The following is a 72089-nucleotide window of genomic DNA, read 5'->3' on the forward strand; positions in this document are numbered from 1 at the left end:
CTGGAGTGGCCTAGCCAGTCTCCAGACCTTAATCCCATAGAAAATCTGTGGAGGGAGCTGAAGGTTTGAGTTGCCAAACGTCAGCCTCGAAACCTTAATGACTTGGAGAAGATCTGCAAAGAGGAGTGGGACAAAATCCCTCCTGAGATGTGTGCAAACCTGGTGGCCAACTACAAGAAACTTCTGACCTCTGTGATTGCCAACAAGGGTTTTGCCACCAAGTACTAAATCATGTTTTGCAGAGGGGTCAAATACTTATTTCCCTCATTAAAATGCAAATCAATTTATAACATTTTTTACATGTGTTTTTCTGGATCTTTTTGTTGTTATTCTGTCTCTCACTGTTCAAATAAACTTACCATTACAATTATAGACTGATCATGTCTTTGTCAGTGGGCAATCGTTCAAAATCAGCAGGGGATCAAATACTTTTTTCCCTCACTGTATATCAACATACCCTCATTAAGGAACACTTTACCAGTGCATAGCAATAAACTGTCTCCCCCAAATGATCTAAAAACTCACCCACCATCAAAAAACAACATATCATCTGCAGATGATGATAACCAGAGAGGACTCACGTATGACACCTGAAAAGACTATAGGAAAGCATTGCATAACTAGAGAGACTATATAAAAAGGGAGACCAGACAGGTGTCTTCAGAGAGACAGAAACTGTGTGTAGTGAATCCACAATCTACAGCATCTTGATCCACTGATCCACCATGAAGTTCCAGTTGCTCTCTCTGCTGCTGCTGTGTGTGCTGTGTGTAGGGGAGGTTCAGATGGATGCAACTGTGCGGCTCTGTGGACGGGAATTCTGGGGGCCATGGTGTACACCAGTGGAGAGTCGAAGTGGAGAAGTCTTCCAGTTGAGGACATAAATGGTCAGTATCACAGAATTACATTGAACCCCATTATATTGTATGGCTATGGTCATACTTATTTAATAATTGTCTTCCATAGACATAGAACTCAACACTCAAATGAAGTATTTTGCTACTGTATATGTCATAATGTAAACTTGAATGATAAATCATCATACAACCTGCAGCTATGTGTATTAAATGTTTGTAAATGCTTGTGAAGTTTTATAACAGTTTGCCATAGAATGAAGCAAGAACAGACATTGGTTGCCCATTGCAGTACGTACATTAACAGTTTAGAAAATATTCTATAACATTGATAACAGTTGGTGTTCTGGTTGTCCAGGAAGGGTAGACCAGAATGTCGCTAATGTTTGCTGGAAAGTAGTCCTTTTCCAATATAGTTGGTTGGCTTAAAAAAAAAGTCAGCTAAAGGTATCATTACTTCCCATAATTTCTAATGATTTTCAATTACTTTTATCATGACTTTCAATGCAATTCATTGTTCTTATCAGCAATAAACACTGCACTTGTAACCACTGTGATATTTCTTCAGATTGCTTCATTATCATTGACCTGACAAGTAGACATTTGACTGGACTACTGTACAAGATCAATATAATATATTCAGCAAGTTATGACAAGATCAGCAAGTTATGATATAACTACTGAACAAACATATAATTCAACATATCAATATAATTTCCACTGAATGGAAATTGTATAGACCTTGCCTCTCAGAATGCAATTTAAGACTATTTATTTGAAATTATGTAGCACAGACACATCCAACATCCAAAATATACAATAAAAAACATGCCCTGCAAAATCTGAGCCCCACATGTTTAGCTAAATGTTTTTATAATAAATAATAAATATATATATATATATATAGATATATATATATATATATACAGTGGGGAAAAAAAGTATTTAGTCAGCCACCAATTGTGCAAGTTCTCCCACTTAAAAAGATGAGAGAGGCCTGTAATTTTCATCATCGGTACACGTCAACTATGACAGACAAATTGAGATTTTTTTTTCCAGAAAATCACATTGTAGGATTTTTTATGAATTTATTTGCAAATTATGGTGGAAAATAAGTATTTGGTCACCTACAAACAAGCAAGATTTCTGGCTCTCACAGACCTGTAACTTCTTCTTTAAGAGGCTCCTCTGTCCTCCACTCGTTACCTGTATTAATGGCACCTGTTTGAACTTGTTATCAGTATAAAAGACACCTGTCCACAACCTCAAACAGTCACACTCCAAACTCCACTATGGCCAAGACCAAAGAGCTGTCAAAGGACACCAGAAACAAAATTGTAGACCTGCACCAGGCTGGGAAGACTGAATCTGCAATAGGTAAGCAGCTTGGTTTGAAGAAATCAACTGTGGGAGCAATTATTAGGAAATGGAAGACATACAAGACCACTGATAATCTCCCTCGATCTGGGGCTCCATGCAAGATCTCACCCCGTGGGGTCAAAATGATCACAAGAACGGTGAGCAGAAACCCCAGAACCACACGGGGGGACCTAGTGAATGACCTGCAGAGAGCTGGGACCAAAGTAACAAAGCCTACCATCAGTAACACACTACGCCGCCAGGGACTCAAATCCTGCAGTGCTAGACGTGTCCCCCTGCTTAAGCCAGTACATGTCCAGGCCCGTCTGAAGTTTGCTAGAGTGCATCCAGAAGAGGATTGGGAAAATGTCATATGGTCAGATGAAACCAAAATAGAACTTTTTGGTAAAAACTCAACTCGTCGTGTTTGGAGGACAAAGAATGCTGAGTTGCATCCAAAGAACACCATACCTACTGTGAAGCATGGGGGTGAAAACATCATGCTTTGGGGCTGTTTTTCTGCAAAGGGACCAGGACGACTGATCCGTGTAAAGGAAAGAATGAATGGGGCCATGTAACGTGAGATTTTGAGTGAAAACCTCCTTCCATCAGCAAGGGCATTGAAGATGAAACGTGGCTGGGTCTTTCAGCATGACAATGATCCCAAACACACCGCCCGGGCAGCGAAGGAGTGGATTCGTAAGAAGCATTTCAAGGTGCTGGAGTGGCCTAGCCAGTCTCCAGATCTCAACCCCATAGAAAATCATTGGAGGGAGTTGAAAGTCTGTGTTGCCCAGCGACAGCCCCAAAACATCACTGCTCTAGAGGAGATCTGCATGGAGGAATGGGCCAAAATACCAGCAACAGTGTGTGAAAACCTTGTGAAGACTTACAGAAAACGTTTGACCTGTGTAATTGCCAACAAAGGGTATATAACAAAGTATTGAGAAACTTTTGTTATTGACCAAATACTTATTTTCCACCATAATTTGCAAATAAATTCATTAAAAATCCTACAATGTGATTTTCTGGAATATTTTTTCTCATTTTGTCTGTCATAGTTGACGTGTACCTATGATGAAAATTACAGGCCTCCATCATCTTTTTATGTGGGAGAACATGCACAATTGGTGGCTGACTAAATACTTTTTTCCCCCACTGTATATATATATATATATATACATATATATACTGCATTATTATAATAATATTTTGCCTGTTTTGCATGTTATTTTGGCATTAATACGTGTCACATATCAGTTTGCAAACAATGTAAAAACAAAATAATTGAGTTAATAAAGCCACATACAAACATGGTCTCTTTTTTGCTTTCTTGAGTAAGGCAGCTCCAAAATGCAGGTGTTTCAGCCTAGCTCAGTGCTTTCTGTGGTGGTGGGGCAGCCAGCAGAAAATACGGAGCGTAAGGGTTGGTAATGTTCTCTAGTTGCGCCGTGATTGGCTCAGTGTTCTGCCACTCATGTGGAAACTACGTCACCGCAAAATCTACGGGGAGAGCTAAAAAATTCAAGCCTCTTGGGTGTTTCCATAGATTTACATTAGAAATGCCCATCAAAGAAGGCTTAAGGTCATTGGCCACAGATAAAATTACGTCAAATCATGTTATATCTACCATAGCTTTGATTGGACTGATCATGTCAACATCATACTTTCAAAATCTTAGCTAGCAAGCTAGACAAGCAGTCATCATCATGAATCAAGTCGACAATCTACTGGAAAATCCTTTTCAATCCTTGTCATATGAAGAGAAATTATAGATAAAACGTATCGGTGCTCATCGGCCATTGGACATGAACATTACACAACATGTTGGAAATCGCAAATTCACCAATGAGTGGTTTGGAAGGAATCAGTGGCTAATTGCAAGCGTTGCAAAGCAATCACTAGCCTGCTATTCAGTGGAGTGGGTGTGTTGTCCAAGTCTGGGGTTAAGGGTCTCTTTTCCAAGCTTAAAAGGATAGACATTCACATACAACACCATGGGCCAGAAAAGGTTTAATACATTGGCCATGCTGTCAATCCAGCATGACTTTGCCGCGTTCAAACAACTGGCAAATCGGAACTGGGAAATCTCAGACTTCAGTGAGTTCAAGACAACTGGGAACTCTGAAAATATGAGCTCCGACTGGGAAAATATGTTTTGAACGATCATCCAACTCGGAATTCCAAGTCGGGAACTCTTTCTAGAGCTCCGACCTGAAGATCACTGATGTCATGATTCGCTCATGTTGATGGCGCCGGAGAAGATGGCTGCCGTTTTACTGCCTTCTAACTAATTGTACTATTATGTGTATTTATTCTGTACATCATGTTTCTGCCATCGTCTCTTATAACCAAAAAGAGCTTTTGGATATCAGGACAGCGATTACTCACCTCGTATTGGATGAAGATTTTTTTATTAAACGAGTCGGACGCTAAGGATATCCTACAGACACCCGACAAGGCCCAAATCCCTGTCATTCACAGGAGAAAGAGACAGAGATATCGTGGATGTAGGTCGGGGTGCCTTGTAAGGATCCGACGGCGAGCGAGTAGACTGCCTCTTCCATCAATCCTATTAGCCAATGTTCAATCATTTGAAAATAAATTAGATGACCTAATATTACGGTTATCCTACCAACAGGACATGAAAAACTGTAATATCTTATGTTTCACCGAGTCGTGGCTGAACGACGACATGGACAACATACAGCTAGCGGGCTATATACGCTACATCGGCAGGATAGAACGGCTGACTCCGGTAAGACAAGGGGTGGCGGTCTGTGTATATTTGTAAACAACAGCTGGTGCACAAAATCAAATACTAAGGAAGTCTCAAGGTTTTGCTCGCCTGAGGTAGAGTATCTTATGATAAGCTGTAGACCATACTATTTACCAAGAGAGTTTTCATCTATATTTTTCATAGCTGTCTATTTACCACCACAAACCAATGCTGGCATTAAGATTGCACTCAATGAGCTGTATAAGGCCATAACTAAACAGGAAAACGCTCATCCAGAGGCAGCGCTCCTAGTGGCCGGGGACTTTAATGCAGGGAAACTTAAATCCGTTCTACCTAATTTCTACCAGCATGTTAAATGTGCAACCAGAGGGGGAAAAAACTCTAGACCACCTTTACTCCACACACAGAGACGCATACAAAGCTCTCCCTCGCCCTCCATTTGGCAAATCTGACCATAACTCTATCCTCCTGATTCCTGCTTATAAGCAAAAACTAAAGCAGATCCTAAGCTACAGGACTGTTTTGCTAGCACAGACTGGAACATGTTCCGGGATTCTTCAGATAGCATTGAGGAATACACCACATCAGTCACTGGCTTCATCAATAAGTGCATCGATGACGTCATCCCCACAGTGACCGTACGTACATATCCCAACAAGCCCTCCTGTAGCTCAGTTGGTAGAGCATGGCGCTTGCAACGCAAGGATTGTGGGTTCGTTTCCCACGGGGGGCCATTATGAAAAATGTATGCACTCACTAACTGTAAGTCGCTCTTGATAAGAGCGTCTGCTAAATGACAAAAAAATTAAAAATGTAGAAACAAGAAGCCATGAATTACAGGAAACATCCGCACTGAGCTAAAAGGGTAGAGCTGCCGCTTTCAAGGAGCGGGACTCTAACCCGGACACTTATAAGAAATCCCGCTATGCCTTCCGACGAACCATCAAACAGGCAAAGAGTCAATACAGGACTAAGATTGAATCGTACTACACCGGCTCTGACGCTCGTCAGATGTGGCAGGGCTTGAAAACTATTACAGACTACAAAGGGAAGCACAGCCGCGAGCTGCCCAGTGACACAAGCCAACCAGATGAGCTAAACCACTTCTATGATCGCTTCGAGGCAAGCAACACTGAAGCATACATGAGAGCACCAGCTGTTCCGGATGACTATGTGATCACGCTCTCCGTAGCCGATGTGAGTAAGCAAGTCAACATTCACAAGGCCGCAGGGCCAGACGGATTACCAGGACGTGTACTCCGAGCATGTGCTGACCAACTGGCAAGTGTCTTCACTGACATTTTCAACATGTCCCTGACTGAGTCTGTAATACCCAACATGTTTCAAGCAGACCACCATAGTCCCCGTGCCCAAGGACACTAAGATAACCTGCCTAAATGACAACCGACCCGTAGCACTGACGTCTGTAGCCATGAAGTGCTTTGAAAGGTTGGTCATGGCTCACATCAACACCATTATCCCAGAAACCCTGGACCCACTCCAATTTGCATACCGCCTCAACAGATCCACAGATGATGCAATCTCTTTTGCACTCCACACTGCCCTTTCCCATCTGGACAAGAGGAACACCTACGTGAGAATGCTATTAATTGACTACAGCTCAGCGTTCAACACCATAGTGCCCTCAAAGCTCATCACTAAGCTATGGATCCTGGACTAAACACCTCCCTCTGCAACTGGATCCTGGACTTCCTGACGGGCCGCCCCCAGGTGGGAAGGGTAGGTAACAACACATCTGCCACGCTGATCCTCAACACGGGGGCCCCTCAGGGGTGCGTGCTCAGTCCCCTCATGTACTCCCTTTTCACCCATGAATGCATGGCCAGGCACGACTCCAACACCATCATTAAGTTTGCTGACAACACAACAGTGGTAGGCCTGATCACCGACAACGATGAGACAGCCTATAGGGAGGAGGTCAGAGACCTGGCCGTGTGGTGCCAGGATAACAACCTCTCCCTCAACGTGACCAAAACAAAGGAGATGATTGTGGACTACAGGAAAAAAAAGAGGACTGAGCACGCCCCCATTCTCATCGACGGGGCTGTAGTGGAACAGGTTGAGAGCTTCAAGTTCCTTGGTGTCCACATCACCAACAAACTATCATGGTCCAAACACACTAAGACAGTCGTGAAGAGGGCACGACAGAGCCTATTCCCCCGCAGGAGACTGAAAAGTTTTGGTATGGGTCCTCAGATCCTCAAAAAGTTATACAGCTGCACCATCGAGAGCATCCTGACTGGTTGCATCACCACCTGGTATGGCAACTGCTCGGCCTCTGACCGCAAGGCACTACAGAGGGTAGTGCGTACGGCCCAGTACATCACTGGGGCCAAGCTTTCTGCCAGCCAGGACCTCTGTACCAGGCGGTGTCAGAGGAAGGCCCTCAAAATTGTCAAAGACTCCAGCCACCCTAGTCATAGACTGTTCTCCCTGCTACCGCACAGCAAGCGGTACCAGAGCGCCAAAATGCTTCTCAACAGCTTCTACCCCAAGCCATAAGACTCCTGAACAGCTAATCATGGCTACCCGGACTACTTGCACTGCACCCCCACCCCATCTATTTACACTGCTGCTACTCTGTTAATTATTTATGCAAAGTCACTTTAACTCTACCCACATGTACATATTACCTCAACTACCTCAACTAACCGGTGCCCCCGCACATTGACTCTGCACCGGTACCCCCCTGTATATAGCCTTCCTACTGTTATTTTATTTTACTTCTGCTCTTTTTTTCTCAACACTTTTTTGTTGTTGTTGTTTTATTTTACTTTTTTTTATAAAAAAATTAATGCATCGTTGGTTAAGGGCTGTAAGTAAGCATTTCACAGTAATGTCTACACCTGTTGAATTCAGCGCATGTGGCAAATAAAAATTGATTTGATTTGATTTGAACCTTGTTTTTTTCAGAGTTCCCAGTTGTCTTGAAAGCACCATAAATCCAGAGAATGCCAGACTTTGATGACAAAGTTTGATGACAAAATTTGCCAACAAGAAGGACCGCCGCGCCACCTTCCTGTTCAAGTGAGTACAGAACAACAAGGTGAGTCCAAAAATGTATTGTATGCTGCTGCATAATGTTGTAGTATGCCAGCGAGATATGTATACTGTAGCTAAGATAGTAAAACTAAGTGTATGTTGTGTAGTAAGCTGTTAGTAGCCCATGTGCCTCACCCTAATCATTTGGTCCATTTCTTCCTCTTAACTTAGCCTACTGTTCTGATTTGGTGGTGCACATGTAGCCCATAGCCTGTTTTAGAGAAATGTAATCATCGAATATTGTACGAGTTTTCATTGTCTGCTTATATGTCCCCTTTATTAATCCTACCGTTCTGACTTGGTGTACAGGGAGAACACTGTAAGAACGGCCCATGTTCTGAATTCTGTTGCTGTACATTTCAAAAGTGCTGAACAAATAGTATATTGACTACGTCCGTCCTAGCTCGCTCCTTAATGTCTTAATCGAAATTACGGATTGCCTCTTATCCGCTCGTCGTTACCTTATGCCATAGTTTGTACATCTCAATTGTCAGTAGAAACCACATTTGCGTGAGGAAGTCAGCCATATCAGCTATGTTTTTAAAAAAGGCAATAAATGAGGCTGAATGAACTGTTTCGCTGCCAGACAAGACTCCGCTGATAGCCAGGTGTAGCGGTGGTAAGGATTCACTCCATGGTGCTGAAAAGAAAGCTCTGCTGTTGGGACAGCTTTATGTAGGCCCTAACAGTTTGTTGGCACCGTTTGTCACCGTTATAGTGCAATTAATGTATTGTTCAGTGTTGTGTTGTGTAGTGGCATTGCTGGCATGCCCCACCAAGATTTACATGCTAAAATCACCACTGGCTGTCATTAGGAGGGGGTAGGAAAGGGGGTAGATCAGCTTTAATACTGCAGATACAGTGGGGAGAACAAGTATTTGATACACTGCCGATTTTGCAGGTTTTCCTACTTACAAAGCATGTAGAGGTCTGTAATTTTTATCATAGGTACACTTCAACTGTGAGAGACGGAATCTAAAACAAAAATCCAGAAAATCACATTGTATGATTTTTAAGTAATTAATTTGCATTTTATTGCATGATATAAGTATTTGATCACCTACCAACCAGTAAGAATTCCGGTTCTCACAGACCTGTTAGTTTTTCTTTAAGAAGCCCTCCTGTTCTCCACTCATTACCTGTATTAACTGCACCTGTTTGAACTCGTTACCTGTATAAAAGACACCTGTCCACACACTCAATCAAACAGACTCCAACCTCTCCACAATGGCCAAGACCAGAGAGCTGTGTAAGGACATCAGGGATAAAATTGTAGACCTGCACAAGGCTGGGATGGGCTACAGGACAATAGGCAAGCAGCTTGGTGAGAAGGCAACAACTGTTGGCGCAATTATTAGAAAATGGAAGAAGTTCAAGATAACGGTCAATCACCCTCGGTCTGGGGCTCCATGCAAGATCTCACCTCGTGGGGCATCAATGATCATGAGGAAGGTGAGGGATCAGCCCAGAACTACACGGCAGGACCTGGTCAATGACCTGAAGAGAGCTGGGACCACAGTCTCAAAGAAAACCATTAGTAACACACCACGCTGTCATGGATTAAAATCCTGCAGCGCACGCAATGTCCGCCTGCTCAAGCCAGCGCATGTCCAGGCCTGTCTGAAGTTTGCCAATGACCATCTGGATGATCCAGAGGAGGAATGGGAGAAGGTCATGTGGTCTGATAAGACAAAAATAGAGCTTTTTGGTCTAAACTCCACTCGCCGTGTTTGGAGGAAGAAGAAGGATGAGTACAACCCCAAGAACACCATCCCAACCGTGAAGCATGGAGGTGGAAACATCATTCTTTGGGGATGCTTTTCTGCAAAGGGGACAGGATGACTTCACCGTATTGAAGGGAGGATGGATGGGGCCATGTATCGCGAGATCTTGGCCAACAACCTCCTTCCCTCAGTAAGAGCATTGAAGATGGGTCGTGGCTGGGTCTTCCAGCATGACAACGACCCGAAACACACAGCCAGGGCAACTAAGGAGTGGCTCCCTAAGAAGCATCTCAAGGTCCTGGAGTGGCCTAGAAAGTCTGTATTGCCCAGCGACAGGCCCGAAACCTGAAGGATCTGGAGAAGGTCTGTATGGAGGAGTGGGCAAAAATCCCTGATGCAGTGTGTGCAAACCTGGTCAAGACCTACAGGAAACGTATGATCTCTGTAATTGCAAACAAAGGTTTCTGTACCAAATATTAAGTTCTGCTTTTCTTACAGACCTCTAAAAGATTACAGACCTCTACATGCTTTGTAAGTAGGAAAACCTGCAAAATCGGCAGTGTATCAAATACTTGTTCTCCCCACTGTAGATTGTAACTTCCATCAATGTAATTGTCTGCATCACTTCCAACCCCCATATGTTTTTTTTGCAAATATATATACATACACATACATACATATACACATACATACAAATAAATACATATACATACAAATATATACATATCCTTTAAAAAAAAAAATATTTTCCTTTATTACTTTCCAACCCCACAGCCCCTCCCTTAATTGGAGTAAACTAGTGAACAACAACGCTTAGGCCTCTACTTCCAGTTTATACATACTATATACATTTTATGGACACAGTACATTTTACAATAATTCTATTTTGTTTGTTTTTACTCCTGAACTTCCTTTACCCTCAACCTCTCTGATCATTTTCATGATGTCCAGCCGGTTTGCCTCTACATGCCATATCCCCCAAACTGTGCTCTTTCACAAAGTTCTCAACCTATATACTTATTATGGACACAGTATGTTTTACATGAGTTCTTTTGTTGTTATTAGTTGTTAATAGTCCCATCCTTCAGCTCCATTCAACACCTATCTATCTCTTAACACCATCCATATTGGATTTCTACTTGCCATATATTTTTCTACTGTACTGTGATGTTTCACAAAAGTTCTGAACCCTTCTATTCTCATTGTTTCTACAGATTGTAAATTGAAAATAATTTTTTTTGCTAAAAGTATTATTACATTATTGATCGATTGACTATGACTTTTCAGATCACCCAGCAGTGCTATCTACAGGGTTAGCTCCAGGTAAATATTGCAATCCTTCAGCCATTCCTGGACCAGTGACCAAAAACAAGTTACAAATGGACAGTACCAAAACAAATGATCTAATGATTCTGTCACTTCGGAGCAAAATCTGCAGAGCTGGGAAGATTGTATCCCGCATATAAATAACATTCTATTGGTTGCAAGAATTTTGTATAATAATTTAAATTGAAAAATTATAAGTTTTGAATCAGGCCTTGTTTTGCGTATCAGTTCATAAACCATTTGCCATGGAATCGGTACATCAAAAATCTCTTCCCAACTATTTTGCAATCTATATGGGACGGCTGTCAGTCCTTTGGTCTTTAAATGAAACTGGTATACTTTTTTATTTATCACAATTTTCTTTGACCAATTATGGTCTTTAATGCAGGGCCGACAGACAAGTTCCTTACTTTTTCCCTCTTCCACTTTCCACTTCCATTTTTGCGGTAATGCTGCAATTATTTGGTTGTAATTTTTTTGTTAGTTCTATGATATCATTTACGAAGATTATACCTTTTTTAAACATTTTTTCAAAAAATAATGGTTTTTGATCAATTAGTATATTTGAGTTTAACCACAATATTTGTTGCATTATTTGTTCTGTCGTTTCTGGAGGATTAAATTGAAATAATAATAATAAATAATAATATAATAATAATAATAATAATAATAATAATAAATAAAATAATAATAATAATATGCCATTTAGCAGACGCTTTTATCCAAAGCGACTTACAGTCATGCGTGCATACATTTTTTTTTTGTGTATGGGTGGTCCCGGGGATCGAACCCACTACCTTGGCGTTATAAGCGCCGTGCTCTACCAGCTGAGCTACAGAGGACCACAACCATGGCTTGTTTTAGAAATTGCAACCATGGCTTGTTTTAGAAAAAGTGATATTTGGGAGATGATTTCCTTTTCAAATAACTGAAAGTGAGAGGTTTGTAATCTGAATAAAGGGAAATAGGCCATTCTTGAACATGGGGTGAGACAAGGTTTGGTATATCTCAACTGGTATGCCATCCAACCCTGGAGTTTTCCCGGACTTAAAGTCTTTAATTGCCTCCAGAAGTTCCTCTGTAATTTCACCTTCACATGAGTCTTTCTGTATGATTGTTAATTTTACATTAACAATAGAAAATAAATCCATACAATTAGCTTCAGTTAGAGGAGATTGAGGTGACTGAAACGAAAACATTGCTTAAAGTACTTTGCTTCCTCCTTCAAAATATAATTTGGTGAATCATGGGTGACGCCGTCATTTGTAACCAGTTTCAGTAAATTATTTTTGGTAGCATTTCTATGTTGAAGATAAAAAAATAATTTGGTGCATTTTTCCCCATATTCCATCCAGTTTGCTTCATTTTTATAATATATAACACTTGATCTTTCTTGAATAAGTTCCTCCATTTCTTTTAGTTTTTTCTCTAATTTATTCTTAGCCTCTATGTTACAGTTTTTATTGCTATCTATCTATTCTCTTAGACATTCTATTTCCTTTGTTAGTATGGACTCTTTTGACCTATATTACTTTTGTTTTCAAGATGAGTACTGAATTGCATGGCCTCTAAAGGCACATTTCAGTGTCCCATACAATAAGGGGATTTGCTGTACCTATGTTACGTTGGAAAAATTCAGTTATAAATTCCTCTGTCCTAGTTAAAAACAAGTTATCATCCAATAGGCTTTTATTACATTTCCAATATCCTCGCCCATGTGGAAATTCAGTAAGAGTAATGCATATGTCAATTATTTGATGGTTCGACTGCATTCTGTCCCCTATCAACACTTTTTAAACTTTTGGTGCCAACGAGAATTACATGAGAAAGAAGTCAAGAGGACTAGCTTGATTGAGTCTCCGCCATGTATCTCTCACTAGGTCAGGATATTTATGCCTCCATATATCCACTAGTTCTAATGTACAGTGGGGGAAAAAAGTATTTAGTCAGCCACCAATTGTGCAAGTTCTCCCACTTAAAAAGATGAGAGAGGCCTGTAATTTTCATCATAGGTACAAGTCAACTATGACAGACAAAATGAGAATTTTTTTCTCCAGAAAATCACATTGTAGGATTTTTTATGAATTTATTTGCAAATTATGGTGGAAAATAAGTATTTGGTCAATAACAAAAGTTTCTCAATACTTTGTTATATACCCTTTGTTGGCAATGACACAGGTCAAATGTTTTCTGTAAGTCTTCACAAGGTTTTCACACACTGTTGCTGGTATTTTGGCCCATTCCTCCATGCAGATCTCCTCTAGAGCAGTGATGTTTTGGGGCTGTCGCTGGGCAACACAGACTTTCAACTCCCTCCAAAGATTTTCTATGGGGTTGAGATCTGGAGACTGGCTAGGCCACTCCAGGACCTTGAAGTGCTTCTTACAAAGCCACTCCTTCGTTGCCCGGGCGGTGTGTTTGGGATCATTGTCATGCTGAAAGACCCAGCCACGTTTCATCTTCAATGCCCTTGCTGATGGAAGGAGGTTTTCACTCAAAATCTCACGATATATGGCCCCATTCATTCTTTCCTTTACATGGATCAGTCATCCTGGTCCCTTTGTAGAAAAACAGCCCCAAAGCATGATGTTTCCACCCCCATGCTTCACAGTAGGTATGGTGTTCTTTGGATGCAACTCAGCATTCTTTGTCCTCCAAACACGACAAGTTGAGTTTTTACCAAAAAGTTATATTTTGGTTTCATCTGACCATATGACATTCTCCCAATCCTCTTCTGGATCATCCAAATGCACTATAGCAAACTTCAGACGGGCCTGGACATGTACTGGCTTAAGCGGGGGGACACGTCTGGCACTGCAGGATTTGAGTCCCTGGCGGCGTAGTGTGTTACTGATGGTAGGCTTTGTTACTTTGGTCCCAGCTCTCTGCAGGTCATTCACTAGGTCCCCCCGTGTGGTTCTGGGATTTTTGCTCACCGTTCTTGTGATCATTTTGACCCCACGGGGTGAGATCTTGCGTGGAGCCCCACAGTTGATTTCTTCAAACCAAGCTGCTTACCTATTGCAGATTCAGTCTTCCCAGCCTGGTGGAGGTCTACAATTTTGTTTCTGGTGTCCTTTGACAGCTCTTTGGTCTTGGCCATAGTAGAGTTTGGAGTGTGACTGTTTGAGGTTGTGGACAGGTGTCTTTTATACTGATAACAAGTTCAAACAGGTGCCGTTAATACAGGTAACGAGTGGAGGACAGAGGAGCCTCTTAAAGGCTCTGTAGCTCAGCTGGTAGAGCACGGCGCTTGTAACGCCAAGGTAGTGGGTTCGATCCCCGGGACCACCCATACACAAAAATGTATGCACGCATGACTGTAAGTCGCTTTGGATAAAAGCGTCTGCTAAATGGCATATTATATTATTATTATAAAGAAGAAGTTACAGGTCTGTGAGAGCCAGAAATCTTGCTTGTTTGTAGGTGACCAAATACTTATTTTCCACCATAATTTGCAAATAAATTCATAAAAAATCCTACAATGTGATTTTCTGGGAAAAAAATTCTCAATTTGTCTGTCATAGTTGACGTGTACCTATGATGAAAATTACAGGCCTCTCTCATCTTTTTAAGTGGGAGAACTTGCACAATTGGTGGCTGACTAAATACTCCCCCCCCCCCCCACTGTATCCATGACATTGATGATTTCCTTAAGAGCATGAGGGGGATAGTTTGTAGTGTGATTTCCTTTACGGTTCCATTGAGCTATTTAAAACCTGTTGCACTTAATATATCTGAGTACAGTTACTTAGAGTGATTTTGTAGTCATTACTCAAACCGATAGTCACTGTGAGCATGTAGGGGGTCCAGATTTGAGTTGTTGAATGTTTTGAGTAACGCCCCCACTAAGCTATGCCTCCAATATAATTTCCTAGTGTGCCTTTTCGAGTGAATTGTAGAGCTACTCCCCATGACTTTATTTGTTAGTGACAAAAGACATGGTTGTTGAATTCATTCATTTTCAGTCCTGTAGCCTTCACCAAGTGAGTTCCTAAGTGAATGTTATCATTATAATTACACTTTTTATGGCAATGCATTACATATCTCATAAGTTCTTATTTTGAGGCCTAGGTTTACCCTAATACAGTTCCCTAAAATGTGGGTTTACAGACCACAGCAGGCCTGCAAGTAGGGTTACAAAATTCTGGTAACTTTCACAAAATTCCCAGATTTTTAACAAATCCTAGTTGAAGGATTTCCAGGAATCTTCCAACCGGGATTAATGGAAAACCTGGGAATTTTACCAGAATTTTGCAACCCTACCTGCAATTCACATTATCAATCAATCAATCAATCAAATGTATTTATGAAGCCCTTTTTACATCAGCAGATGTCACAAAGTGCTTATACAAAACCCAGCCTAAAACCCCAAAGATCAAGCAATGCAGATGTAGAAGCAGGGTGGCTAGGAAAACTCCCTTTCAAGGCAGGAACCTAGGAAGAAACCTAGAGAGAAACCAGGATATGAGGGGTGGTCAGTCCTTTTCAGTGGTTATAGAGGGTGCAACAGGTCAGCACCTCTAGAGTAAATTTCCGTTGGCTTTTCATAGCCGAGCATTCAGAGGGCAAAACAGCAGGTGCGGTAGAGAGAGCGAGAGAGAGAGAGAGCGAGAGAGAGCGAGAGAGAAAGAGAGAAAGAGAGAGTTTAAATGTTTATTCACCCGCAACCTGCATTCATAGTGACTGCGAGGGTTAGGAACAGCATGAGGAGACTACCTAAGCCATTTAAACTGGAACAACCATTTCAGTGAAGAGTGCAAAATATATACAGTTGAAGTCGGAAGTTTACATACACTTAGGTTGGGGTCATTAAAACTTGTTTTTCAACCACTCCACAAATTTCTTGGCAAGTCGGTTAGGACATCTACTTTGTGCATGACACAAGTAATCTTTCCAGCAATTGTTTACAGACAGATTATTTCACATATCATTCACTGTATCACAATTCCAATGTGTCAGAAGTTAACATACACTAAGTTGACTGTGCCTTTAATCAGCTTGGAAAATTCCAGAAAATGATGTCATGGCTTTAGAAGCTTCTGATAGGCTAATTGACATCATTTGAGTCAATTGGAGGTATACCTGTGGATGTATTTCAAGGCCTACCTTCAAAATCTGTGCTTCTTTGCTTGACATGTTGGGAAAATCAAAAGAAATTAGCTAAGACCTCAGAAAAAAATTGTAGACCTCCACAAGTCTGGTTCATCCTTGGGAGCAATTTCCAAATGCCTGAATGTACCACGTTCATCTGTACAAACAATAGTATGCAAGTATAAAATTATTCTCTCTACTATTATTCTGACATTTCACATTCTTAAAATAAAGTGGTGATCCTAACTGACCTAAGACAGGCAATTTTTACTAGGATTAAATGTCAGGAATTGTGAAAAACTGAGTTTAAATGTATTTGGCTAAGGTGTATGTAAACTTCAGAATTCAACTGTATTTTGCAATATGCAGAAATCACTCCACCATTTCCAGGTTACAAAAATGATGTACCTGCCGTAGAGCATGCTGGGACAAAAGTTAATTTGTTATCATAACTTCGAAAAATAGAGTTGATGTGACTTCTCATTTAGTTGTGAGTCAGTACCATATAAGCATTTTAAGTAATAATGACTTTTCATTGACTTTGAGTTGAACTTACTAGACGTATTTGAGTTAAAAATGCCTTGGGGCTTACAGGTAGAAGACAGTGATAAAGCATTCAAATTTCTATTCCAGAGGCTAGTTGAGATTTAAATGACAGGAAAATGCTTTAATTAGATACAATATTGGTACATTATTAGACACACAAGAAAATAGGTAACCAAAATTAATAATTTCCAGAAAGATATTCAGACTATGAATTTATTAACTAATTTCCTTTTACTAGAGACTATATTCTTATTGCTTCTGATACTTTATATGTTTGACAAAACGACAATGCTCTAGGCATGACCTTTATTTGGTTTCCCAGCACTTCCACACAACCATTCTCTATTATATGAAAATGAACAAAATACAAATGATAAACAATTTAGAATACCTACAGTCCATTGTATGAATACAGAAATAGAACATAGACAACTTGGTTACACTTTACTTGAACCCTCTGTCATAAGGGTTTCATAAGACTGTTATAACAATTAGACAACAGCTAGTGTCACTTTATGGCAATTGACAACACTGTCATGACACAAGCCCACTTAGCTTTAAGGCTGCCCACAGCTAGCTTCTGTCCTCCTCTGGGTACATTGACTTCAATACAAAAGGGAAAAGGTGAGAGGAGGAGATGCGAGAAGGAATTATACTGTACATACACAGAGTTTATGGGTGAGTTCGTAAATTCACTCTGACTATCTACTCCAGAGCACTCTAGTCTGAGTGTGCCAGAGCCCAGTGCGCAGAATAACTGATGCATTTACGAACCTGCAACACCCGTTGAATATGACAGGTGTCAGTAAACGTCGGCAAAAAAACTTTTTTAAATTGTTGCCAGCAGCACAGTTTCAGTCACCAGATAGATAACATGAAAATAGTCTAACCAGCTCTGCTAGGGTGAGTAAAATGTTCAGAGTGAGGTGTTCTCTCATTTGTGTCTGGAAGTAGCTAGCAAGCTAGCCAACTTTAGCCAGTTATGGTGCTTGGCTGCCGTCGTGACGTGGCGAAACTATCTGAAATTACGAACGCCCAGAGCGCACTCTGGCACTCCAGACTGAATTTTATGTTTGCGTGTGATCAGGGGTGTATTCATTCCGCCGATTCTGTTGAAAAACGTTTCTTAAACGGAAGCAAACGGAACGGAGATAAACATGCCTGAATTTGTCCAATATAAACTTTTGTTTGCAACTGACTAATGATTACAACCTAGATCAGCTAGATGCATGCAAGAGTGTGCAAGGTGGTATTGAATATGTCACTGTCTGTCACCTTGATTACTCACATTTCTCTCGACCTGTGCACCTACGTTGTAAACTTTAATTTGTAGTCTACGTTGTTGCAACCTCATGATGGGTATAGGGAAAATTAGTAGTAGCCTAAACCTATCGATGTTACATTGAGCTGGGTGAATGGAATATGAATGACAGTCATCCAAAATGCTGTAATAGAAATAAGGCCATGCTCATAAAAAAAAAACGACCTCCCCCATCTTAAACGACACCTAATGCCACTGCCCTACACCCCCTCAATGGCCATGCGGCTCCCCCTATTGACATTCCCCCAACCCCCTCAACAGTCTTTTACTCTGCCTCCACCCCAATGGACATTTATTTATTCATCACTGCTACAGTTGTTATGATGTATATAGTGCTATTTCTATTTCTATTGGGGTTTTTTTATGACCAGTTTCATTATTTTATTTAACTTGGTCCTGTATGTTGGAGCTTGGAGCATAAGATTTTCACTGTACCCTGCAATCACACCTGCAACCCTGTACATCTGACTGTTAAACACTCTGAATCTGAATCTCTGATTCAATTCTCAAGTCATTTTTATAAAATTTTACTTGAGAAAAACACAACTTATTTGAATAAAATATATTATATTTATTACGTAAAAACACTGTCCGTGGACATGTTTCTCATTACTGTAACGCTTTTTCAAGTTCCGGTAAAAACTTCAATTAGTTTTAAAATAAAGTTATATTCACCCATGATGCATCATCTAGAGGAGTAGTCCTTAGATAAGCGCAAGTTATTTGAATTCATTCGCTTATATACCTTCAGAATTGAGGTTCTTATTCTCAAACACCACACTTTACCTTCTCATGACCAAAATGGCTAAAAAGCTCAAATTGGGAAAAAGTCAGAGAACTATTATCTTACCAACATGGAGGCATGAATGGGCTTTAGTGATGTGGTCAATTGCTTGCTGACTAATAATGGCTGTCTCCTTTTATTTGCAGATTTAGCTACGGGCCTCTCCTTACCTAAACAGAAATCTCTCATTATCTCTCATTACCGCATTTTTAGGTCTGTTTCAGTAATGAAAACTTAATTTCGGTAATGCTAATAAACTATTCTAATGTATAGTCAATGAGTGTGCTGTGCTGGTAACTTTAATTATTTACTAGGACCACTCCTTACACCTACTGTACTGTATAAAACTTCAGTTATTTAATTAAGTATGGTTTGTCAAGAAATATGTGGTGTTATACCCCATTTAATTTATTTAAAGACATAATCTGGAGTTTGTGTTTCAGCAAAGAGCAACACCACCACTGAAATGAGGATATACCCCATTTAGACGTGTACCTGTGTTCACACTTACCTATAATGTTGTTTGATATCCCAAGACAGTTTTTGGTCCATATCTCACATATTTAGATACATTATAGGTGTATCGTATTATGCCATTTGCCCATAGGATGCCATTCAATCCAGAAACACTTCAAAAATATGTTACAACCACACATATCCATGTCATAATACACCAATATTATATGTAAAGACCACGTTTTTATGCCTAAATCCACTTTTGACTTCTGAACATACATGACGTAAGGGGTATTTTTGTCAATTACATTAAGATCAGTGATTTTAGTGTTATGCAAATCGTTTGGGATTTTTTATTTATTTATTTTATTTAACCTTTATTTAACCAGGTAAGCCAGTTGAGAACAAGTTCTCATTTACAACTGCGACCTGGCCAAGATAAAGCAAAGCAGTGTAATAAAAACAACAACGCAGAGTTACATATGGGGTAAATAAAACATAAAGTCAAAAATATAACAGAAAATATATATACAGTGTGTGCGAATGTAGTAAATTATGAAGGTAAGGCATTAAATAGGCCATAGTGCAGAATAGTTACAATTTCGTATTAACACTGGAATGATAGATGTGCAAAAGATGTGCAAATAGAGATACTGAGGTGCAAATTAGCAAAATAAATAACAATATTGGGATGAGGTAGTTGGATGGGCTAATTACATTTACATTTTAGCAGACACTCTTATCCAGAGCGACTTACATGAGCAACTAGGGTTAAGTGCCTTGCTTAAGTGCACATTGACAGATTTTTCACCTAGTCGGCTCGGGGATTAGAACCAGCGACCTTTCGGTTACTAGCACAACGCTCTTACCCACTAAGCTACCTGCCGCCCTAATTACAGATGGGCTGTGTACAGGTGAAGTGATTGGTAAACTGCTCTGACAACTGACGCCTAAAGTTAGTGAGGGAGATAAGAGTCTCCAGCTTCAGAGATTTTTGCAGTTCGTTCCAGTCATTGGCAGCAGAGAACTGGAAGGAATGGCGGTCAAAGGAGGTGTTGGTTTTGGGGATGACCAGTGAGATATACCTGCTGGAGCGCAGACTACGGGTGGGTGTTGCTATGGTGACCAGTGAGCTAAGATAAGACAGGGATTTGCCTAGCAGTGATTTATAGATGACCTGGAGCCAGTGGGTTTGGCGACGAATATGTAGTGAGGGCCAGCCAACAAGAGCGTACAGGTCACAATGGTGGGTAGTATATGGGGCTTTAGTGACAAAACGGATGGCACGGTGATAGACTACATCCAATTTGCTGAGTAGAGTGTTTTACGAGGGCATGTTTGGCAGCATGAGTGAAGGAGGCTTTGTTGCGAAGTAGGAAGCCGATTCTAGATCTAACTTTTGATTGGAGATGCTTAATGTGAGTCTGGAAAGAGGGTTTACAGTCTAACCAGACACCTAGGTATTTGTAGTTGTCCACATACTCTAGGTCAGACCTGCCGAGAGTAGTGATTCTAGTCGGGTGGGCGGGTGCAAGCAGCGTTCGGTTGAAGAGCATGCATTTAGTTTTACTAGTGTTTAAGAGCAGTTGGAGGCTATGGAAGGAGTGTTGTATGGCGTTGAAGCTCGTTTGGAGGTTTGTTAACACAGTGTCCAATGAAGGACCAGATGTATACAAAATGGTGTCATCCGCATAGAGGTGGATCCATCATTGATATACACAGAGAATAGTGTCGGCCCGAGAATTGAACCCTGTGGCACCCCAGAGGTCCAGACAACAGGCCCTCCGATTTGACACATTTAGCTCTATCTGAGAAGTAGTTGGTGAACCAGGCGAGGCAGTCATTTGAGAAACCAAGGCTATTTAGTCTGCCAATAAGAATGTGGTGGTTGACAGAGTCGAAAGCCTTGGCCAGGTGGATGAAGATGGCTACGCAGTACTGTCTTTTATCGATCGCGGTTATAATATCGTTTAACAATGACACAGTTTAATGTGTTGGGTTACTGAATCGCTGATTGCGCTCAGTACAGTTTTTCAATGGCAAACTATGCATCATTCATTACCGAAACATTCTCACCTCGAAACCTGCTCATTATTACCGTAATGCACCAGTATTTAGGAAATACTAGGAAAGATAAAACATATACTTTAGCAATTTTGGCTTAATCTGATACTGTGCCTTTTGTTCTTTGTATACATAAAAAATAACATATATACACAAGTAATTATGACAAAGAACAAGATTCAGAAAAGGTTATGTATTACGGTAATGAGATAAATTACTAAAGAAATGTTAATTACATTTTTAAAATATTTGTTTTCAGTGTTATGTTTAACTCAGGCCTTTTCACTAAGTAAGCAAGTAAAACTGTTGCAGTAATGCATTTCTGAGTTGATAGTTGTGGAAATTGACAGATACAATGATGCAATGCCTATTTAAGTCTATGGTTGCAACTTGTCAATTCCAAAGACCAACACACAGTGTAGTGCACACGACAGTCACCAAAGTGTTGCAAACACGTTGCAAATTGTGCCATTTTTGTTCAGCTCAAAATAACACTCTTACCTAAATCACAATTTCATTAGTCAAAGAGGAAACACTGTAGCCATCCAGAGTATTCTGTTGTCCTGACAACCGTCAGTTTTGGAGGAGGGGTTTCATATCCTGTGCCAACTGTCTGCATAGGTTTTTAAAGGGACCCTGTACAGTTTGGCGTGTGGGGAAAACTTTTTTCACTCCAATGCATCTGCCAACAACAACACAACAACAACATTGCAACAGCAATGCCCATTCAATAGCCTATCCAAAAGAGTAGTGCCGGGCTTGGCCGGTGTAGGCCGTCATTGTAAATAAGAATTTGTTCTTAACTGACTTGCCTAGTTAAATAAAAATTAATCTGCACCTGTAATAGTGGTAAATGTAAAAAATAAAGACATCCATTTTAATTTCCAATATTCTTCCATTCTTTATTACCAAGTAAACCAGGTAATGTTATCACATTATATTCACTTTTTATATTTTCACTCTTAAAATCTTTGGATGGGAAATTTACATGAAATGTGTCCTATGCAGTGAATAAAATACAGACAGAAAAAATCAATATTTCATAGAAGAAGAAAAAACATACAGAAAGTCTCTTACAGTATATGGCTGGAAATATGCTAATCCATAATAAGGCAAATAATAAAACATGTAAGCATTATTGAAACATTTATAAATTGCTGCTTCTACATATCTGGAGAGAAGTTTGGTATTTGTGCATTCTTTTTTAAGGACCAGTAAGGCTCAAAGAAATAAAAGATTGCAACCAGGACAAAAAAGTAATAGTACCATAATTAGTGATAATGTCAAGGATAAAAAGGGATGTTTGTCATTGGTTGTGACTCCTTTTGAATATATTGATTTGGAAATTAGTAAGAAAATATGAGGTAATGAGAAAATGCATTAAATAATACACTAAACATTTTATCCTTGAGATCGGCAGGAGCAAAACAATTATAGTTACGCAAAATAATTAGTTGTTGGTGTAATAAAGTTAATATTCAGTTAAGAGTAATTAACACAATGCTTAGCATATTGTGACGTCACGAGAGGCTACACAGCTTTCAGCGGGGTTGCTCAAGTAGTGCAAGGAGACAAGGTTCAAACAAAACAAGGATTTTATTATAGGTCTTGGGAAATTAACGAAAATATAACAAAATTCTGTTCTCTTGTGGCTCTTTAAGGGTTAACAGTTCAGGGATGTCTCTTCCACATCCAAAATCATAATTCTCACTCGCTCAGATAACTTTTCCCCAGCCTTACTGTAGTCCACGTTGCAGCTAGTGGCCAACCCAGCAAAAAGTCCTTCCAAATGTCTCTCACGTATTTCCACAGGTGCATATATCCAAAGGTGAGTATTTCCCAAAGGTAAGTATCTCCAAATCCTTATATTCCTCCTGGAAGTGGACGTGCAGCACTCTTGTCCTCCAGAGAGCCCAGGTTGGAGACTGTGTTTCTTCACCCCCCACACACCCCCTCAGTGTGTCTCTTCCCTTCCCAAAACCTTCAGCTCATCAGCTCCTGATTTGTTTCAGCTGCGTGGGAAGATTGGCCATAGAGGGGTGGAGTTCCCGACCATACCAGCAGATGGAGCCATAGCTGTCTGGGTTTGCAGCCACCTCAGGGGGATGTAACGTCCCTCCAGGACACAGCCTCTCGTGACATCACACATCCCCCTCCTCGGGACCGACGTCCTCGTCGGGGTAAAGGCAGCGAAGAAGGCATCCCGCCGGGAGAGGGCGTCCGCATTGCCGTGGTGCTTGCCAGCCCTGTGGCCAACAGAAAAGTTAAACGGTTGCACCGGAGCCTTCCCAGGATGAGTCTTGCCTCTCCGTTTCCGAGGTACTCGGGTTATCCTCTCCTGAGACTCTCTCCAGAGTGGGTAAAAGGCTGGGCAGTCTCGTCCAATTAGGACAGGGACGGGGAGGGAATCAACCACCCCCGCCGTCGTGTGTATGGTTCCCTGTGTGCTGGTCATTGTAAGTTCAGTAATGGGGTATTCTCTGGTGTCTCCATGGACACAGGAAACTGGGAGGACTTTCCCCGGGGTCAGACACGTTGGGCCCACCAAATCCTTACGCACCAGGGTGGCCCGGCTACCAGAATCCAGTAAGGCCTCCACATCATGGTGATTCACAGTTACCGGGCAGGTGGGGGGTCGATCTAGGCCGCCATCTACGACTCCCAAGAGTGAGGCAAAACGGTGTGTGGGTGCTGAGCTGGAGGACTCCGCAGTGGGCATAGGTTCATCGGCTGGTTTCCCACACTGCCAGGAGATATGTCCCATCTCCCCACACCGGTAACACTGTCGAGTTTCCCCCTCCTGGTGTACTCTTCTTGGACCCGCCTGGTTTCTGGCTCCCCCTGGAGCCGGGATAAGTCCTGACGTGGCTGGGTTCGAGACCTTGGGGTCCTTTGGACGGGTTCTTCCCATTTGTGGTGGGGCCGCACTCCTGGGGTCTTTTCGGGAAGCATTCAGCATCTCCGCTGTGGCCTGGTACTTTTCCACAGCTTCCACGGTCAGATCAGCCGTGGTCAAGGCCTGTTGACTGATGAACCGTTTTGCCTCATAAGGCAGGGCGCGTAGGTAACGATCCACCACAACGGCCTCCACCACCGCCGCTGCTGTATTCCTCTGCGGATCCAGCCATTTCCTTGCGATTCGGACAAGTTCATGCATCTGCGCCCGAGGAGGTTGGTCTGGTTGGAAGGTCCAGCTGTGAAAGCGCTGGGCCATACCAAACGTTGTGAGTCCATATCTGCTGAGGATCTCAGCCTTCAGGGCATCATAGTCAGTAACCTGGTCAGGGCCCAGGTCCCGGACAGCATTCAGCGATTCCCCGGTTAGAAAGGGGGCTAACAGACCAACCCACTGTTGCTTGGGCCAGGCTTCCCTAGTGGCCGTGGCCTCAAATGCATGCAGGTATGCCTCAATGTCATCGGTAGCTCCCATCTTAGATATAAAGTCACTTGCCTTTATTGGGCGGGTATTTTGGACAACCCTCTGTCTCTGCAACTGCAATTCCTCTGCCTTCAGAAGGTTGGCTTTCTTTTGCTCCTCCAAGAGAGCCACGTTTGCTTGCATCTGGGCTTGCTGGCCAGCAACAAGGGCTTTCAATATGTCCTCCATTTCAGTCGGCGGGGAGCCTACGGCCAACTTGGAAAACTGGGTGATCAAACCTTCGGTATCCTCCTCTGACATGCACTATTAACGCTTGAGTATGCCCGTATTCTCCACCATCTGTGACGTCACGAGAGGATACACAGCTTTCAGCGGGGTTGCTCAAGTAGTGCAAGGAGACAAGGTTCAAACAAAACAAGGATTTTATTATAGGTCTTGGGAAATTAACGAAAATATAACAAAATTCTGTTCTCTTGTGGCTCTTTAAGGGTTAACAGTTCAGGGATGTCTCTTCCACATCCAAAATCATAATTCTCACTCGCTCAGATAACTTTTCCCCAGCCTTACTGTAGTCCACGTTGCAGCTAGTGGCCAACCCAGCAAAAAGTCCTTCCAAATGTCTCTCACGTATTTCCACAGGTGCATATATCCAAAGGTGAGTATTTCCCAAAGGTAAGTATCTCCAAATCCTTATATTCCTCCTGGAAGTGGACGTGCAGCACTCTTGTCCTCCAGAGAGCCCAGGTTGGAGACTGTGTTTCTTCACCCCCCACACACCCCCTCAGTGTGTCTCTTCCCTTCCCAAAACCTTCAGCTCATCAGCTCCTGATTTGTTTCAGCTGCGTGGGAAGATTGGCCATAGAGGGGTGGAGTTCCCGACCATACCAGCAGATGGAGCCATAGCTGTCTGGGTTTGCAGCCACCTCAGGGGGATGTAACGTCCCTCCAGGACACAGCCTCTCGTGACATCACAATATTTAAATGTTTCCTTTTATGTAATACACATGATTTCAAGTATTCTATTTGTGACACTCATTTGTGTCACGGGTTGATAGTCACTAGACTCGATGCTGTTTGTTACGTATCAAACTCATATTGTTGATAATGATTGACGTCACGCTGGAGGTAGACTGAGCCGAGGGCACACAGATATTATAGTGATTTTGTAGCAGCTGGCAAAATCACTGTCTTTTGTTGTGACATTGTACAAGCCTCTCTGGCTGTTGTTTAGAGAACATTGGTGCTGTGAGATTAGAATTTAAGGGCCTGCTTAGAGAAGTCAAATTAGAAATGTCTCTTGGCTTCTGCTCTGGAGATGTGGTCCCTGAATTCTTGTAATAAACCGAAATGATTTTGATTGATATGATCATCGACTGTTCCTTTTGTTCACCTGGAAAATCCCATTTACAGTAATCAGGAGCAAACATAGGAGGATGTTAACTGCAATACATCATGGAAGTGTGATAATGTTGTTGGGATTCATGCCAAAGGTCAAAGCTTTAGGTGAACGGTGAAACACGATGAAGTGACTAGAAGTTACAGTGAAGGCAATCACATAGTAAACTTACTATAACAGGCATAGGTCTGAATTAGCCTGGTTAAACCAGACTGAATGCTACATTCACTACTGTTTGGTTTAACCAGGCTAGGTTGGAATAGCATTGGATAAGGAGGTGACTCAATGACTTTTCTTCTTCTCCATATTGTGTGCTGCTGTGCATCTTAAATGTCTTGAAATAAATAGCATAGTGTTAAAGTAAAAAGGTAACCAAAAACAACCTTTTGAGTAATGCAGATTTCATGCTGTACCTATGAGGTTTTTTTGAAACCATGGACAGTCACAGTATTTACAAGAAATCCATGTTAGAAATGAAACTTAAATTATACTTTTTAAAAATGTTTCTGTTATGTATTGTGAAGGCTAACACCACCATATAACATAACTCTTATTTGACAATACGCAGAAACACCCATATGTCCAAAGGGAAGCTTATTTCATATTTACACTTTTTCACAAATTGATTTTCAATATATTGCTATTAGAAAATGATAAAACACCTATTTACTCCACACGGTGGAAAAACAACAAAAGAAATATAACATTAGGGCCTTCCATTACATATACGTACATTAGTATTCTATTTTAAATAAATAATTATTGTATCACTTTTTCATCTTCTTTGATGTCCTCCGGTTATTCTTCCCAGCGGGCAAAACTGGTTCAAACTGGTTGAATTGACGTCATAAAGAACAAATATCAACCAGTTTTGACGTAATTTCAACCAGTTTCTCATTGTAATTATGTAATTTCAGCCAGTTTTGCTTGGTTAGGCCTCCTGGAGATGCTAAGCGATAAACAGACTCAGAAAGTCATCCATTCTGGTCCAAGGCAACTCTACTATCCAGCCTGTGAGGCAGCCTGCTTTGTTTTTGTCTTCCACAATCAGGTAAACAATGTGAACCATTACATGAACCACTTGACCTCCCAGCAAACACACAATACATAATGTTGTCCCCACATTGACTCCAAGTTGTGGGCCTCAACCTGCTGGTACAGTACCAGCTGGTACCATATTAGTTTTACCAACCCAATAAATAAAAGAAAAGCATCAAATAATAGAATATAAATGTCATCATAGCGAATGGAGTTATTTTCATAATCTATTGAATTATCAATGAATGTTAACTGTATCTATATCTATTCACATAAATCTGTCCAGTGAATCTTCCATCATCACCCATTCACATACATTTCCTGTAGCTCAGTTGGTAGAGCATGGCGCTTGCAACGCCAGGGTTGTGGGTTCGTTTCCCACAGGGGGCCGGTATGAAAAATGTATGCACTCACTAACTGGATAAGAGCATCTGCTAAATGACTAAAATGTAAACATTTCTTCTCACAAATAAAACTGGATCACTGTATGTGGTGCCAATAATACATTACTTTGATAAATGTAAAAGTGTTGAATTCATTATCTTTGCCTCAACAACCCTCAAGGTGCACAGAACAGAACGGAAAAGGGCGGTGACTGCTTGCATAAAACCCCAACAGTGAGACTACTGTATTGAGTGTGTTAAAACATAAAGTGATACCTTGGTGAACTGTGTCCATTACATCACATCCTGTTGTTGCTTCTATCCCATCATCCACCCTTCCCTGCTCAAGTGTAAGGTTTCAGATGTTTTTCAGTTAGTAGCTTGTAGCTTGAATGAAGAATACATAGTAGACTCTCATCATCCTCAGAGTCAAAAGCCATTGTATGGGTGAAAGGGTGTCATTTTACAACAGTGGTGACTAGTTGTCCGCCAGATATTTCCCTGTAAAGAAACACAATCAGAGTATTCAGTCAAGGGAATTTCAACTATTGCCAAAGTGTTGTCTTGCCTTGTTTGCATGGTCAGGCAACAATGTCACATTCAGGGTTAGGTTCAATATAATTTCAATCCAGTTTTAAATAGGGCCCATGATAGGCATCCCAAAATGTGTGACAATGACCATGGGAGTTGGCAAGACAGCACAAACAGATCTGGGACCAGGCTAGTATTTCCATGCTTCCTTCACACACTGACCTGCTGCAAATCTCTTTTTGACCAGTGAGAGCCTGTAGCCGGCCCCCACCAGCTGGATGTCACAGCCTGACAGAGTGCTGCCCTCGCTGGTGAACTGCACCGCCAACTGGGACGGCTTACTGGGACCCTCTGTCAACTGGAACCTACCCAGTAGAGCTCCCACTCCTATAGGAAAGAGAATAATGGTGATGATGGTGATGATGAAGAGCATTATTCAGATTATGAAGATAAAGTTGAGGCAGATGAAAACGGAGAGGAGAGGAGAAGGAGGAGGAAGACAGGAAAAGTGAAAGAGGAGGAAGAGGATGAGGAAGAGATAAAGGAAGATCATCTACCTCCATTTTCAGACCTCTGGGAAAGGCTTGGTATCTTCCATAGAATTTTCTGCTGCTCTGAGTTCCTTAGAGAGAAAACCAAATACAGTTATAGTTGCCTACTTGCCATTATTATTTCAATGACATTCACCTGAAAAATACATTCAAAATATAAATATATGAATATAAATATATAAATAATAAATATTTTTAAATATATAAAAATGTATGCACTCACTAACTGTAAGTCGCTCTGGATAAGAGCGTCTGCTAAATGACTAAAATGTAAAACATTTAAATACAAATACAAATTCTAAGATTAAATACATTTTAAAAGAATCTCAGGTCAGCAATTTAGCATTCTTACCAGGTGGCAGTGGGGATCATGGCTTGGAGTTTGTGCACGCCCCCGTCCAAAGGGACCAGGAAGTGGATGTTGTGGAGGGGCGAGGGGGCGGCCATGGCCTCCGTGTTGTATTTGTAGTCTATCCTGAGGTCCGTGCTGGTGGCGTCGCCACGCCAACTCACTGCCAGGTTCAGGGGGGTCGACTGGATCCCCTCGGCTGCCACCTGCGACAGAAACTCACACACACAGTATTTTGCATTTGTTTAACAATTATATGTAATTGTGACTATATACAGTATATGTAATAATATTTAATAATATGCACTATGCAGATGGTCTCACCTGATATTTGATCATGTCTACATTGTAGTAGGTTGCTTGAGGCTTCTGGTCAGCCACTCTCCTCAGGTGGCTCATCAGGTTTGGCATATTTACCCAGAATTCCTTGGTGTCCACATTGGACACGGTGTCACTGGAAACAAATACATGACGTGGGCATTTCTGGTTTGCTGATGGTGTAATATTACAATTACTGTATCTGATTCAAGTACTGTATATTATGATATTATCTTGCACGTGTACATGCAACACCATCATTTTTTAATCACAGAGGTGTCTCTCCCCCAACAAATTAGAGCCAGCGCATCATACCAAACAACGCCATTTACCTGTGACTATATTCATGATAAAGCACAGTGTCTTACTGTTTAAATATAAGGATTAAAACACATTGCTATTGGTCCTGTGATTGTCTACTATTTTTAGGGGCATCCACCAACAGTCAATGTGTAGCTCCAATCCTGGCCACAATCCATGCTACATGTTTATTTTTATTTTTATCCTTGCCCCAAAATACATGAGTCAGTGTACTGTATAATATGCCTTACCAGCACAGTAGCTGTGGATTGGGGAGGACCTGCTCAAGCCGGCTGTAGTTGCTGATGCTGAAGGTGAGCACAGGGGCAGACGGGTGGCTAGCAAAGTGCCTGGTGATGCCCGCCGGGAAAGACAGCACCATCTCCCCAGTGATCTTTACCACACACCTGAAACACGGAGAATAGAGCCAGCTCAGTGCTCAGAAATGGGTCAAGACAAAAAAGAAAAGAAAAGGACAAAAACTACAGTACCCAGAATCCATAGGGATGCCACAAACAAACTACATTCTACAAAATATCTACATTCTCAGTTTTCAGAACAATATATAGGCTAAATGAATTTCCCTGTGGGGACAGCAAAAGGGGACAATAAAGTTTGAAACTGAATTGAAAAAGGCATAGCTGCAATGTGATAATATATATCAACAACAATATCATAGCCATCTTACTTGTTGCATTTATTCTGATGAGGGTCGCTTTGCCGGCTGAAACATCATGTTGTCATGAATTTGCATTCACATCAGTATTGACTTTGATTTACATCAATGTTGTTATCGACAATAGTATCAATGTTGCTACTTGTTTAAGCATTAGCCTAGCATTGAAATGAGAATGTTAGCCTATTTCTAATGCTACTTGTGTTAGCATTAGCCTAGCATTGACAGGAATAGCCTAGCATTGATAGGAATGCTAATCTTACTTGCTGGGGTCGGCTCCTTTGAAGTAGGCATTGATGGTCTCGGTGAAGGCAGCCGCCACAGGCAGAGTGTCCTGTGCTCCCATGGTGAGTGGACTGGGACCTCTGGAGCATCCTGACACACACACACACACACACACAGTTGATTACCATAGAAAGACACTAGCTCAGTACTATTAGCACTTCCTGTGTCTGTAACGGCCTACAGACGTGGTCAAATGAGCAGACATGCGTAAGGGGGGGAGATGGGAAGAGCATAGAAATGGCAAGAAAGACGATTGGACAGATCATGGAAAGTGATAAAATGACGAAGGAAGAGGATGCTTGAAGAGACTAGAGTAACATGGACAGCCAGGGTAGTGCAGTACAGTACAGTACAGTACAGTAGCCTCCATACACTGGTACTGGGTCATATTCATTAGGCACCAAACGGACTGAAAGAGACTACCTGAACTTGTCCAATTAGACATGCTATTTTTCCTTTTCCGTTGCAAACGTTTTTTTTTTGCAGTGTACCCTAATGAATTCGACCCTGGTACGACTCACCTTCGAAAGATAAATAAAACCGGCCATGGTCAAACCATACCATGGCTGGCTGTTTTTCCTCTGTGTGTGCGGGGAGGGTTAGAGGACATGGGGTAGAGGCAGGCAGGAGGAGAGGAAGAGAAGAAGAGGTGGATGAGTTACTGGAGGTGTAGACCCATCACGAGACACTGAGGGCAAGGCCAGAGGGAGTTTTGCGTGATGGCTAGATATTAAGAAAGTGGGTGAACATCAGATTGTGCATGGTATACCATTGTGTGTTTAGGAGGGTGACGATGACGAGCGGTGTGCATGTATGCATCATACTGTACAGTGTACATGCTTCCATTCTCCACAGTATTTAACCAGGTTGTCCCATTATGGTCAAAAGGCCTGTCCCATTATGGTCAAAAGGCCTGTCCCATTATGGTCAAAAGGCCTGTCCCATTATGGTCAAAAGGCCTGTCCCATTATGGTCAAAAGGCCTGTCCCATTATGGTCAAAATACCTGTTCCACCAAAGTCATTTTATACTGTGTGCTTCAAATTTGAGCATACTACCACTCGCAAAATGACAAAACAATGAACAGTTCATTATGTTGAACATTGAATGTATTAACAACAGAGACATACATTAAGAACACCTTCTCTTTCCATGACATAGACTGACCAGGTGAATCCAAGTGAAAGCTATGATCCCTTATTGATGTCACCTGTTAAATCCACTTAAATCAGTGTAGGATTTTTAAGCCTTGAGACAATTGAGACATGGATTGTGTGTGTGCCATTCAGAGGGTGAATGGACAAGACAAAATATTTAAGCGCCTTTAAACGGATTATGGTAGTAGTTGCCAGAGGCACCGGTTTGTGTCAAGAACTGCAACGCTGCTGGGTTTTTCACACTCAACAGTTTCCCGTGTGTATCAACAATGGTTCAACACCCAAAGGACATCCAGCCAACTTGACACATCTGTGGGAAGCATTGGAGTCAACATGGCCAGCATCCCTGTGGAACGCTCTCGACACCTTGTAGAGTCTATGCCCTGACGAATTGAGGCAGTTCTGAGGGCAACTCAATATTGGGAAGGTGTTCCTAATGTTTGGTATACTCAGGGTACACAGGTGAATGAGGTGTTATGGAGGATGGTGTACCTGTGGTGGATATGTTGAGTTCTCTCCCCAGGGTTGGGGTGGAGGCTGCGCTCAGTGAGGTGATGGAGGATATTGAGGAGGAACTCTCGGCCCGGGCCAGCGGGGCGAAGGGAGGGGGGCTGCCGGACACTGGGGGGCTGAAGGGTCGAGTCTGGGGGAGGGGGTGAGAATATCAGTAGCCCGCTGCTGTACCAAACTTTTAAAAACATAATGTAATGTTAGCAGAGCAATCGCAGTTAGGTTTAGTAGCATCTCTAACTTAGTGGAAATCCGTTGAAGAAAAAAACGAATAATGAGGGTCGCAAGTCTAACAAATTCTAATGGTATCGATCACAAGTCTAACACATGGAAGAGTAAACTGTAGGTGCCATACCAGGTCTCCTAATTGTTTCCCAGGTGGCAGTTTGGGTCGAGAGGAGGGCCTTGTAGGAAGAGGGGGAGGGATTGGACTGCCTCCTGACAGGGGCGTGGCAGGTCGAGCTGGAGAGGAGGGGTCTGTAGAGGGAAAAGAAAGGCACGTGACATGAGGAAAAATGGCCCTTATTAAGAAGTGTTATGATCAGCTATGACCTACACTATATAGAATACATGACCATCTAGATCCGATAGCAATTGTCTCCAAGGAATAGATTACATTTTCACTATGATCGGAATACCCATTCTAATTATTGTATTTCTATGTTTTCCTACAGTGGTAATCTACCCATTCTATTTCTGTTTTCCTACAGTGGTACTCACCGCTGCCTGGGCAGGGTCTGGGGGAGGACACCATGGACCTGTAGGTGTGCGGGGGGAGGGGTGGCGGCGTGCCCCTGAAGCCCGGGGTCAGCCCAAGGGGCGAGGCCATAAAGTCAGGCTGCTCCTCCCTCAGGAACACCAGAGGGGAAGGGACACCCGCCCGAGGGGAGCGCTCCGCAGGAAGGGGGGGAGGGATAGGACTGGTAGGGGCAGAGGAGTACTCTAGTGGGCCAGAGGGAGCAGGAGAGTACTCCAGTATCTCATCATCCAAAAACAGACTAGGATCGATGGCGATGCATGGCGGAGAGTCCGGGGGAGAGAAGTCGGGAGGCAGGGGGGGAACGGGTTCATCTGGAGGAGGAATGGAGATAATGGAGATGGGAGAGTCGGGGGGAGAGGAGAAGGGTGGCGGGGAGGGGGGAGGCTCATCCGGAGGGTGGCCCGGGGAGAGGCAGGGGGAGTCTGGGGGGGAGGAGAGGGAGTGGGGCGAGTCGGGAGTCGGAGAGGCAGGGGGCGGAGGCGGGGCCGGTTCGTCTGGTGGGGGCGGTCTCTCGCTGTTGAAGCTGACCCATCGGGGCGAGGCCCTGTCCTCAATGGTCCGGGAGGATTCCATGGGGCCGAACACGTTGTCCAGGTCAGGCACAGGGGAACCTCTGTACGAGGCTGGGGATTGGACGTTCAGGTAGATGGGGGCGGGGCTTGGGACTATTCTCCCATTGGGTAAATCAGCTGTGGAAAAAAATTGTTCAGAGATCTTGCTGAGTTAAAGGGGCACTTCTATCAATGCTGTCCAAAGAACAACGATTCAATATGACAACTGTGCATGAGGCATGGGAATATTGAAGCTGATTCATTCCAAAACAAATACAAATAAAACCATTGAAGTTTTGGAATTAATCTGCTTCGATATGGGAATTATGGTCATTGGCAGAATAATATTACCGGAAGAATCAGTCGAAGAATTACCTTGACTAGCTGCTGGGATGTTCTTGGGAGGTAGTGGAGGAGGAGCTACAATGAGAGTGACACTTGGTCAAAGGACTTGCATTTTGTACAATAGTTAGTCTACAGTACTACGGCACTAGAGAGTGTGACACTAGGTCAGTCTGTAGACTTACTATAACACTTGGTAACACTATTGACTAAAACGTTGGTCTCAAACTGGCGGCCCGCGGGCCAGATGCGGACCACAAGCCGATTTAATGGCCCGTGGAAGTCTTAGAAATATAATAATATAAAAGCACAAGCATGACTGATGCATGATACAGTTGGGGCTTACCTCCTGTGGGAAAGGATCGGGTCAGAGGGGAGTCAGAGTATGGTCTGGAGTCACACCATGCATCAGCCTCTATGCAGACCACTATGATAAAGGAAGACATGATATCAAACTTGATCAAAGGTTTATCAAACTTCAGTGGGAACACAAATGCACAAATATATCACACTAAACCAGACCAGGCACTTTTGGGTGATAATACAGCTATAGATAGTATTATTATGATTAGGAGCAATCAACCAACATACCACTATACTAACACATAGCTAAAACCCATGCAACACAAACACACATATGCAGTCAGAAAGACTATTTTTGTGAGAGTTACCATCATTTCTGTTACTATCATATCTGTGTGTCTCATAGGTAATCTCTGGAGGAAGCCCGAAGAAAGCTGGGGATGCTCTGCGATTCTGGGATACTCTCTCACTGCAAGAGATGATAAAGTTAAGATATGTAAATATGATTTTATGACTCTGATATTCAAGATTTCATCGATTTTCTTGTAGTGTGTTATTGAAATTGAATTTAACAGCTTTATTTTTCCCAAAGATAACATTTAGCACACCCAACACAAATTCTAACAATACAGTATGTTAATATGCTAGCCTGTTTGCATTGTTAGCATTAGCACGGGTTTGAACTCTGACCTTTGTGTCTCGGGGGCGGGGCTTGGCATAGGGGTGGAGCGTCTGGGTCTGGCTATCTCCTCACCTGGAAAGAACAACCCAATACCACTAATATTATATAGCATAACATTATATCATATATTATTAAATGTATACTGGAGGTCTTCAAATTCTGTGACAGCCACTGAATGTGCATCTAAACTCAAACTATTGTAACTACAGTATGTATCCCAACTGTAAACAAATTGCTTAACTGATGGTGTAGAACTATGAAAAGATACTGTACTGTACATGGATGTAGTTGACACTGACAGAATGTCAAACTAATTACAGATAGCATTACACTACTTCTAGCAATGTACTTACAAGACAGGTGTCTCTTTATCGATCCCTGCAACGAAAAGAAAGTCATTTTCAGTATAACAGTAAAAAGGAATCCTAACCTCACATAAGAAACATGAAGGTAAACAGTGCAACCGATAATTAAGAGTTTCCCCGGATGAGTCTCCCTGTACAACTGCTAATGTGAATTAATAGAGTGAAGAACTAACTGTAAGTATGGACACTGACAAAAGACCACATTTTGTGAGGCCATCAGTACATTTCATATTGCTGGACTGGAGAATAGGAGTTGAAAGGCCGTGTTTGGGTTTGTAGAAAATTAAATGGACAGCACCAAAAGATAATCTTCAATAATTCATTTATTTCCCTGCAAGCATTTTGGGTGCCACCAGGTGGCGACTTACCGGGCTGCATCTCTGAGACCAGCAAAAAGGAAGAGAGAACAGACCTGGTCAGAGAGTGACAAATCAGTCAAATGGAATGGAAAATAATATAACACCCCTTTACTTCAGCACTGTGCCATAAAGCCTACACACGATAATGCAGCAATACAACATAGCACCTGGTAGGTTACGTTACCTGAGCTTGTCAATCAACATAGGCCTGGGTCCTGTTCTTTAGGGCACAGAATGGAAAATATATTTAAGAAATGTTTTGCTAAAGTTAATTAAAAAGGGTTTCCTATTGGACATGTCCATTAAAAAGGGTTTCCTATTGGACATGTCCATTTAGACCCTCCCAGCTTTAGTCTGTTTTCTTCCATTTGGTGCCTAAGAACAAGACCCTGCTGTTATTTATTTGACAAAGCTGCACATGTGATCCCGTTTGCTAGCCTACCAATCAGCTTTGGTCAAACAGAATCAATGGGCTATCAACAGGTGTTATGTGAAGAATTGTGCATTATGTACCATGTAAGCCTTGCAGGGGAAGTTCAAGTAAGTTTTCAACTAAAATAAAACGTTCTAACCGAAGATGCTCTTTAAAATGTGTTAAAGGCATGCAGTGTGAAAGTGTTAGTAATATAAAACATATATAATATGCAGAGAGGAATTAGAATAACTAAACAACTCAAATACCAGAGCCAATCCCAGCAGGAAAAACTGGTTGCAATGACATCAATGGCATCATTACGGTTGTAAAAGGACGTTTTGTAAATGTATTTTTAGCAACTAGAAAAATAGATCTTCATACCTGACCAGATAACAACCAATATATGACGTCTTTCTTGATTTCGTCATGAAAACATAGGTTGGTTGGTTATAATCTGGTGATATGAAGACTTCTGAATCAGAAAATCAGTTTCTAACAAAAGAAAGTGACGTCACATCACATGCAACATTTTGCCTGCTGGGGATTTTTTTTGCTTCTGTAGGGGAAAGAGAATCCACATGAGAAAAGAATCCACAGCCATGCTCTTTCTTTATTGTGAAACAGATAAAGAAGTGGAAGAAAAAACCTGGCTTACCGGACTTCTCCTCTACAAGAGCAACAGACGTAAGAAACAGAGAGATGGAATAGAAAGGGAAGAGACGGAGAGATAAATGAGAGGAAGTGAGAGGAGGGAAAGATATTCAGATGTTCAGTACATTCCCGATAATTTCACTGGCTAGAATTAGCTGTAGCTGTCTCAAGTTTCAACAAACAGATTCATATACAGTAATACTTCATATAACACCAGAGAGAGCTAGCTTTGGAGTAGCAGATACCAGTCCCTCCAGGATTATGCGATTCTGCCAATTTATGTGAGAGTTTGCAAATTTAACTTATCACAGCACTATTTCCTCATAAAACAGTTAAATCATCGCAATATTATCGCATAAAACTGACCCATCACCGCAGTACAAAAAGAGAGCTTGCAATTTCAACCAATCACCGCACATTTGCCGCATAATATGGTTCAATCAAGCCACACGTCAACAAACGTTTTCCCTCGTCTGCGCATTTTCGCAACAATTGGACAAAATCATTGCATATTGCCATGTAAAATGTCAGAATTGCGGGCAGCAAAATCAAGCATTTTTGCCAGCAAATATCACAAAGAAATCCCAGCAAAATCCTGGAGAGCCTGAGTTACGGCGGTGGCCCTTGGTCATAGTAACCCGAGTTCAAGCCCTGGTCAGGTACATTGCACTATAACCGACTTTACTAGGTACAAATCTAGGGTCAGCTTCCCCTCCCCCAATCCTATCCTTAACCATTAGTGAGAAATATGCTAAACTAACCGAAGAGCAGCGTCTTGGGACAACTTCACCCTACTCCAATTACACACAGTTAGAACATCAAGGGCTCACCAGAGAGGGAGATAGAGCCAAGCCCCCAACTGAAGCTTTCAGTTCGTCCATAGATGGGACGGCACACTTGGCAGTGTCGGAAGGCAACGGCTTGATCTTGATCTTGAACTTCCTCTTGTCATCCTCGTCCTCCGAGTCGCTGGAGGAGAAGAAGTGTTGCTTGCCTTTGGGAGCTGGTGAACACTCGTTAAGGAACAATATATTTTACAAAGAGTTACATTACAGAGGTGCACAGGGGTAATCTTGGCACCTATAACCTAATCTTGGAAACCCAGAACAAAAATGTTGCGTTATTGCGTGACCTTCTCTATTATGGTTAGATACATTTATGTTACATACGTCTGTCCATGAGAGAGGGGTAGACAAAGGAGCACCCCAAGCATTTCCAATGAACTAAATTACTAAAGATTGTCCACTCCCTATCTTTCGGGTACCTCCATGGGTCAATGTGTAATTTGATCCCTAAATGAAATTAAGGGCATCAAAAACCAATACTCACACATACTCAAATACCAGAGCCAATCCCAGCATGTCGAGCCAAGTGCCTATCAATTTCCCTTGCCACAAAATGTATAATTAGCGTTAGCATACATCTGTTCCAAAGACACAAAGGGTGCATTTACTAAGGCAGCCCAATTCTGAACTTTTACCCAATTATTGGCAAAAGATCTGATCTGATTGGTCAAAAGATGAATTAGTGGCAAAATATCAGAATTGGGCCAAATAGATACTTTGTCAGATGCAAAGCCAATAGTCTCTGGAGTACAAATGGTGCAGCGATATACAGTATACCTGTCTGACTCCGTCTGGTGTGGCCCAGTTTACTACACTGCACCTGCTGAAACTGAAGTAGATATTGTCCCTGTTCTAGGATCAGATTACCCTAGCCCAAATACTGTTATTTCTCACTGATGATGGTAGAAAATCTCACTGAATATTGCCCTACCCCTAACCTTGTCCAATGGCTCAATTGCTAATTTGATCCTGGGCCAGTGAAAACATAACTTTTCAATTGAAACCAATGGTATTGAAAACTTTCTAGGCGGGATGCAACAGAGATAGGCTACACTTATTTGACTCTGCCCTGTTAACCAGCCTGGCCACACTGACTAGACGTAACATAGTAGATGTACATTTGTATCGGTCCAATTAGTATGATATGTTATGTTTGGTATGGTTACTTAAGACAGGAACTAGGATATCTAGCAACCCAAAGGTTGCGTGTTCGAATCACACCACGACATTGGTATTCAAAGTCGGGGACGCGACGGGGGAACTGCAGTGGGGTCAATAAAATAAAATAACAAATAATTTGGAACAAACAAATATGAGAACAGATTATTTTATGCGGAAATATACAAACGTTTTGAGAAAGATAATTTGAAAAAAAAAGATGTATTGAGTAAATGTATTTATTGGTTTATTTTCAAGAGATCAAAATGTAATGAATTGAAGGTTATTTGTTGATGTAAAAATCGAAATGTACAGATTTTAAGGTTGTATCATTAGATTTGGGGTGGGGTGGGTTCGCGAGAAACTGTTGCGGAAAAAATGGGGTCCCCAGAAATTATGGCGAAAAAAATGGGGTCCCCGCTGAAAAAGTTTGAATACCACAAAACTTCAGCATTTTAGCAACTTCTTAACTACTAATGTTATCTAACCCTTCCCCTAACCCCTAACCTTAACCCCTACCTTACATTTACGTCATTTAGCAGACACTTATCCAGAGCGACTTACAGTAGTGAGTGCATACATTTTCATATTTGTTCGTACTGGTCCCCTGTGGGAATCGAACCCACAACCCTGGCGTTGCAAGCGCCATGCTCTACCAACTGAGCTACACGGGACCTTAACTCCTAACCCTAACCCCTAACCTTAGCCACCTAGCTAGCTCTCGTTAGCCGTTAGCCACAACAAATTGGAATTCGTAACATATCATACATATTTAAAATTCGTAACATATTGTACGAAGTAACATATCATATGAAATGGATGATGGACATCCACAAATTCATACATATCATACAAAACGTAACAAATGACACTAAATGGAGGGAAACAAATGTAACTTTGCTATGTTACGTCTACCCCTGAGTTCAGGTTGTGTTACCCTTTCACCAGTGTTGGGGAGTAGTGAACTACATTTAGTTCCACTAGTAATATAACTACATTTTGCAGTAGCTTGGTGGTAGTTGAACTAAATTCAAATCTTGGTAGTGTTTTCAGTAGTTAATTACTACTTCTTATATGTAGCGGTGTAGCTAACTACTGGAACAACACACAACTATTTTTTGCAAAAATGAAAGAAACTATCGGTGAAGTAGTGTGACGAGTACTGAGGATACGAAGAGGCAGGACGCAGACGAAGGAATCAACAATGTAAAGGTTTACTTAACACTGAGCAGGAGAACAACAAAGAGTGAGTACACGACAAGACACTAACAATCACACACAACACAACACTGAACAGTCCAGGGCTATATAGGGGTGGTGATGAGATGATGAGGTGCAGGTGTGCTGGAGGTGATTAGGGTGCGTTGGGTTTCCATTCTGGTGTTGCCAAGGTGGTGCGCTCAGACCGGTGGCTCAGTAGACTGGCAAATCAGAGCGCCAGAGGGGAGCAACGGGAGGAGACGTGAGAGTACACCCCCCCGGACATGCGGCTCCCGCCGCAGGACGTCACCAACCATGAGGACGACCCCAAGGACGAGGAGCGGGCCGGTCAGGGCAGCGACGGTGGAAGTCCCGAATTAGGTTGGGGTCCAGAGCGTCCCCAGCCGGAACCCAGCTCCTCTCCTCAGGACCATACCCCTCCCAGTCCACCAGGTAACGGAGCCATCCTCCACGGAACCTGAAGTCCAGCAGGTCCCTCACCGCATACGCCGGACTCCCGTCAATGTCCAGGGGCGGAGGGGGCGTACCCCGGGAGGACCAGGAACCATCGGCCTGAGGAGAGACACATGAAAAATGGGTGAGACACGGTAGTGAGGGGGAAGGAGCAGCTGGTACGATAACTAATTTATCCGCCAGAGGACCTTAAACGGCCCCACGAACCGGGGGCTCAGTTTCTTGCAGGGCAGGTGGAGAGGGAGGTTTTTAGTGGACAGCCAGATCACCAGGCTGGAATACGGGGGCCTCACTGCGGTGGCGGTCAGCTTGGTCCTTCTGCCGATGAATGGCCCTCTGGAGATGGACATGGGCGGAATCCCAGACCTATCCGGCCCTGCGGAACCACTCGAGAGCGGGCGCATCGGTCTGGCTGGGTGTCCAAGGGGCCAGGCCCGGCTGGTACCCCAGGACGCACTGGAAGGGAGCGAGGGAGTTCTGGGCATATTCTGCCCAGGGAGGAAACCTTGCCCACTCACCCTGCCGGTCCTGACAGTGGCAACGAAGAAACCTCCCCAGCTCTTGGTTCATGTGCTCCACCTGCTCATTCGACTGAGGCTTATACCCGGAAGTGATGCTGGCCGTGGCCCCGATCTTCTCCAGGAAAGCTGTCCACACTCGGGAGGTGAATTGGGGGCCACGGTCCAAGACGATGTCCTCCTGAAGTCCATAATGCCGGAAGACCTGTTGGAACAGGACCTCAGCGACCTGGAGAGCAGAAGGAAGACCAGTTAGTGGAAAAAACGGCATGATTTGGAGAACCGATCTACGACCACCAGGACTGTGGTGAAGCCGTCAGAACGTGGGAGGTCGGTGACAAAGTCTATGGACAGGTGTGACCAAGGTCGCTGAGGTACTGGGAGAGGAAATAGTTTGCCTGCCGGGGCGTTCTGAGGTGTCTTCATTTGGACACATACAGAACAGGAGTTGATATAGCCGGAGACATCAGTAGCCAAGGTGGGCCACCAGTATTTTTGTGAGAGAAAATGTAGGGTGCGCGTCATACCGGAGTGCCCTGCCATAAGGGTGGTGTCACGGACCCTGGTGGGTACATACACGCGCCCCGGAGGGGCTTTGGCAGGCGCTGGGTCCTCCTGAGCCGCCAGGTGGATGTCTTCGTCCACATCCCAAACGACAGGTGCCACGATGAGAGACAGAGGCAGGATAGGACCCCCAAGATCCTTCCCTTCTCTGGTATGGCGCATCCTGGAGAGTGCGTCGGCTTTCACATTCTGGGATCCTGGGCGGTAGGACAGAATAAACTGAAAGCGAGTAAGAAATTGGGCCTACCTGGCTTGACGAGAGTTCATCCGTTTCGCTGCCCGTATGTGCTCCAAATTTCGGTGGTCAGTGAGTATCCGGAATGCATGGACTGCGCCCTCCAGCCAGTGTCTCCATTCCTCAAGAGCGAGGACCACCGCCAACAGCTCCCTGTCTCCAACTCCATAGTTCCTCTCTGCGGGGGTAAGCTTTTTCGAGAAAAAGGCACATGGATACATTTTCTCTGGCTTACCTTGCCGCTGGGAGAGGACCCCACCCACGCCCTCCTCAGATGCATCCACCTCCAGGATGAAAGGACGAGCTGGATCTGGGTGTTTTAGGAGGGGCGCTGTGGTGAACTTCTCCTTCAGCCTCTTGAAGGCAGCATCAGCCTCAGGGTTCCAGGCCAGCTTCTGAGGCCCCCCTTAAGGTGAGAGGTGAGCGGGGCGGCTATGGAGCTGAAGTACCTGATGAAACGGCGGAGGAAATTTGTGACGCCCTGGAAGCTCTGTAGGCCCTTGATGGTGGTGGGGACTGGCCATGACCTGAAGGCGTCTGTCTTCGCTCTTTCCATGAACACCCCGAGGTCTGATCCTGTATCCCAGGAAGGAGATGGCCTGTTGGTGGAATTCGCATTTCTCCCCCTTCACCAACAGGCTGTGTTCCCGGAGGCGGAGTAGGACCGCTCTGACGTCACTAACATGCTCCTCGAACGTAACCCGAGTAGATCAGGATGTTGTCAATGTACACCTTCACATGTCTACTCAGCATGTCTCGGAACACGTCTTTGACAAAGGACTGGAACACGGAAGGTGCGTTGGCGAGGCCGTAGGGCATGACGCAGTATTCATAGTGGCCTGAGGTAGTGCTGAATGCCGTCTTCCACTCGTCTCCTTCCCGGATTCGGATCAGGTTGTAGGCTTGGTAAAGTACCGGGCCCCTCACAGCTGCTCGATGGCCGACGGAACCAGAGGGATGGGGTACCGGTACTTGCTGGTGACTGCGTTCAACCCCCAGTAGTCAATGCACGGCCTCAGTCCTCCGTCTTTTTTGGCCACGAAGAAGAAGCTGGCGGAGGCAGGACAAGTTAAGCGTCTGATGAACCCCTGTTTCAGGGTCTCCGCCACATACTTCTCCATGGCCTCAGTCTCCGCTATGGAGATGGAGTAAATGCGACTCTTCTGGGAGGGGTTGTCCCTCCAGCAAGTCAATGGCACAGTCCCAGGGCCTGTGAGGAGGGAGACACTTAGCCTTGGAGGCAGAGAAGACATCGGAGAAATCTGCGTACTCACGTGGAATGTTGGGCTGGAGGGCGGACTCCGGACTCTCCACTGACGTGAAACAACAAACTACCGGCAGGCAGGTCCTCCGGCATGAGGGGGACCAGGCTGTGATCCTCTTGGTGATCCAATTGATGGTGAGGTTGTGTAGTCTGAGCCAGGGCAATCCCAAGACGATCCGGTGAAGGGGTGACGTGATGATGTGGAAGGACAGCTCCTCGTGGTGCTCCGGTAGTGTGGGAATGGTGATGGTGATGGGGAGAGTGACGTGCGTAATTGTGCCTGATCCAAGTGGTTTATTGTCCAGCGAGGTGATGTGTAGCGGAGAAGGCAGTGGCACGGTGGGCAACCCCCATTCAGAGACCAGCTCCCTATCTATAATGTTCCCCACTGATCCGTAATCTATCATTGCCGTGGAAAGCGAAGAAAAGGAAGAACCATTCACCATTAGGGGAACTAACAACAATGGTTTGATGACAGGTGATGACGGAACACTCACGGAGCGGCGACGGAAGTCATACCGACTAGATAGGGAGCCGCCAGGAGATCTGTGGTCCGTGGTGGTGTAGGGGGTGCTGCCCACCTCCATTGGTGAGGACTCGGAGGCAAGGCGGCTTCTTAAAATGAATGCACTAATGTAAGTCACTCTTGATAAATGACAAAAATGTCAAAATGTCAAATATTTCTTGGTGCCCGGCAACAGTACTAGGTCTCAGAGCAGGTGACTTCACTTTCAAGATTCCCATTACTAGTGCACCGCTAACTAGCTAGCCATTCCACATCAGCTACATCTGATAAAAGGATATTTTCCCCCTCCTCTCCGGGTCTGAGACTGAAGCCCTCAGCATCCACATCTGGAGTTGCCTGTAACAGGAAGTAAATATGTATAACTAAGTGGTCAATTTATGGTTTATGACATTGTGTGACAACAAATACAGTCACTTCTCTCATGCTTGTGGTTAAATAAATGCACACAAAAACTGCAGTCCTGTGTTTTTCATAGCTAAAGATGTTTGAAGATGCTTGTTTGTTCAGACTCACACAAACTTTATGTACGATTCTGAAAACAGAGATCACGTTTTGATTCCAAATTCAAAGTTACATGAGGATGATTGATTGCCATAACCAAGAAAATTATAGGTAGCAGAAGCGGAAGTAACGTCTGGTTGTAGGAAGTAAAGTTTAGAATATGGTTTATAGAAATTGTCATATGGGGGTCGAGTTCTGACAACCAGGGCGGCATTTCCTCTTGTGCTCCCTATAAATGTTATTGCTTATTCACTAACCCATTGTATTATTACTAATTACTGACACTATAGAGGGATTACTTACTGCACTGTGCTGTATGAATGTACTTACATATCGATCCCAATCAATCTCCCCATAATAGCCATTTGGAGCCCCGTTGGTCTTTTTCTGTGATAATGGAACGTGTGAGTGAGAAACTCTCATAACAACAAGCATTTTATATACCCATATTTTAAATACCCATAGCTTGAAAAAACAACAATAACAACAACAACAACATTCACAAAGGGGATACATTCAACTAAAGTTTACCCCATAGTCTACCTTTCCCGTACTTACTCCATCTTTGTCAGGTGAGCCCCTGTATAGAGAGACACGAGAGGAAAGGACAGAATCATCAGGTAATACTACTTTGACAAAAGCTCAGAAGTTTGAAATGACCGCTCTAATAGCTATCAGACCAAAATAAAAAATAAAACACTTAGATAGTCCATAGATGTTGAACATGCAGCAATATGCTAACTGCATGTCTATGGACTTACAATCAAATAAGTGTTACCAAAGTAAATCTAGCTGCTGAATTATGTAATGTTTTTAATGTCTTGGTGCCAGGTGTTTAATTCTGCATGTTAAACTGTCTACTCGTGCACACTCACGTGGAATCTGTGTCCTTCTCTTTCTTTCGTAACCCAAAGGCCTTCCTGGTGCGTCTTTTCAGTCCTAGCAGCGAAGAAAGAGAAGAAGAAGGAGAGAAAGTGAGTTAGAGAGAGTAATGAAATACTGATGGGCATTTCCATCGAAAGGTACCCATGAGCACTAACGTGAAATTCATAGGAGCATATCAAATTGGGTGTCAAATGATAGCTAAGAGTATATTTTTGGAAAATAAAGGCATAGATACATTTTTCAACCATTTTCCATCTTAAAAAGTAGGTATAAGTACAGTCTTGGTCAAAAGTTTTGAGAATGACACAAATACTAATTTTCATAAAGTCTGCTGCCTCAGTTTTGATGATGGCAATTTGCATATACTCCAGAATGTCATGAAGAGTGATCAGATGAATTGCAATTAAATGCAAAGTCCCTCTTTGCCATGAAAATGAACTTAATTCCCAAAAAACATTTCCATTGCATTTCAGCCCTGCCACAAAATGACCAGCTGCCATCATGTCAGTGATTCTCTCGTTAACACAGGTGAGAGTGTTGACGAGGACAAGGCTAGAGATCACTCTGTCATGCTGATTGAGTTAGAATAACAGACTGGAAGCTTTAAAAGGAGGGTGGTGCTTGAAATCATTGTTCTTCCTCTGTTAACCATGGTTACCTGCAAGGAAACACGTGCCGTCATCATTGCTTTGCACAAAAAGGGCTTCACAGGCAAGGATATTGCTGCTAGTAAGATTGCACCTAAATCAACCATTTATCGGATCATCAAGAACTTCAAGGAGAGAGGTTAAATTGTTGTGAAGAAGATGTCGGGCGCCCAAGAAAGCCCAGCAAGCGCCAGGACCGTCTCCTAAAGTTGATACAGCTGCGGGATCGGGGCACCACCAGTGCAGAACTTGCTCAGGAATGGCAGCAAGCAGGTGTGAGTGCATCTGCACGCACAGTGAGGCGAAGACTTTTGGAGGATGGCCAGGTGTCAAGAAGGGCAGCAAAGAAGCCACTTCTCTCCAGGAAAAACATCAGGGACAGACTGATATTCTGCAAAAGGTACAGGGATTGGACTGCTGAGGACTGGGGTAAAGTCATTTTCTCGAATGAATCCCCTTTCTGATTGTTTGGGGCATCGGAAAACACCTTGTTCTGAGAAGACACGGTGAGCGCTACCATCAGTCCTGTGTCATGCCAACAGTAAAGCATCCTGAGACCAATCATGTTTGGGGTTGCTTCTCAGCCAAGGGAGTGGGCTCACTCACAATTTTGCCTAAGAACACAGCCTGAAATAAAGAATGGTACCAACATATCCTCTGAGAGCAACTTCTCCCAACCATCCAAGAACAGTTTGGTGACGACCAATGCCTTTTCCAGCATGATGGAGCACCTTGCCGTAAGGCAAAAGACATCGACATTTTGGGTCCATGGCCAGGAAACTCCCCAGACCTTAATCCCATTGAGAACTTGTGGTCGATCCTCAAGAGGCGGGTTGACAAACAAAAACCCACAAATTCTGACAAACTCCAAGCATTGATTATGCAAGAATGGGCTGCCATCAGTCAGGATGTGGCCCAGAAGTTAATTGACAGCATGCCAGGGCGGATTGCACAGGTCTTGAAAAAGAAGGGTCAACACTGCAAATATTGACTCTTTGCATAAACTTAATGTAATTGTCAATAAAAGCCTTTGACACTTATGGAATGCTTGTAATTATACTTCAGTATGCCATAGTAACATCTGACAAAAATATCTCATAACACTGAAGCAGCGAACTTTGTGAAGACCAATACTTGTGTCATTCTCAAAACTTTGGACCACGACTGTACACCAGCGGAACCCATCCATCTTGAAGGAGCTGGAGCAGTTTTGCCTTGAAGAATGGGCAAAAATCCCTGTGGCTAGATGCACGCTCAAGTTTCACAATAAAAAACAACGTGGTAGGCATGTTGGGTAAATCAAATGATACAAACCCCCCCAAAATCAATTTTACTGTCTCTACAATGGTCGTCAGCTCGGTCTCTCCAGCTATCTCAATTTTTTGGATGGTTGATGGTTTCACGTTGTATAATGATTTGAAGACAGGCGCATGGATACGTATTAGGGGTTTTATTTACTCCACCCAACACAAGGTACGTCATGGAAAACGACGGGGACGAAGCCCAAAACAAACACGTATATATATATATATATATATAACAAAGGGATGTAACCCAAACAAAACAGTGAGGTGTAACCTCTACACAATACACGGGACGAGACCCGTAATAACAAGAGCACAATATACGGTACTCACGAGACGAACGAACATGGGAAAATAATCGACAAGGACAATGGGGAACAGAGGGCACATATATACACATACTAATCGGGGGAATGGGAACCAGGTGTGCGTAATGAGACAAGACAGTCCGGGGTTGGTGGTAATGAACCAGGTCAGTGACGCCTAGAAGGCCAGTGACGTAGACCTCCAGAGCTGGTGAACGGAAGGAGCAGCAGTACCGGGGGGATCCGTGACAATACCCCAAAATCATAAAGCAAAAACAGTTTATTTGGAAATGTTGCAAAAAAAACAACAAAAAAACCCCCAAAATACCTTATTGACATTGCTATGAGACTCGACATTGAGCTCAGGTGCATTTCCATTGATCATCCTTACAACTTGATTGGAGTCCACCTGTGGTAAATTCAATTGATTAGACATGATTTGGAAAGGCCCACACCTGTCTATATAAGGTCCCACAGTTGACAGTGCACGTCAGAGCAAAAACCAAGCCATGAGGTCGAAGGAATTGTCCATAGAGCTCCGAGACAGGATTGTATGGAGGCACAGATCTGGGGAAGGGTACCAAAAAATTTCTGCAGCATTGAAGGTCCCCAAGAACACAGTGGCCTCCATCATTCTTAAATGGAAGAAGTTTGGAACCACCAAGACTCTTCGTAGAGCTGGCCGCCCAGCCAAACTGAGCAATCGGGGGAGAATGGCCTTGGTCAGGGAGGTGGCCAAGAACTCAATGGTCACTCTAACAGAGCTCCAGAGTTCCTCTGTGGAGATGGGAGAACCTTCCAGAAGGACAACCATCTCTGCAGCACTCCACTAATCAGGCCTTTATGGTACAGTGGCAAAATGGAAACCACTCCTTAGTAAAAGGCACATGACAGCCCGCTTGGAGTTTCCCAAAGGGTACCTAAAGACTCTCAAACCATGAGAAACAAGATTCTCTGGTCTGATGAAACCAAGATTGAACTCTTTGGCCTGAATGCCAAGCGTCACATCTGGAGGAAACCTGGCACCTACCCTACGGTGAAGGATGGTGGTGGCAGCATCATGCTGTGGGGATGTGTTTCAGCGGCAGGGACTGGGAGACTAGTCAGGATCGAGGGAAAGATGAATGGAGCAAAGTACAGAGAGATCCTTGATGAAAACCTGCTACAGAGCGCTCAGGACCTCAGACCGGGGCAAAGGTTCACCTTCCAACAGGATAACGACCCTAAGCACACAGCCAAGACAACGCAGGAGTGGCTTCGGGACAAGTCTCTGAATGTCCTTGAGTGGCCCAGCCAGAGCCCGGACTTGAACCCGATCGAACATCTCTGGAGAGACTTGAAAACAGCTGTGCAGCGACGCTCCCCATCCAACCTGATACAGCTTGAAAGGATCTGCAGAGAAGATTGGGAGAAACTCCCCAAATACAGGTGTGCCAAGCTTGTAGCGTCATACCCAAGAAGACGTACCTCGTAAAACTGACTATCCTACCGATCCTTGACTTTGGCGATGTCCATTTTTTTTTTTTTTTTACAAAATAGCCTCCAACACTCTACTCAGCAAATTGGATGTAGTCTATCACAGTGCCATCCGTTTTGTCTCCAAAGCCCCATATACTACCCACCACTGTGACCTGTACGCTCTTGTTGGCTGGTCCTCACTACATATTCGTAACCAAACCCACTGGCTCCAGGCCATCTATAAATCACTGCTAGGCAAATCCCCGCCTTATCTTAGCTCATTGGTCACCATAGCAACACCCACCCGTAGTATGCGCTCCAGCAGGTATATCTCAATGGTCATCCCCAAAGCCAACACCTCCTTTGGCCGCCATTCCTTCCAGTTCTCTGCTGCCAATGACTGGAACAAATTGCAAAAATCTCTGAAGCTGGAGACACTTATCTCCCTCACTAACTTTAAGCATCAGTTGTCAGAGCACCTTACCGATCACTGCACCTGTACACAGCCCATCTGAAATTAGCCCGCCCAACTACCTCATCCCTATATTGTTATTTATTTTGCTCATTTGTACCCCAGTATCTCTATTTGCACATCATCTCTTGCACATCTATCATTCCAGTGTTAATACTAATTGTAATTATTTTGCACTATAGCCTATTTATTGCCTTACCTCCATAACTTGCTACATTTGCACACACTGTATATTTTTCTGTTGTATTTTTGACTTTATGTTTTGTTTTACCCCATATGTAACTCTGTGTTGTTGTTTTTATCGCACTGCTTTGCTTTATCTTGGCCAGGTCGCAGTTGTAAATGAGAACTTGTTCTCAACTGGCTTACCTGGTTAAATAAAGGTTAAATAAAAAAAATAAAAAATAAAAGACTCAAGGCTGTAATCGCTGCCAAAGGTGCTTCAACAAAGTACTGAGTAAAGGGTCTGAATATTTATGTAAATGTGATATTTCAGTTTATTTTTCTTTATAAATTGGCAAAAATTTCTAAAAACCTTTTTTTGCTTCGTCATTATGGGGTATTGTGTGTAGATTGATGAGGAAAATAATCAATTTAATCAATTTTAGAATAAGGTTGTAATGTAACAAAATTTGGAAAAATTCAAGGGGTCTGAATAGTTCCCGAATGCACTGTTCATTTTAAAGTAAAAAAAAAAAACGGAGTTAAAGTGTAATTCCATTAACGTGGAATTGGCCTGATAACTTAAATTGTTTGAGTTGCTTCAATCAGTTTGAGGCAGAATGATGCAGTTCTGAGAGGGTACGTACAGTTCAACAAACCAAGCCAAAAGTAACAATTTTCTTATACAAAGGTGCATAAAATGAATTCCTAAGGAGAAAGATTCAATTGCAGTCTCAATGTTTTGACAAACAGAGTATGTGAACTACTACATTCACTACATTAACAAAGGTAGGATACATACAGTGCCTAGTGAAAGTCAGCCTTTTGCACAGTCTTTTCATTTTGCTGCATTAAAATTACATCTAACATGGGATTAAATTACTACACAACGTACTTCAAATTTCAAAGAAAATTATAGAAAATGTTCTACAAAAAAAGAAGATTTCTTAATTGCGTATGTCTTCACCCCAGAATTAATACTTGTTTGAAGCACTTTTGGCAGCCATTACAGCTGTGAATGATTTTGCATAAGATTCTACCAACCTTGCACCACTCTTAGGGCAACATACATGTACACTGAACACAAATATAAACACAACATATAAAGTGTTGTCCCATGATTCATGAAATAAAAGATCCCAGACATTTTCCATATGCACAAAAAGCTTATTTCTCCCGAATTTTGTTTACATCCCTGTTAGTGAGCATTTCTCCTTTGCCAAGATAATCCACCTGACAGGAGTGGCATATCAAGAAGCTGATTAAACAGCATGATCATTACACAGGTGCACCTTGTGCTGGGTACAATAAAAGGCCACTCTAAAATGTGCAGTTTTGTCACACAACACAATGTTACAGATGCCTCAAGTTTTGAGGGAGCATGCAATTGGCATGCTGACTGCAAGAAAGTCCACCAGAGCTGTTGCCAGATAATTTAATGTTCATTTCTCTACCATAAGCTGCCTCCAACATCGTTATAGAGAATCTGGCAGTACGTCCAACCGGCCTCACTACCGGAGACCACGTGGAACCACGCCAGACCAGGACCTCCACATCTGGCTTCTTCACCTGCGGGATCGTCTGAGACCAGCCAACCGGACAACTGATGAAACTGTGGGTTTGCACAACCGAAGAATTTCGGCACAAACTGTCAGAAACCGTCTCAGGGAAGCTCATCTGCGTGCTCGTCATCCTCACCAGGGTCTTGACCAGACTGCAGTTCGGCATCGTGACTGACTTCAGTGGGCAAATGCTTACCTTCGATGGCCACTGGCATGCTGGAGAAGTGTGCTCTTCACAGATGAATCCCGGTTTCAACTGTACCAGGCAGATGGCAGACAGTGTGTATGGCGTCGTATGGCCGAACGGTTTGCTGATGTCAACGTTGTGAACAGAGTGCCCCATGGTGGCGGTGGGGTTATGGTATGGGCAGGCATAAGCTACGGACTGCGAACACAATTGCATTTTATCGATGGCAATTTCAATGCACAGAGATACCGTGACGAGATCCTGAGGCCCATTGTCGTGCCATTCATCCGCCGCCATCACCTCATGTTTCAGCATGATAATGCACGGCCCCATGTCGCAAGGATCTATACACAATTCCTGGAAGCTGAAAATGTCCCAGTTCTTCCATAGCCTGCATACTCACCAGACATATCACCCATTGAGCATGTTTGGGATGCTCTGGATCGACGTGTACGACAGCGTGTTCCAGTTCCCGCCAATATCCAGCAACTTCGCACAGCCATTGAAGAGGAGTGGGACAATATTTCACAGGCCACAATCAACAGCCTGATCAACTCTATGCGAAGGAGATGTGTCGCACTGCATGAGGCAAATGGTGGTCACAACAGATGCATACCTGTATTCCCAGTCATGTGAAATCCATAGACTAGGGCCTAATTTATTTATTTCAATTAGCTGATTTCCTTATATGAACTGTAACTCAGTAAAATCGTTGCATGTTGCATTTATTTTTTTGTTCATTGTTTTTGTCAAAATTGCTCAAGCTTTTGGTTGGGAAACATTGATGGACAGCAATATTCAAACCTTGTCTCAGATTTTCAAGCAGATTTAAGTCAGGACTGAGACTGGACCATTCAGAAACGCTCAACATCTATTGGAAATACTTTCTGGTGCGTCTTTGGCATTAACATTGGTTTAACTTCTCCCAGGGATAGGTTTTCAGAAGACTGAGGCGGGTTTTCCTCTAACTTTTTACCTGGGCTTTTTGTTCCTTTCATATATTTCTTTTATTTTACTGAGCTTGAGCAATTTTGACAAAAACAACGGATAAATGTTGCCTAGTTGTGCAAAGTTGGTAGAATATTATTCAAAGTGATTAACAGCTGCAATGGCTGCCAAAGGTGCTTCCACCAAGTATTAACTCTGGGGTGTGAAAACATATGCAATCAAGACATCTTCATTTGTATTTACATCCAAATATGCCTTTTTTCTATTAAATTTTAAGGCAGCAAAATGTGAAGACTGTGCAAAGGGTGTGCAGACTTTCACCAGGCACTGTAAGACAGGAACACAATCACCACATTGGAACAACCAAAGACAGTATGGAAAGGGAAGAAATGCCAGTAGTGATCAATCTATACACCCCATTAAGCCAGAGGGAAATCTAGCTACGGTGGCCATTCTGTTCCAAAACGGAAGCCAAGCCCCCTCCAGGGTTGGTAGTTGGCATCATACAGTGTTGTAATCAGGGCAACTGGAAAAACCAACACCCTGACACAGTTTAATGTGTGGGCACAGCATAGAGCTAAGGGCCTATGTCCCCCGGAGGGCTCCCATGTTGGTACAGTTTAAGGTGACTTTGGAGCACAGGTGGAAAAACGTAGTACTGGGTGTGGGTGCAGAATTTAGTTATTTCACATTTTTGGACAATAGTTCTGTGCATTTAGGGTACCCCTTGTGGCTCAAGGGCAACCCCAGAAGCAAAAGTTCTGTATAGACACTTTAAAGTAACTGTCCAGTGAAAATCTCATTTAAAAAGGTTAATATTCTGTTAAAGCAGCCTTTCTTAAAGTATGGGTCGCGGACATGTTAATGGTGGGAGTAAAAACATATATATACAGTGGGGAAAGAAAGTATTTAGTCAGCCACCAATTGTGCAAGTTCTCCCACTTAAAAAGATGAGAGAGGCCTGTAATTTTCATCATAGGTACACGTCAACTATGACAGACAAATTGAGAAAATACATTCCAGAAAATTACATTGTAGGATTTTTAATGAATGTATTTGCAAATTATGGTGGGAAATAAGTATTTGGTCACCTACAAACAAGCAAGATTTCTGGCTCTCACAGACCTGTAACTTCTTCTTTAAGAGACTCCTCTGTCCTCCACTCGTTACCTGTATTAATGGCACCTGTTTGAACTTGTTATCAGTATAAAAGACACCTGTCCACAACCTCAAACAGTCACACTCCAATCTCCACTATGGCCAAGACTAAAGAGCTGTCAAAGGACACCAGAAACAAAATTGTAGACCTGCACCAGGCTGGGAAGACTGAATCTGCAATAGGTAAGCAGCTTGGTTTGAAGAAATCAACTGTGGGAGCAATTATTAGGAAATGGAAGACATACAAGACCACTGATAATCTCCCTCGATCTGGGGCTCCACGCAAGATCTCACCCCGTGGGGTCAAAATGATCACAAGAATGGTGAGCAAAAATCCCAGAACCACATGGGGGGACCTAGTGAATGACCTGCAGAGAGCTGGGACCAAAGTATAATATAATAATAATAATAATATGCCATTTAGCAGACGCTTTTATCCAAAGCGATTTACAGTCATGCGTGCATACATTTTTTGTGTATGGGTGGTCCCGGGGATCGAACCCACTACCTTGGCGTGCTCTACCAGCTGAGCTACAGAGGACCAAAGTAACAAAGCCTACCATCAGTAACACACTACGCCGCCAGGGACTCAAATCCTGCAGTGCCAGACGTGTCCCCCTGCTTAAGCCAGTACATGTCCAGGCCCGTCTGAAGTTTGCTAGAGTGCATTTGGATGATCCAGAAGAGGATTGGGAGAATGTCATATGGTCAGATGAAACCAAAATAGAACTTTTTGGTAAAAACTCAACTCGTCGTGTTTGGAGGACAAAGAATGCTGAGTTGCATCCAAAGAACACCATACCTACTGTGAAGCATGGGGGTGGAAACATCATGCTTTGGGGCTGCTTTTCTGCAAAGGGACCAGGACGACTGATCCGTGTAAAGGAAAGAATGAATGGGGCCATGTATCGTGAGATTTTGAGTGAAAACCTACTTCCATCAGCAAGGGCATTGAAGATGAAACGTGGCTGGGTCTTTCAGCATGACAATGATCCCAAACACACCGCCCGGGCAACGAAGGAGTGGCTTCGTAAGAAGCATTTCAAGGTCCTGGAGTGGCCTAGCCAGTCTCCAGATCTCCACCCCATAGAAAATCTTTGGAGGGAGTTGAAAGTCTGTGTTGCCCAGCGACAGCCCCAAAACATCACTGCTCTAGAGGAGATCTGCATGGAGGAATGGGCCAAAATACCAGCAACAGTGTGTGAAAACCTTGTGAAGACTTACAGAAAACGTTTGACCTGTGTCATTGCCAACAAAGGGTATATAACAAAGTATTGAGAAACTTTCGTTATTGACCAAATACTTATTTTCCACCATAATTTGCAAATAAATTCATTAAAAATCCTACAATGTGATTTTCTGGAAAAAAAATTCTCATTTTGTCTGTCATAGTTGACGTGTACCTATGATGAAAATTACATCTCTCATCTTTTTAAGTGGGGGAACTTGCACAATTGGTGGCTGACTAAATACTTTTTTTCCCCACTGTACAGTACATGACCAACAGTGCTCGTCGAACATCTCATTCCAAAATCATGGGCATTAATATGAAGTTGGTCCCCCCTTTACTGCTATAACAGCCTCCACTTGTCTGGGAAGGCTTTCCATTAAATGTTGGAACATTTCTGCGGGGGACTTTCTTCCATTCAGCCAGAAGAGCATTAGTGAGGTCGGGCACTGATGTTGGGTGATTAGGCCTGGCTCGCAGTCGGTGTTCTAATTCATCCCAAAGGTTTTCAATGGGGTTGAGGTCAGGGCTCTGTGCAGGCCAGTCAAGTTCCTCCACACCGATCTCGACAAACCATTTCTGTATGGACCTCGCTTTGTGCACTGGGGCATTGTCATGCTGAAACAGGAAAGGGCTTTCCCGAAACTGTTGCCACAAAGTTGGAAGCACAGAATTGTCTAGAATGTCATTGTATGCTGCAGCGTTAAGATTTATCTTCACTGGAACTAAGGGGCCTAGCCCGAACCATGAAAAACAGCCCCAGACCATTATTCCTCCTCCATCAAACTTTACAGTTGGCACTATGCAGTTGCGCAAGTAGCGTTCTCCTGGCTTCCGCCAAACCCAGATTTGTCAGATGGTGAAGTGTGATTCATCACTCCAGGGAATGCGTTTCCACTGCTCAAGAGTCTGATGTCGACAAGCTTTACACCACTCCAGCCGACGCTTGGCATTGCGCATGGTGATCTTAGGCTTATGTGCGGCTGCTCGGCCATTGAAACCCATTTCATGAAACTCCCGAGAAACAGTTATTGTGCTGACGTTGCTTCCAGAGGCAGTTTGGAACTCAGTAGTGAGTGTTGCAACCGAGGACAGACGCTACGCGCTTCAGCACTCGGCTGTCCCATTCTGTGAGCTTGTGTGGCCGTGGTTGATCCTAGACGTTTCCACTTCACAATAACAGCACTTACAGTTGACCGGGGCAGACGAACTGACTTGTTGGAAATGTGGCATCCAATGACGGTGCCACGTTGAAATTCACTGAGCTCGTCAGTAAGGCCATTCTACTACCAATGTTTGTCTATGGAGATCGCATGGCTGTGTGCTCGATTTTATACACCTGTCAGCAACGGGTGTGGCTGAAATAGCCGAATCCACTAATTTTAAGGGGTGTCCACATACTTTAGTATATATAGTGTACATACTGTTGGGAATTGTAGAATACACAAGCTGCAATTTTGAAATTTGGTTGTGCATCAGCAGTTTTTCTCTTGTTACAGTATGTCAGTCACTGACAGTCACTCAATTAGCCATGTCAGCTAACAATTTTTAGACTGGTAAATTAGTCTAGCCAGCTATCTAAACTAGTAATCATGGCCAAGTGCCGACCGGGCACGAAGGGCACGTGCCCAGGGGCCCTGCCCTCCAGGGGGCCACCATTGTATGTACTGATTGATGCTACTGACTGTAAATGTAATATATGAAAAATGTAAATGATAAATGTAGGCCTAGAATAGTAGGTCTCTCTGTGTTTTTTCTCTCAGTAGAGTCAGTACAGAGCCTTTTAGTTATATTTTTCTTGTTTTAAATTGATGTAGTTCTGTTCTTGAGCTGCTCTTGTCATGTTTCATGTTTTGTGTGGACCTCCGGAAGAGTAGCTGCTGCTATCTCAACAGCTAATAGGGATCCTAATAAAATACCAATACCAAATACCATATTAACATGACTTAAGTCATGGCAAAATGTGTAGAATTGCAAGAAATTAGCTGTAAAACTGCACACAAAAAAAGATCTCTGCCCCACGGCAAAATGTGTAGAATTACAGGAAATTAGCTTTAAAACCACAAAGATTTCTCTCCACCCCATGGCAAAATGGGTAGAATTGCAGGAAATTAGCTGTAAAACTGCAAAAAATAAAACGTCTCTACGCCCCATGGCAAAATGTGACTCCTTTCAGGAAACTAGGCATATGTCGCACATCACTACTTCACAGGAGAGGCATTTGAACGTGTGAACTTTCATGTGCCTTAATAACAAACTTGTATGCCATCTGTAAATATGAATAAAAAATAATAATTACGAACCTAGTTGGTTTAGCCACGGAAAAAGACCGGAACCTTGCCGCTAGCCATTATTGGCTGAGATAATGGATGGGCTGGACATGTCGAGAGATGTGTTTGGATTGGTCTGCTATGTAGCACGCTTCTGTCTATAACATGAGCTACCCAGTATGTGTAGGTAATCCTTTCTAATGCAGCTTTTAAAAAATATATAATGAAGAACTGCTAGGCTAATGCTTTTTCAATTTCGGGAGGACCGAGTTTGATTGCAAATATGCGGAGGGAGTTGAAAAGGGAACACAGAAGGCTGTTGTATAAAACACCTGTCTCCGGATTACATCTTCAAACTAAGGGCAACCATGGCATCCGTGACAAAAAGGGAGAAGCGTTCCCATGTATACATTTTCAGATATGATATGTTTCTAATTTTGTCAGAAAGTCATTTTCATTGCAAGTTAAAGCGTACTGTTAGCTAGCTAACATTAAGTGTATGATCTGTGTTGTAATATTATTTGTATCTCAGAGCCATTTGCATTGCTAGTTATAGCCTAATGTTAGCTAGTTAGCTAACATTGAAACTAGTTGGTTAGCGTTAGCTACCTGCAGATTCATGCAGGGTAGTAACATTATGAGTTGGAATTATGGTTCATTGTTTAGCTAGCTGGCTAGCTAGCTACATGTCTAAACAAAATACTCCATTATGCAAGTAACCATGTCACTGTACAGTTTACATCTTCTGTATCCTGTGCATGTGACAAATAAACGTTGATTTTATTTGATATAGTATGTGTTTACCAGAAACAGTAATGTGAAGAACAGCATGACCTGCACCAAAGTCAAATTAGGATATAACGTTAGGCCAACGAGACAGTGTCCAAGTTCTACAATTCTCCGGTAGAATGCTTTGCTTTTATTACGTCACACTCGCAACCGTAAGCTATTTTCTGTAATTATCTCGCCATTAACTTGTAAATAAGGATCTTATTGTGAGTTTATTTCCCTGTAATAATGAATACAAATTAGCTAAAGTTAAGAGTTAGCTAAAGTTAAGACGTTGTCAGCTATATGATATGGTCATTATTTGAACTGGCTAGCCAGCTAACTTAACGTTAGCTAGCTAGCTAACAAGCAAGAAACAAACCAAAACATTGTTTAGAAAGTTGCTTTTAGATGCCTGGTTTGCTAGATTGACATACACTAAATTCATTTTTAAACGGATGGGTTTAAAGGTGTTAAAATTGACCAGTTATGCTATTTTGGATCACCAGGCTGCTGATGTGTTTCTAAAATGTTTCTCACTGATATCAAGAGGGGGGCCACTAAAATGTTTAGCCTGTGAAGTGGGGTCCCGCCCAACCAAATCCCTAAAAGGAGGCATGCTTTCATGCACTTGGGTCCCAGGAAAATACTGAATTTCTCATTTGGGGCACAGGCTGTAAAAGTTTAAGAACCCCTGTGTTAAAGAGATTGTACGAATTGGAATTGCAGGGGGACTTTGTTATATATATATTTTCAGGACATAACATATCAAAGGAAATTGATTATGTTGTACACAATTGTGCACAATCTTCGGGGATCCATTTTGGCTCGTGAGCGCTACTTCAAAACTACTGGCTGAAATTATAACGCATCTTTAATTCATACCCAACTAATGTTGTTGACTATACTTGTATTTGTGGCCAAAGCACAAATTGGAGTAAAAACTCTTCAAAAACCCCAACTCAAACTTGTATCTCAAACACTGTTTAAAAAATGCTTGCTATTTCCTCATAGAACATGATGTCATGTTGGCTCATTGGCTGAGCTGGCCAATCAGCAGTCTACTTGAATATTTGTAATGACCGGTATACGCCCACACCATTCTGTTGTTGGGGTACGCACACACCATTCCAACACAGAAAAGCTGCTTATTAACATACATACATTTTTTGGAAGGAAAACTATTTAACTCATATTGTAATTGATTATAGGTCATATTTAATACAAATCTGGAAACACTGGACAGGTACTTTAAGGGCCTATTTTGAATCATGACCTGTAACTGTGTCTCATGGAGAAGTTAAAAACATTTCCCACCCAGTAACATGTTAATACTTTTATTTTTACCCTCTAAATATAGTTTTGTTAAGTGCATTGAATCCAAATGCAGCCTATGAAGAAGTGCAAGAACAATGTTGTGTTTGAAAACCATGTTACCAAGTTTGACTTAACAGGGCCTGTAGGCACAGTACAGTAGTAACATGGAAACGCAACTAATAATTTTAACTACAGTATAACTGAATCATGGGGTCAATTTTATTCAGCTGTTTTGATTTGGGCCTAGTTTATGCCAAGCACAATAAGTAGACAAAAACAGCCTTGGACACTTCTGAGATGCATCTCAATAGTCTCTTTTCCCTAATTTGCACTGACATGAAAGAGCTTTACCCCATTGCGTTAACCAATGTCCAATGTTTTTTAAGGCCAGTAAAAAAAAAGAGAGGGCACATGGGGATGAAGCTGCTTTAGACTATTGAGATGCACCCAGTTTTCCCTTTCCCACTCCGCTCAAGATTCCTTAATGGACGACTTAATAAAATATTGTACAGTAACACTGCACTGAATAGCAGTCAACTGGCCTCAGAGAAACCCTAGACAAGACCCTCCCTCACGCTACTACAGAATGCATCTCACAGCATCTCTATTTCTGGCCAGTATGCCTATCTGTTACCTAAGACCTTTCAATCCCATAGTGCACCTTGCTATTCACATGGGCACTGAAGCCCACACTACCATTGCTCTCAATGATGAATGGAGATAAAGCCTCACATCTCAATTGTTTTAGAGCCTAAGAGCTGCCAGCTTGGCATGCAACTCATCCAGAATGCCGCAGCCCGTCTGGTGTTCAACCTTCCCAAGTTCTCTCACGTCACCCCGCTCCTCCGCACACTCCACTGGCTTCCAGTTGAAGCTCGCATCTGTTACAAGACCATGGTGCTTGCCTATGGAGCTGTGAGGGGAACGGCACATCTGTACCTTCAGGCTCTGATCAGTCCCTACACCCAAACGAGGGCATTGCGTTCATCCACCTCTGGCCTGCTGGCTCCCCTTCCTCTGCGGAAGCATAGTTCCCGCTCAGCCCAGTCAAAACTGTTCGCTGCTCTGGCACCCAAATGGTGGAACAAGCTCCCTCACGACGCCAGGACAGCGGAGTCACTCACCACCTTCCGGAGACATTTGAAACCCCACCTCTTTAAGGAATACCTGGGATAGGATAAAGTAATCCTTCTACCCCCCCAAAAAAAAAATAAAGAAAGAAAAAATAAAGAAAAACAAAACAAACAAAAAATGTAAATGTAAATGTAAAGTCTAGAAATGATTCAGTCGATGACACTGTCATGTCATCAATGGCATGATTCACAAATAATCATTATCAATAAACCATTCTACACTTCTTATGTGAGCCATTCATTCAGCAAACCTAAGCAACATACAGTATAATACAGTATTTGTTTGACAACACAATACATATGAAATTAAGCAATGTTAGACCATGTACACTAATAGTCAAAAGTTTGGACACACCTATTCATTCAAGGGTTTTTCTTAATTTTTACTATTTTTTACATTGTAGAATAATAGTGAAGACATCAAAACTATGAAATAACACATATGGAATCATGTAGTATTTTGAAAGTTTCTTCAAGTGCAGTCGCAAAACCCATCAAGCACTATGATGAAACTGGCTCTCATGAGGACCGCCACAGGAATGGAAGACCCAGAGTTACGTCTGCTGCAGAGGATAAGTTCATTAGAGTTACCAGCCTCCGAAATTGCAGCCCAAATAAATGCTTCACAGAGTTCAAGTAACAGACACATCTCAACATCAACTGTTCAGAGGGGAATGTGTGAATCAGGCCTTCATGGTCGAATTGCTGCAAAGAAACCACTACTAAAGGACACCAATAAGAAGAAGAGACCTGCTTGGGCCAAGAAACACGAGCAATGGACATTAGACCGTGGAAATGTGTCCTTTGGTCTGGAGTCCAAACTGGAGATTTTTGGTTCAAACCGCCGTGTCTTTCTGAGACGCGGTGTGGGTGAACGGATGATCTCCGCATGTGTAGTTCCCACCGTAAAGCATGAAGGAGGAGGTGTTATGGTGTGGGGGTGCTTTGCTGGTGACACTGTCTGTGATTTATTTAGAATTCAAGGCACACTTAACCAGCATAGCTACCACAGCATTCTGCAGCCAAAAGCCATCTCACCTGGTTTGGGCTTAGTGGGAATAGCATTTGTTTTTCAACAGGTCAATGACCCGACACACCTCCAGGCTGTGTAAGGGCTATTTGACCAAGAAGAAGAGTGATGGAGTGCTGCATCAGATGACCTGGCCTCCACAATCCCCCGACCTCAACCCAATTGAGATGGCTTGGGATGAGTCGGACGGCAGAGTGAAGGAAAAGCAGCCAACAAGTGCTCAGCATATGTGGGAACTCCTTAAAGACTGTTGGAAAAGCATTCCATGTGAAGCTGGTTGAGAGAATGCTAAGAGTGTGCAAAGCTGTCATCAAGGCAAAGGGGGGCTATTTGAAGAATCTCAAATATAAAATATATTTTGATTTGTTTAACACTTTTTTGGTTACTACATGATTCCATATGTGTTCTTTCAGTGTTGATGTCTTCACTATTATTCTACAATGTAAAAAATAGTAAAAATTAAGAAAACCCCTTGAATGAGTAGGTGTGTCCAAACTTTTGACTGGTACTTGTATGTGTATGTGTTTTGTTAACAATGTCTACCATGTTGACATTATGTTTAAAGAAATATAACAAATAGAGAATAGACCAAGAATGTCACAATGAAAACACTGTTTAATTTGCGCCATATAGAATGTTTTGATAATGTCCTCTTAATATGATAGGTGATCAGTGAATGGGTCACTGATTCAAACACATTCTGAAATTAGCATTATTTCAGCCAACACAAAAGACTCGAATAGAATACACTTGAGCTCACCGAATTCTAGCACAGTTAGTATCAGCCACAACCTCAGTTGGTATAACCTTGAGACAAGACTATTAACTACTTACACAGCCATCACGAGAGAGCCCGAGACAGAGACAGAAACACACACACACACACACACACACACACACACACACGCAACCCTGCCGAGCCCGACGTTGGCCTCATCTGACAGAGCCACGTCACACTATAGATAGATAAAACATACGGTAGCCTAATCACCAAAACACAGAGTTGCTCCAGATAGTTAGATACCCACTAGAGCTTATTACCAAGCAATAGCACCCAACATACCGCCTTGCAGAAGGGCAGAAGAGGGTAGGAGAAGAGAGGGAGATGGAGGATCAAAAAGAAAGAGGAGCAGGGGAGGAGGGCGCACAAATAATTACCTTCCATCATGATTGCAGATTTTCATTCCTCTGTCCCCCTCCACGGATGGAGGGAGACCGACAGATGGATAGAGAGACAGACAGGCAGATGGAGAAATCCGAGATTTTCCAAGTGGCTAAAGGATGCCGGGGTAGGGCATTGCTAATTGCTGAACAGCTCCCAGGTGAAGCGGAACGCCGTTGCTCCCTCCTCCTCCACCCCTTGAGCCCAGCTTCCAGACACCAGCACACGGGGGGTGGGGGAGGTAGCCAGGCAGGCAGGCTAACGGGCAGAGATAGAGTCCCAGAGAAGGTGTAGCGAATCGGGGGAAGGGCCCAGCGCGTCAGGCCTTAGTCTCCCCAGCAGCACCGACACACGCCATCAACGAGAGGTGGATGCTGAGGAGGAAAGACGGAGGAGAAAAAAACATAAAGCGAGAGAGAGGCAGACGGAGAGAGAGAAAGAGAGAGGGACAGGGAGTGAGTAAGATGCTTGCTGATGTCACACCTGAGCTGAGCCAATCCCGGCACTCCGGCAGTCATCTGCTTTGTCACATGGCTTCTGTCCCCTGATGCTTTAGCTCTTTAGCTTGGTCTGTTAGCAGTGTAGCAATGTAGCCTATACATATCATTGCACACTCATTGCATGTTTTTTTTTATTGTGCCTGCTAATACAGCAACATAGCACAGGGATGCTTAAAATATCTATCAACAGTATGTGGACAATTCTACATGCATCTAACAGTATATTCCGTTTTTGATGTGCAGATGTGAAATCATACCAAGGACACAACATGTCTTAATTTCTGCATGACTGTGTGTGTGTGTTAATTTTTTGTATTTACTGTATGCATATTCACATCAGTATGTTTGTCGCTCTTTTTTCGCATCACAGGATGACAGTCCTTTATGCCAAAGTTGCATTGTCAACAATCATCAGCACACAAATACACACATACAGGGAATAGTAGGTAGGACGTCACACACACACATCTTAGCTTGTCAGAGAAAGAGAGAGGGAGATTTGTCAATTAGGTACATTAGAAGGAGGATTAAAATGTGTATGTGGGAAGGGATAATGGTATTTATTTGGAATTGGGGTAATTGTCATGGGACAGTTTAGCTCAGGAGCACTCTATAAATAAAATAACCATTCCCTTACCGAAAAAAACACATGCATTTCACATGTGATTAATGTGAAGTTAATGTGACAACATGTGAAAATATGTGATAATATGTGAGAACAAGATCTCTTGTGACAACATGGGAAGGAAAAATGTAAACATGAATATGATACTGCATTTTTACAGCTAAAATACGGTGTTAATGTGAAAGGACAGTATGATGCTGATTATTTGGGACTCAACCTCACTTGGAATTTGAACACAAAACCTCTTGGTCGCTAGCTACCTGAAGTTCCTGCTGCGCCACCAGTTCTGTTGACATAATGAAGATTGGCTATATGCTGTATTAATTGCCAAGAATACACTTCTGCAATTTGCCTAAAGTTCCAGTAAAAATAAAGTAAATATATACAAAAAACCTGAAGGTGTTATTTCTATAAAATGTTATACTGCTTGTGTATTCTGATGTAAATTACTATAAAATATTGTACTGTGACTTCGCCTTAAATGGTGTTTGAACTCATAACCTCTCGGTCGCTAGCAACCTAAAGTGTTTTGCTACTGTCCAGCTACACCCCCAGATCTGTGAGCGTGAAAGAGATATACTGTAGGCTAGATACTTATTGGCAAGAATGCACAGTGGGGAAAAAAAGTATTTAGTCAGCCACCAATTGTGCAAGTTCTCCCACTTAAAAAGATGAGAGAGGCCTGTAATTTTCATTATAGGTACACGTCAACTATGACAGACAAATTGAGAATTTTTTTCTCCAGAAAATCACATTGTAGGATATTTTATGAATTTATTTGCAAATTATGGTAGAAAATAAGTATTTGGTCACCTACAAACAAGCAAGACTTCTGGCTCTCACAGACCTGTAACTTCTTCTTTAAGAGGCTCCTCTGTCCTCCACTCGTTACCTGTATTAATGGCACCTGTTTGAACTTGTTATCAGTATAAAATACACCTGTCCACAACCTCAAACAGTCACACTCCAAACTCCACTATGGCCAAGACCAAAGAGCTGTCAAAGGACACCAGAAACAAAATTGTAGACCTGCACCAGGCTGGGAAGACTGAATCTGCAATAGGTAAGCAGCTTGGTTTGAAGAAATCAACTGTGGGAGCAATTATTAGGAAATGGAAGACATACAAGACCACTGATAATCTCCCTCGATCTGGGGCTCCACGCAAGATCTCACCCCGTGGGGTCAAAATGATCACAAGAACGGTGAGCAAAAATCCCAGAACCACACGGGGGGACCTAGTGAATGACCTGCAGAGAGCTGGGACCAAAGTAACAAAGCCTACCATCAGTAACACACTACGCCGCCAGGGACTCAAATCCTGCAGTGCCAGATGTGTCCCCCTGCTTAAGCCAGTACATGTCCAGGCCCGTCTGAAGTTTGCTAGAGTGCATTTGGATGATCCAGAAGAGGATTGGGAGAATGTCATATGGTCAGATGAAACCAAAATAGAACTTTTTGGTAAAAACTCAACTCATTGTGTTTGGAGGACAAAGAATGCTGAGTTGCATCCAAAGAACACCATACCTACTGTGAAGCATGGGGGTGGAAACATCATGCTTTGGGGCTGTTTTTCTGTAAAGGGACCAGGACGACTGATCCGTGTAAAGGAAAGACTGAATGGGGCCATGTATCGTGAGATTTTGAGTGAAAACCTCCTTCCATCAGCAAGGGCATTGAAGATGAAACGTGGCTGGGTCTTTCAGCATGACAATGATCCTAAACACACCGCCCGGGCAACGAAGGAGTGGCTTCGTAAGAAGCATTTCAAGGTCCTGGAGTGGCCTAGCCAGTCTCCAGATCTCAACCCCATAGAAAATATTTGGAGGGAGTTGAAAGTCCGTGTTGCCCAGCGACAGCCCCAAAACATCACTGCTCTAGAGGAGATCTGCATGGAGGAATGGGCCAAAATACCAGCAACAGTGTGTGAAAACCTTGTGAAGACGCTTGGCATTCAAGCCAAAGTGTTCAATCTTGGTTTCATCAGACCAGAGAATCTTGTTTCTCATGGTCTGAGTCATTTAGGTGCCTTTTGGCAAACTCCAAACGAGCTTTACTGAGGAGTGGCTTCCGTCTGGCCACTCTGACATAAAGGCCTGATTGGTGGAGTGCTGCAGAGATGATTGTCCTTCTGGAAAGTTCTCCCATCTCCACAGGAGCTCTGTCAGAGTGACCATCGGGTTCTTGGTCACCTCCCTGACCAAGGCCCTTCTCCCCCGATTGCTCAGTTTGGCCGGGTGACCAGCTCTAGGAAGTGTCTTCCAAACTTCTTCCATGTACACTACCAGTCAGAAGTTTGGACACACCTACTCATTCAAGGGTTCTTCTTTATTTTTACTATTTTTTACATTGTATAATAATATTGAAGACATCTAAACTATGAAATAACAAGTATGGAATCATGTAGTAACCATAAAAGTGTTAAACAAATGAAAATATATTTTATATTCTTCAAATAGCCACCCTTTGCCTTGATGACAGCTTTGCACACTCTTGACATTCTCTCAACCAGCTTCATGAGGTAGTCACCTGGAATGCATTTCAATTAACAGGTGTGCCTTCTTAAAAGTTAATTTGTGGAATTTCTTTCCTTCTTCATGCATTTGAGCCAATCAGTTGTGTTGCGACAAGGGGGGGGGGGGAGGGGGGGGGGGGGGGGGAGGGGGGGGGGGGGAGGGGGGGGGGTATACAGAAGATACCCTATTTGGTAAAAGGCTAAGTCCATATTATGGCAAGAACAGTTCTAATAAGCAAAGAGAAATGACAGTCCATCATTACTTTAAGACATGAAGGTCAGTCAATACGGAACATTTCAAGAAGTACAATCGCAAAAACCATCAAGCGCTATGATGAAACTGGCTCTCATGAGGACCGCCACAGGAATGGAAGACCCAGAGTTACCTCTGCTGCAGAGGATAAGTTCATTAGAGTTACCAGGCTCAGAAATTGCAGCCCAAATAAATGCTTCACAGAGTTCAAGTAACGGACACATCTCAACATCAACTGTTCAAAGGGGACTGTGAATCAGGCCTTCGTGGTCGAATCGCTGCAAAAAAACCACAACTAAAGGACACCAATAAGTAGAAGAGACCTGATTGGGCCAAGAAATACGAGCAATGGACATTAGACCGGTGGAAAAATGTCCTTTGGTCTGGAGTCCAAATTTGAGATTTTTGGTTCCATCCGCGGACACGGTGTGGGTGAACGGATGATCTCCGCATGTGTAGTTCCCACCGTAAAGTATGGAGGAGGAGGTGTTATGGTGTGGGGGTGCTTTGCTGGTGACACTGTCTGTGATTTATTTAGAATTCAAGGCACACTTAACCAGCATGGCTACCACAGCATTCTGCAGCGATATGCCATTCCATCTGGTTCGGGCTTAGTGTGACTATAATTTGTTTTTCAACAGGACAATGGCCCAACACACCTCCAGGCTGTGTAAGGGCTATTTGACCAAGAAGGAGAGTGATGGAGTGCTGCATCAGATTACTTGGCCACCACAATCCCCCGACCTCAACCCAATTGAGATGGCTTGGGATGAGTCAGACGGCAGGGTGAAGGAAAAGCAGCCAACAAGTGCTCAGCATATGTGGGAACTCCTTCAAGACTGTTGGAAAAGCATTCCAGGTGAAGCTGGTTGAGAGAATGCCAAGAGTGTGCAAAGCTGTCATCAAGGCAAAGGGTGGCTATTTGAAGAATCTCAAATATAAAATATGTTTTGATTTGTTTAACACTTTTTTGGTTACTACATGATTCCATATGTGTTATTTCATAGTTTTGATATCTTCACTATTATTCTACAGTGTAGAAAATAGTAAAATTAAAGAAAAACCCTTGAATGAGTAGGTGCGTCCAAACATTTGACTGTTACTGTAAGAATGATGGAGGCCACTGTGTTCTTGGGGACCTTCAATGCTGCAGAATTTTTTTGGTACCCTTCCACAGATCTGTGCCTCGACACAATCCTGTCTCGGCGCTCTACGTGCAACTCCTTCGACCTCATGGCTTGGTTTTTGCTCTGACATGCACTGTCAACTGTGGGACCTTATATAGACAGGTGTGTGCCTTTCCAAATCATGTCCAATCAATTGAATTTACCACAGGTGGACTCCAGTCAAGTTGTAGAAACATCTCAAGGATGATCAATGGAAACAGGATGCACCTGAGCTCAATTTCGAGTCTCATAGCAAAGGGTCTGTTTTTTTTATTTTATAAATGTGCAAAAAAATCTAAAAACCTGTTTTTGCTCTGTCACTATGGGGTATTGTGTGTAGATTGATGAGGAAACAAAATAATTTAATCAATTTTAGAATAAGGCTGAAATGTAACAAAATTTGGAAAAAGGGAAGGGGTCTGAATACTTTCCAAATGCACTTCATGAACTCACATGGTACAGTTTGGTACCTTGTAGGTATAATGGGACATTTTTCTACCCAATATTTGAACATAAGGTACGATCATCATTGCGTTTTGAAATATTGCATATTTGGGTCAAACATATGTGCATTTGTGCCAACCGTCTCTGAAAGTGCTGTAGCAGTTTAGGTGTTTAATGGTTATGCCGATGCAAGTTAAGCACCTCCTTTGACAATGTCTGTTCTGCAAACTTTGTAAAAAGAATGTGTCAGTAATGAGCTGCACTGTAAAGAGGTTATTGTTTTCCAGTAAGTCAATGGCAACATGTTGCCAGAAGTTGCTGTGAATTTGAAATGTCTTACTTGGAAACTACTATGCTGAATAAAAATATAAACGCAACATGTAAAGTGTTGGTCCCATTTTCGACCATGCCCCCTAACATGCTAATGAACCCCAGTCAGCACATTTCCCCCACCTACATTTTAAAGAGCAGTATAGCTCTTTAAAAAGCAATCTATTAATATGTTTTTTTTTTTACACTAATTTGTTTACGAGCATGATAGCTGTACTTTTAGTTTATGGTTTACGCAGCTTGTTGGCCATTAGCCAATTAGCGTTTCTCAACGAGTTCAAAGCACGTGAATGTATCCAACTGGTATTTATGACTTGTGGTAAATATCCACCTCCCTCATGGTTACGAATGCAGCATTAAATTGAATATATTGGGTAACTAGCTACATATTTTCCTTGTTGGACCTGCATTTACAATGTATCCAATTTCAGTTTGTGTAGTTGTTGGTTTAGCTTTCTGTAACTTAGTATAAAGTATAGTCTGCATGTGTAGGCACATGTTGCGTCATGATTGCAAGGTGTCCCGATATCTTTTCCAACTGTCCCGATATCTTTTCCAACTGTCCTGTTATCTGGTTTTAATGTCCATTCTAGAATGCCCTTCTAGCCAATCAGAAATGAGTACTCAACAATGCTGTGGTATAAATATAATTACAAATTAGGTGGTTCAAGCACTGAATGCTGATTGGCCTTATTGCTTAATTATTCAATGGCATTGTTGAATACTCCTTTCTGATTGGCTTGAAGGGCATTCTAGAGCGTGCATTATTTCCCTATAACGCACAGTAGAATTCAATGACTATACTTCATTTTTACATGTTTTGTTTAAGCTGCTTTGGAATTATAAACAGTATTGGTATTGTTGAATTCAATTTTCATAATAGCAAGCTAGAACTGATGGTTTGGTTTGCTAAACTAGCAAGTCTGTTTATTTGGTTACCATGGCAACTACTGTAGCTATCTAGTAAACTTGCTAGCTACTTCAGCGGATGTTGAACACATTTCTACCGGCAAATTAACACATTTCTAGTGACAAATGTGTTAAATTATAACCATGGTATAAAAGAGATAATCAACTCGGGGCTCTATGCGTTCTCTGAAAAATTATGCATTGGATTTACCGATCCTGTGCAGGTGTTGTTACACGTGGTGTGCCACTGCGAGGACGATCAGCTCTCCGTCCTGTCTCCCTTTAGCGCTGTCTTAGGCGTCTCACAGTACAGGTGCAGAGTGACCCTCAATGTTAACAATGAAAAATAAATAAATGAAAAAAAAAAATGAATATAAAAAAGTATTTGTGCTGTGTTGAGGGGACTGATCAGGGGAGAACGACTGCCCCCTCTCATTGAAGCCACGGAAGTCCAAGGCCAACTGCGGTACTGCAGGCATTGTTAGCAAAAAACAGGATCCCACATTAGTGAATGGAAAAATGGCGATCTTCATAGTCAATCTTCATGTAAATAAAAAAAATGTAAATGAAGACAATCATGGTACCAAAAATGTCTTCTAATACACCAGATTTATGTCCTTGAACCTATCATTTTTAAATCGCACACCGAAGAATTTATTTGCTAATTTTGTTGCTAATTTTGTTGTTAATGGCAGCCTGCAGTACCCTGGGCGGCCTTAAACTTGAGTTCCTCAATGAGAGGGGTCAGCACTGAGCTAGCCTGCACGTCACTTCCTGGAGTAGCTCATGAGACGCCATCTTAACCGACTTCATTTGAGTCTTCACATAGCAATGAATGGTGTCTTGTAATCAATGGCTTTGTCCATTCATTTATACAGTCATTGGGACAGATGGGGTAGCTTGTCTGGAGGTTGGGCGGCTGGAGTAGAGAGGTCACAGGTCAATGAGTGACAGAGAACAGTTCTCTTTCTAACCCTCTGTCTGTCACTCCCTCTCTGCCCCTCTTTCTTTCTCTGTATTTCTCTGTGTACTAGGTGGAAGCGATATGGTCAAAGCGCCGCCACTACGCTGCTTCTACCTATCCAGACCATTCAGATCTGCAAACAGCAAAGGGTTAGAAGAAGGGAGTAAATGGGGACTGAGCGTTTCTCTTTCTCTCTCTCTCCCTCTACCACCAAGATTGTATTAATTCCTGGACTTGTCCAGTAAAAACAGATTGTTTTCGCTTTCTGTTAAGAAACACTCAAAAGAGTGTGCCTTAATAAATACAACCCAGCACTACCCTCTCCACCACTGGCAGGTCATAATCAGTGTTGTAGGCTAAACTGAGCTGAGCCTCTTAGTAACATGTTAATGGGATTATTCAGGACTACCAGGCTATCCCAGAACATCCTTGGTTCACAGACCAGATCTGCTAGAATTAGCCTGAAGGGGTCCTAGAGCAACAACAACACAGTGAAAGTGATGTTGTCAAGTTGAAGGTGGGCTCCCCTGCTGAAAATAAAACTGTATAGACCAGCCTAAATTTCAAGCTGGTCCATGCTGGTCTATGCTAGTCAGTGCTGGTCTGATGCTGGTCAAGCTGGTCTGACCAGCATGGTCTATCTGGTTAGGCTGGCTGACTAGCTTGTCAAGCTGGTGATGCTGGGGCCAGCTCATGCTGGTGATGCTGGTGACCAGCTTAATGCTGGTATGCTGGTGATGCTGGTACGCTGGTGACCAGCTTAATGCTATGATGAACAATCAATCTCTGTTAATGGGGAGGAACTGAGTTTGTTCCTCATGTTGGTGCTGTTGTGTCCCACCTGGAGTCCGGAACCTTAATACTCCTCCATGCCTTTCACAGGTGTTCTTATCAGTCAAGAGAGGCCTTCATTTAGGGGAGTACTGTAGTGTATTAGGATTATGTCTTTGTTAATGGTTTTAAGTGGAACTGAAAGAATGTTGTTTATGTTAGGTCAAAAGTAGCAGTTGTAGGGTGACGCCCCAGGGGAGACCGGTGATTGGACCGCAGAGGGAGCCACCCACATTTTTGCCATTGTTTATAAGTATGGGCTAGACAAAGAGGCGGCAGAAGCATTCAGATTAATTTGGGACGGTGCTTCTCCAGACACCGCGGGTCTGTAACTTATGCTTTAAACTTGTGATATTAATAAAAGCTTCTAATCAAGGTGCAGCCTAAGCGGACTCTTTGTTTGACAGCAATAGCCACCAACAGCCGACGGGACACGACAGAATGGGGGCTCGTCCGGGATACTGATTGCATCGTTCTTGGTTCCCTTCCTGAGTCGCGAGTTGACTACTGCTCAAGCCGGCTTTAAAGGTGAGATTACTCACAAAATTTGGGCATTAGTTATTCCGCTGATTCATGAGAGGGCATTGAAGGTGTACAGTGAAAATTAGTTGGGATTGTGCGGATGTGGTGCTATTGCGGTCGACTAGGAGTCTGTAATAATTATTCTAAAATGTGGTTGCATTGGTAAACGGTAAATAATTTGAATTTTAGAGCAATCGATGGTAGGAATTAAGGCAGATATGCGCATACATTAGAGCACTGTACCGCGTAAGACCCCAGGGGGGCCATTTAGAATGGGCCGACAAATCCGGTTGCGCGTTAGAATGTGCAGTCGGTGGGTTTTAAAGAAAACTCGGGTTGATGAAATTTATCTGATTGTGATTATTGCTCGACTTTCATCCGACGGGGGGTCCGCTTGGGTGTAATTTCTCGGTGAATTGTCATTAAATCCACGGTAGCACAAAACGGTAGGATAATAAGTCAAAAGAAAAGGGCAGTCCAGGATGCTTATTGTGTGGGGTAGGCCACAGTTAGCTAAATGCTAATGCTAATGCTAAATGCTGGTTCAGGCCACATTGTACATAAAGGCTAATGCTAAGGCTAAATGCTAATTGTGTTGCGTGCTACATGCTAACGGGTGTCCTTAGAGGTCCCATTGCGATAGGATAACCCTCTTAAATGTGTTTGTGTGTGTGTGAGCTCTGTTAAGTGTTATTGTCTGACTATAAGTGTAAAATAGAGAACTGAGGTAGAATGCTGGCGTTCTATTGTTTGGCCATCGTATTGTTAAATGGATTTGCGCATGCGCTTGATTTTACGGCGCTAAAACTACAACACGAGGGGATTGGCTAAAACTACAACACGGGATTGTGGGTAAAGTGTCATATTTCTGTGGGGTTGTGTGCCGCAGGGGGAGACAGAGAAACACAGACGAGGGAACAAAGAGGAAAGATTTGAAAATGAATTAAATCTTCTAGTTGTTACATCGGCTGTTGGTTAAAGATGAAACTTGTTTTGTGACCTATTGAATTTATAGATTAGATATATGTTGACGGATTATAATAAATTAAATTAAATGACGATTAAAATAAATAAAAATTAAATAAAAATGTTATTGATCTATTTAGTCCTGAGTTGATTC

General features: G+C 42.8%; 1 protein-coding gene across 1 annotated transcript; it reads right to left on the reverse strand.

The window, feature by feature from the left end:
- Positions 1 to 28005: 28005 nt before the first annotated feature.
- LOC311150518 (SH3-containing GRB2-like protein 3-interacting protein 1) lies at positions 28006 to 44946 on the reverse strand (the record flags this gene model as incomplete). Its single annotated transcript, XM_084188004.1, has 24 exons — positions 28006 to 28028; positions 28281 to 28445; positions 28616 to 28680; positions 28962 to 29203; positions 29283 to 29412; positions 29828 to 29983; positions 30265 to 30300; positions 30516 to 30627; positions 31059 to 31118; positions 32186 to 32336; positions 32559 to 32680; positions 32924 to 33652; positions 33866 to 33934; positions 34203 to 34283; positions 34528 to 34628; positions 34850 to 34913; positions 35195 to 35219; positions 36636 to 36647; positions 37462 to 37634; positions 43691 to 43751; positions 44247 to 44303; positions 44448 to 44496; positions 44792 to 44855; positions 44943 to 44946. The coding sequence occupies 24 exons, from the start codon at positions 44944 to 44946 to the stop codon at positions 28006 to 28008; spliced, it is 2751 nt and encodes a 916-aa protein (XP_084044130.1).
- Positions 44947 to 72089: the final 27143 nt, after the last annotated feature.

The sequence above is a fragment of the Coregonus lavaretus genome (genome assembly GCF_964263955.1).
Source record: "Coregonus lavaretus genome assembly, chromosome: 23".
Lineage (NCBI taxonomy): Eukaryota > Metazoa > Chordata > Actinopteri > Salmoniformes > Salmonidae > Coregonus > Coregonus lavaretus.